At 37.0% G+C, this 58,267-nt stretch overlaps 3 protein-coding genes across 3 annotated transcripts; 2 read left to right on the forward strand and 1 right to left on the reverse strand.

The window, feature by feature from the left end:
• Positions 1–16,614: 16,614 nt before the first annotated feature.
• On the reverse strand, positions 16,615–31,422 carry MS3_00003255 (uncharacterized protein). Its single transcript, XM_051210998.1, has 9 exons — positions 30,992–31,422; positions 27,786–27,905; positions 27,541–27,737; positions 26,208–26,465; positions 23,615–23,749; positions 21,903–22,038; positions 20,672–20,784; positions 18,758–18,851; positions 16,615–17,159 (listed from the first exon to the last, which is right to left on the reverse strand). The coding sequence occupies exons 2-9, from the start codon at positions 27,793–27,795 to the stop codon at positions 17,140–17,142; spliced, it is 963 nt and encodes a 320-aa protein (XP_051071026.1). The 5' UTR covers positions 27,796–27,905; positions 30,992–31,422; the 3' UTR covers positions 16,615–17,139.
• Positions 31,423–41,574: 10,152 nt separating this feature from the next.
• MS3_00003256 (uncharacterized protein) lies at positions 41,575–43,719 on the forward strand. The gene is made up of 3 exons (XM_051210999.1): positions 41,575–41,820; positions 41,857–41,993; positions 42,028–43,719. The coding sequence occupies exon 3, from the start codon at positions 42,467–42,469 to the stop codon at positions 43,133–43,135; it is 669 nt and encodes a 222-aa protein (XP_051071027.1). The 5' UTR covers positions 41,575–41,820; positions 41,857–41,993; positions 42,028–42,466; the 3' UTR covers positions 43,136–43,719.
• A 2,101-nt stretch (positions 43,720–45,820) lies between these two features.
• On the forward strand, positions 45,821–47,215 carry MS3_00001131 (uncharacterized protein). The gene has a single exon (XM_051208636.1). It carries the CDS (start codon positions 45,857–45,859, stop codon positions 46,463–46,465), a length of 609 nt encoding a protein of 202 aa, XP_051071028.1. The 5' UTR covers positions 45,821–45,856; the 3' UTR covers positions 46,466–47,215.
• The last annotated feature ends 11,052 nt before the right edge of the window (positions 47,216–58,267 follow it).

Below are 58,267 nucleotides of genomic sequence, written 5' to 3' on the forward strand. Positions count from 1 at the left end.
CTGTTGTCTTCTTGTTCTTCTTTGAACCTTGTTCAGGGTTCCTATGGAGATCTATTCCCCATAATGATGTTTCTGACACTTTGAAGTTAGTGTTACATTAATCCATCTCAAGTTGTTCTCCATAGTAATTTCATCTTCTTGGAGTAGATCTTGTAAGGCTTGGAAACTGTTGTTGTTTAGAGCTTTCTTGAATTCGTTGAGTTTGTCAGCATCTCGAGAGAATGCTGTATTAAATCTTTTAAATGCTGTCTCTCCAGTCGTCCAGTGCTTCCTTAGCTTCAGTTTCATCTTGGCAATCACCAGTCGGTAGTAATCTGAGGCTACGTCAGCTCTTCTTGCGGTTCTCACGTCTTTCATCGACCTTCTGAATTTTTCACTGGTCCGTATGTGATCGATCTAATTCTCTGTAGTGTAATGTGGTTCAGTGGGACACACGAAGCTTTGCGTATGCGTTTGTGTAGGAATATTGTGCAACCTATTACCATTTTGTTGAAGGCACATAGATTTGCAAATCTCTCACCATTCTCGTTCCTTTCTCCCAGTCACTCCATGTCGTCCGATTACATCTTCATATCCGATATTGTTCATTCCATTTTATTGAAGGTAGTTCTATCACAGATTTATTTTCAAACTTCTTCGGTTAGCCTCAGAACTTGAGAAATTATTTCAAATGCCATACGTGTCATTTTATCTTTATATTCAGCTGTCTAAATGTATCCTTTGCAATATGCATTGACTGTAGTGGCCCCAGGTATATCCTATGCTCCCAGTTGTTTAGCAAAAGGTAAGGCCAACACATAAATACACACGCTAAATCGGTTGCAACAGATCTGATATAATTTACGGAAAATGACCCATAAAAGCAACATTTGAATAAGCTTAGTAGATTGACATAATGGATTTATTTATAGAATTGTTTCTATCTTATTCCCACTTACGACTCATAGCTCAAATTGCATCATGGATAGGAACGTTGAAGCGTTTATCTTATACCCTGAGATCATTACAAATATGTCTACTATCTCGTAAATACACAACGTGAAATAATCGAAAGAAATATATGCCCAATTTATAACGAAAGCTGCCATAAATTCAACACATTTTTTTATAAAACGTTGTTGTTAGTCAAACTGTCCTTTGGAGTACAACAGAACTAATCGGTCATTTCCTCTCTACATAAGCTTAATTGAACGCACTACATTCAACAGGACAATTCTTCTTATAAGACAATTACGTAAAATGTGGTAGTTTTCGTCGACCCCATTTTCAAATGGAATTCCTTTTCTTTATAATCAACGGTATTTTGTAGAGGTTAATTCCTCTATATCTGACTCCAATAAATAGTATCCCGTTAGCAGAGTATTTAATCCAGGCCAAATCTTCAAGTAGTATTATGAATTTACTCGAGATTATTCAAAAACTCGAACACCAGTTGTAGAGATAGTTCATTGTTAATGACTAGTAAAAATCCTCAAGCGCGCAAGCTTAGTTATAATTATTACACCGATTTCTTTTATTTAATGCTGAATACAAATTAACTATGACTTCTATATTGTCTAGACGATCGACCTATCTAATGAAAAGGATTATGATTATATGTTTTGTACACTAATTTTATTTAAGCCTTGATAGTATTCATCACTAGCAAAGTAGAATAAATATTTTGAAAAATCAGATAGAAACAATATTTAAGAGTGAAAATATGCAATGCTTATCTTAGTGATATTAATGTTCAGTTGAAATAATACTCAAGGTACATAAACTTACAACATTCAAAATAGTTTAAAAATGTTTGGTAAACTGCAACTGTGTTTTCAGGACAAGTGCAAACCTTTATGTTGGGTAAATCACCTGAAACACATTGAGCGGAACGCGATCTGCACACTAAATATGAATGATCACAAACTTCGCCAATATCAGCTATTAAAAAGAAAGCAGTTTAGAAAGTAATTGTGGGTTTAGGTTTTAGTTCTAAAAGTGAACAAATATGATGAATAAAAGTTGGAGGCTAATAGGAAGGAACTTAATTCATCAATAAGTGATAATGTATACCCTTAGAGGTGAATTATGGAAGGCCACTCCTTGATTCCTTTTTTAGCAACTAACTCATCAGAGGTGAATGTAATCCAGCATTATCAATATACATTTTCCGTCAATCTCTTTCAAAAGTCTATATGATGAGCTAGGTTGATCAAGAACATTTGATAGTGACGGAAGACCTATCGATTTTACTTAATTTAAATATGATCTGATTCAACCTACTAATTTTGAAGGAAATCGGACAGTGAATCATAGGAATATATCTACAGGAACCTGTCAACTTAAATTCTGAACATACTGACTTTCATTATACAAAATATTAAATACAAAATTCAGTGAACCAATATTTCGAGTCACTTACATTAGTAGCTACAATGGAGACTTGGTTAATGGAATAGGATTCATACTTTAGATCAGTAAATAATGGATTTGAAAATTTCCATTAACGGGTAAGCTTAGTTCATATTGTTAGTTATTAAACTATTCTGAGTTGCTATTCTCTAACCGAAAATTTATAAAAATACATACTAGGGTCTTTGTTGATTTCTAACATGATTTCTTGGAATTAAAGAATTATTCATACGTCCATACTCATCAAACAACGACCATCCTAGAAATCTTGTATTCCATATAATCTTATGTTGATTCATAGTAAATCATAGTAAATCAAAAATTAGAATGCTTCAACTATGTAAGGTTTTTGTAATGAAAAGTAAACCAATAACACTTTATGGTGGTCGATTACCGCTTAGTAAATTATATTACTTTGGATTTAGTAGCCTGTTAAACTTCGTGTAAACTATTAATACATGGTTAAGGAGATCGCTGAGTAAACTGTTTCCATTGAAATCTTAATTTTGAAATGAGTTCTTTTGATTGATAAAAAAGTCATAGATGATAGATTCGACGAGTAAACATGAAAATAGCATATATGAATAGCCTTAGTAAGTTTAAGAACAAATATAAGTGGTTTCTGAATAAAAATGAATTAGTGAAAGTACCAAATTTAGTTTTACCAAGACGCTAAAGTAACCGAAAAATAAAGATGTCCAGTACGCGATATTGATTGCTAGCTTATTCCACAAGAGAAAATTGATCAGATGAAAATCAGCATTTTACTCTGTCCATTTCTGTCACTTTTTAGACTGCTACTTTACCGAATTAAGAATGTTGATTAGGTTACTAGTTCTGTGTTGCAATCATAGTTAACTAGATCACCTGTTTCCCACTGTGTTTAAAATGCACACGTGAAACTGTGTTTTGGACGAATGATATTCTTTTACAATCTAAGGTCCTATACTGAGTTATGTTTTGCTTTGGTTCTAAGAACGTTAATGGGTTGGAAGAGAAATCCATTCTTTACACATTTTTTATTTCTAATTACTGAGTCGATCTCATCACAAACCGAAACTTGGGACTAGTCCATGAAGTTACTGACTACTGGTTTGGGTCAACATAGCACGAGCAGACTACTTGGTTGGGGTTTGCAAGATAACTGAAATCAGTGGTTGGAGACTTTAAGTGATGTGGTTTGAATCGTTCACAGCGGCTCGGATGCATTTGCTCTTTATCTTCTCTATCTTGATTTCCAGCATTTCTTCATATATACCGTTTCACGTTGTTTTCTTGAACCTTCTCACTGGCATTGTAACCACGTGAATTTGATGTCTCTTTGCTATTTGTTTTGCTAATATCACCTCATCGTGCTATCCAGGTCTGAGAAGTTGGGCCAGAGTACATCTGTGTGAGGCTCCACGATGAGTGATAGGATCTGGCTAATATATTTTCATCACCGATAGTAGTGTCACTGGTGAAACTCCTGATATTTACGTTTCTTGTCGTTTGAATAATCCAGATAACTGTTATTAGGTTTGCTTCAGTTGGTTTATGTTTACAAGTTGTCAGGAACCTTACGATCCTAACCAAAGTTATTAAATTGCATTCACACTTCGTAGCAGAGCAATTTATCAATTAGGTGACGACTAAAATTCAAGATATATCTGAACGCCTCATCCAAATAACTATGCAAGCAGTCAGTATGTTGATAGTGGGAACTTATTATAGTCATTTCAAAAAATAATAAATGGAGTTTTTCGATAAATGTCAACGCAATTTGGGAATCTGACCTCAGGTGACGGAAAATGGTGAATATAAGCTTTACCGCTGACATCAAAACATCAGTATAGATCTTCATTTAGTCCCTATAAAGAAAAATGCGTGTCATAAACTATATTGCTAATCTACTTCGAATATACGCAAAATCGAAGTAGTATACGAATTAATAATATTTGATTTTACGAATGTATAGACTGAAAAAGTAGTATCCAATCCAGACGCTTGTCACAATATTTTTGAAAAATTAAGTCCGTTCGCTTCAGCCAGAAAGTACCTACTAAGATTTACTTAATCCTATCGTGTATTTAAGGCGAATGTCCAGTGGAATTTAGGCATATACAACAAACTACTCACTAGATATAAATAATATTTTTAATTACAAAGAAAAAGCTCTTACGCAAATTCACAGAACATAAATGATTTTTCCCTGGGATTTGAGAACCAGTTGGTATTATCGTTGGAGTAGAAATGGGGTTAAATTCACAGGTACACCCAATAAAAGCAGGTTCGTTTGAACTGAAAATGAATTATAGAAAGTATTGTTATTTCAAAGACTATGTTTTCTCCATATTGAGGAAAAATATTATAAATCTACTTTACTATCACTTTCTTGTAACTAATTTGAGTAACTTTCTCTTTAAATGAAAGGCGAACACAATATATGTAAGCGGAAATCATAACGCTTTAAAACAGTCCATTAAAAAGTATGGAATTAAATTTAAACTCTTAAGTGTTATTTACTGTCACTTAACTTTTCTAACTTTTAAAATTACATGTCTCGGGCACAACAAATACTGGGTACCAGTATTTGAGAACACATGATTAAAGGTCGATATAGTGTAGCTGTGTGATGCACTTAAATTTATATGTCAGTATTTAAAATGAAATTACCACATGAATAGAAAGTAGTATATACATAATTTATAGCTTTAAGACTGATTCTCTTGTCCATATACACAATTCACTTACCTATTTAAAGTACCATCCAGTTTTATTATTATAACGTTCAAATCCTTTACACGGTCTAGATCTTTCGACATTATTTCATGACACACATGATTTGTATCACATATTCTGCAAGCATCATAATTTTGATGAAACCACTTGGTTCCTAATCGAAAAAAATAAGGCGACAAATATTGAACATAAAACTCCTTTAGATAATTGAAGCAACAACTGAAAAAATAAACTAATATCTAACTGAGAAACCACTTTGGCATGTTTATGTTACTGATATATTCTGAAGTAGGACGAAATTCTTAGCGTGACTATTCCCGCCGGAAATACTTAACTGAGTAGTTCATTGAAATTTCCTGTTAAGATTGTTCTCTCGGCATCTGATCAAAAAGCAGGAGCGATGGGTTATTTTTATTTAGTTAGATATTACTTGTAGAAAGTTGAATACTTTGAAATAAAAAATTATAACTCTACAATTTTACGAGCTTTAATGGATTTTGACTAGTACAGCAGGCAGTGGTGAAATTCCTTACCTTGGTAGAAGAGAGCGTGTACAAGCAAGTAAGCCATTTGCATGATGGACTACCAAGAAAGAGGTGGATGATTGATTGGATACCCTAAGCTAAATTAGATTCAGTTGCTCACATCTCACAAAGTCAGCATCCAGTTTTGATTATCTAATTAGCTAATTATTCTATGGGATTATTCCCCAATTAAAATATACACATATGTTGAAACACAGGAACTTTGAATCTTAATACAAGCAAGATACATACAGCCTATGCAATCTGAATCATATGGTTCACTTTCTCAACTTCAATCATGTCGTAATATAAGACGAGCTCCTTTAATCTTATCAGTAGGTGACCAACGCACTATCGTCTTGACCGCAGCTTGTCATTAAAATTCTGAAAACACCGACCGATGGCCACTGATTTACATTTAGATTGATGGTCTATAGCGGTTGATTTCATTTGATAAAATCACTTTTTTGAATCAAATGATGAAGAACTAGAATAAATATCTCCAGAATTGTAAAAAATAATTGTAAAATTTATGATTTAAAAAATTGGGCATTTACTGGTTATTCCCATGATGATTTGTGCAGCAACACCACTAAAGAAACTCAAATTTCATTCATTGGAAATAATTAAATTATTTGCTATTTACCAGTATGCGGTTGTGGAGATTGTTGAGTTTTGATTGATATCATCATTGAATCAATGTTAGACCACTAATGAGAACCTGGAAGCAATGAACTTCCGTTTCGTCCTAGCATGGGACTCCTCAGCAGTGCGCATCCACCGATCTAGGACCTTCAGTCTCGCGCGTGAACGCTTAACCTCTAAACCACTTAGCCAGCATCCAATGGTATTAATGTCTAATTTCAACCAATTCACGTTATTGCGCGACCCTTCACCACTGTCTTTAGAGAATAACTGTCTCACAACAGACATGTATGAACTCCATTGGTCATGGCTTCTTCCTAGAACATGATAATTATCAGTATGGGATTGTGGAGATCGCTGATTTTAAATTGATATCATGGGGAGTCCCATACTAAAACGAAACAGTGCTACCAGGTTTTCAATGGTGGTTTAACATTGATCCATTCATGATATCAATCTATTTGCTATTTATTTATTAAGAGAGGAGCAAAATTGTTTAGTGTATTAATTTGATAGAGGATAAAACATTTGTTTGATAAACAGACTATTTCTTAAGATAAAATACTTAACCAATTGTTGTCAGATTCAAAAATTAGTTCAGAAAAGATCAAAAAAATTATGCAAAAATATGTTTTCAAATGGATTTTTCACTCTACGTATGCTTTAAAGTTCAGTGTGACCATCATGACTACTAGTTAATGTTCATTTATTTTAGTATTCGCACTTTATTTTAAAGGTTTTGTATTTCGATTTGATTACGTAGAAATATTTACGATGCACAAGTGTAGACACAAATGAATCAACTAATTAATTATATACTTGATGATTATCGATTAGTTGATTGACTTACTTAGATTTCGACAAAAATAACATTAACTAGAGATTACTTTATCATTTATTACTAATTAGATTTTACATATTTTGCTCACAAATGTTCATGACGAATATCACAAGTCATCAACATCTTCCTGATATTTTGAATAACTTACTGGGTGAGTTTATTTTTAAATCAAATAATATTACTGAGTAAAATACATAAAATTGTTACTTTGACTTCATGAATATTATCTTCCATAATTGTTGGTTACCATTGACAGACATATCTTTGATCTTGGAATCAACATTTATGTATGATAAAAGTAATGTGTAATTTGACGAATGGTACATGCTGTATATTAGATGTGAGCTATACAGATTACTACTCAAAAACATAAGAGCCATTACAACAAACAAACTAGCATTCTACGTCGGTTTTCATCATCTGCATTATAATTTTACCATTAGACTGTTTATCGAAAAGTAAACTGACGAGTAGTGGAATACCTTCAAATTTTGTATAAAATATTGTTATGGTGCTAAAAAGTTGGTTTAAAGTGTAAAACTTTAAAATTACTTACTGCAAGCATGTAAATGTGTAACATAAACTGTATTTCCAGGACATATACATCTTCCAGCTCCAGGATGACATACACTTAAATCCACATGTACGCAGTCTGAGTCGACTCGGCATGGAAGATCAGTTAGAACTTAACATGAATAGAAAATAAAACGAAATCTGTCAAACAAGACTGATTAATGACAACATTTTCATACAAAAACGAAGAAAAAACAATTAGTTGGTCTGGTACTGTCGTACATGTTTGACTACTTTATAAGTGAATTCGTACATCAGAATCCAAATTTTAATACAAAAATTTAATCAGTATTTATAAATCATTCAATAAAATTAATACACAAGCTGTCAAGATACAATTTTGAAATACTCAGAAATAGTTCATTATGTGATTAACAGGGACACAATAATTGCATACTTCATTTTAGAACACTAAACTAACCAAATGTTCAAAGTTGAGAACATCATCTTGTCTAGTCTTCAACACAGAAGACTTCAGAGTAAAATTTTTGTTTGAATGACTCAATGTCACAAAATATTCTAGAGTATCAATTATCTCTAATTATTAAAGATCTATTTATTAGGAAATAATATTGTGTGATCAATTCCATTTACTTTGGTGTTTAAGGTTAGGCTGGATGTCCACTTCTTTAAACGATTAACTTGGCTTCGTCGTTTCTAGAACTCGTCAGCTGGATATACCTACATTCCAGAGTTGATGTTTACTTCTATGATCTAAAGAAAACTAAGGTCATCCTCTTGCTGGTTTAATAACGTACAGCGTTTCATAAATTACGTTTCTTTGTTAAAATTTAAGACATTTTTTTATTCGTTTAAAAGTCCTTATCATAATAAAGAAGGATATATCAATGAACAATATTGTTTTCAATAAATCCTCTTCATGTTCTACAATTATATATCAAAGTCAATAATCCGAAAAGCGGCCAAGTTTATGAAAATCATTGTTATGTCTAACAATTATGACTTTTAGCATGAAAAATTTGACACTGACGAAATGTTATTAAAAGGATTTGAAATAAAGTTATTTCCACAAGTCACTTCTGGCGATTATGGATTTCCCACAAACTTACCTGTTCATTAGGGTCATTAACTTATAACTGTAAAGTATTCTTCGTCTGTGTTTGACGAATATCCTACAATCACTTTCATTTTTAACTGTTTCTAATATAATCTCGAATTTACCATTTTGAATTGGCTTTCATGAAGTAGAATAACTCATTGTTGTAAGTTCTCTTTGGAACACATCATTTAAATAAACGTTCCAATATTAACAGACAGTCGATTTGTTCCCTGATAGCTGATTTGTGGAATATTTCAGAAAATTTTATCAACATCTTGAATCAAAATATTGTAGAACTGTTTGTATAATCACAAATATAAAAATCTTTGATGAAAAGATAGGTCATATCAATAAAGGTTGCTTGATTATTACTATAGAAACAAATACTAAGTTTAACAGAAAATAAATATTTCAAAAACATAAACATTTAGAAACCAAAATGAAGACACTTGATCAAATAAACTTACGTGGTCGACAGACGATTTCATTATTTTCTCTGATTGCCACAAAGCCTAGCCGACAAAAGCATTCATTTTTAATCCTATTACAAATACTGTTCCGTATATGAGATTCACAGTAATCATCTGAGTGACTTTGGCAGTTGCCTAGAAATGAAAGATGATCACTTGTACAATAGGTAACGGTAAAAAGTATTATTATTATTATGTTGTAGTAGTAGTACAGAGACCTGTTTAAGACTGGCATAGATATTTTTTGATCGATTTACAGCTGTATCCTATGTTAGAAATATGAAGTACAGAACCGTGGAGAAGTGGTAAGCAGTATTTTTTTTGTTTTGTGGTATATGTATGTATACAGTGGCGAATTAAGTTTCGAATAGAACGACACTGAAATTTTTGCCCTTTTTATATTTAGAAAATAAAAAGCCCATATTGACATTCTAGAAAACTGCAAACCTTATTTACTTACAAAAATAATTGCCTGAATATTTTAGCAATCATTTTTACTATCTTCCCCAATAGTTTAGCTAGTCCACCACCTATTATTTTATGCCTTGTAAGTCATACTTTAATATGCAAATATGTAATTGTGTATATGGTTGAATATAATATATAATTGGGTACTAATTACTCGAGGTTATCATCCATATCTGTAAGCTCAAAAGAGCGAATACTTTACGACTTTCTCTCTTTGTTTAGCAATCCGTTCTTTTGGTACTTCTCTCTGTTTGTTGCATGTGTATGCATAGGTTAAATAACTTTAATCATTATTACTACTATTAATTATGATTACAATAACTAACATTACTGGAACGGATAGTATTGATAGGCTTATTAACTTTTGTATTGCTTTTCTCATTCTTCAAAAAGAAACTGATTTTTCTTTTGAAATAAAGCATTATGCGTTTATGAGAACGAAAACAAAAAGTTCGATGACTACAAAACAACCTAGATGACATATCGCTTTTGATAATATTGAATAACGCAAAAGAAAACATTTCAGTGTCCTTTTAGAAAATATTCTTGTTTTATGAATATTGTTTGTTATACACTTCATGAACATACATAAATTCTCATTTTTCGCTGATAAATATTAAAACCTTGGTGGCTTTAAAGTTTCCAGTGTATGTTGAAATTAATTAAACAAAAACTAGATAGGCGGTTCGTGGAAACTTGTCCAGTTTTCGTCGCTGAATTCAACCAGCTAGAGAATCAATAAAACAAACCAAGTAGCACTGAAAAATTGATTTTTCTCAATTTAAACGACACAGCTACAATCTATTTCTCAGTTGTTTAATTTCAAAAGATTACGTTGATCTGAGTCGGGTTTAACCTAACCAGAAAATCAGATGTAAACAACATACATCTAACAAGGGCTAGAAAATTGATATACATCCTACATTAAGTTATAAATGGTCAATTAACATTTAAAATCTCTATATAAACTAACGTCGTGAATTATCATATTTTTCATAGACAAAAAATGCTATAATATCTAATTTATAAAAGATTACAATAAGCTGTTAAGTATATCCTGTTTAGATACTCATTAAGTATGGACTTCTAGAGATCTATTTTCCCATCCTTTAAACTCAAAATCGGATTAGCTATTATTCAATTATGGGAGTCACGAGATGTCAGCACATACCGGACCAACATAGTAGTGTTCCTATTCCTTTATATGATTGTAAAAAGTGTTAATAGTAAGAAAGTAGAAATGTGGTTTTAAAATAGTGTTTACCAAAAGTTATCCATATTAAAAAAAGTTGTCAGTTATTTCGCTAGTCGACTAAGATTAAAACGCAAACTACTATACTCAGGGTTAATCAGTCATTATATGGGGCCTGAAGGAAGCTAGACTCATCTTTAAAGATGCTTGAAATTTTTTGTAACGATCCTAGACTTTGGATCATGATTTTCTCATGGACATATAATTGATAAAAAAAGTTACGAAAAACATATATACTGATCTGAGTAAAGATCTCGCAAAACTTGCCTATATCAAGGTTTTGTTGTTTCTGAATTAAATGAACTTGCTGGATTATAGTATTCTCATCATTATCAGTAATCCATGAAGTAGCGGGTATAATCAAAGCTGAATGTTCATTATTGGACTTCAGAACGATGATACAAAGAAGTAAAACATATACGTATACCAATTCCAAAGTTAACATTTTAACAGTTAACGTAAATATTCATAGAAGAAAATTTTCATTTGCAGATAATTGGGATAATTAAAAAAAGATAAAATTCTGTTTGGTGTATACAATGATAAACAGATTGGACAAAAATGAGAAGTATACATTCTGCGTTTAAGCTTTTATACAAAACATATAATGAATTATAATGGTAAGTCCCAATTAAACTAATAAAATGTGTTTAAAAGAAATGGTAGATGAAACAGAAAAAAACTGAATTATTAACCTAGTATGAACTTGCCAACAACCAGGACATTTATCGGTAATCCACCATATGTTGTATACATGATACATTTTCTCAACACGTAATTTATGACGAATATATCAGCGTTATCTATACTTACATAGATATCCCTAATACAAAAACATATCAAAATGAAATCGTTATGGATACGTGAGTTAAATAGGGGGGGGTTGTGACCTGTTCTTTGCCTACAACAATATAAAATTGTTTTGTAAGACAATATAAAAAGTTAATAATATCACCTCATACATTCCATAACAGAGTTTATCTATTTGTTTGTAATTGAGTTATTCCGCAATGATTGACTGATGATAAAAGTTTAGGCATTGTGCCCATATTTGTCGGATAAAAGTTTAGATGTTTATCAGAAAAATACATTATCTTCAAATAAATGATGGAATGGAGATGTGTTCAATGCCTGGATTCTAGTTACAACTCTAAATATTCATTAAAATTTTGAACCGATCTAAGTTCGACCATCACTGAAAACCTAAAAGCATTGGATGGCCATTTCATACTGATACAGGACTCCTCAATAGCGCCAATCCACGATCTTGAACGTGGGAATCGAACATTTCTGGTTGGCGTTTTTTTTTAGCGAGTTAGTTTCCTACTGGATGGGGTCGCTAATCCCATGCCCAACCCTCCTCCTTTACCCGGGCTTGGGACCAGCAGTAACTCTAGAAGAGCTACAGGCGGAGTTGGGAGTCGAACATAGGACCTTTGATCTCGCTCCCGAACACTTGACCTCTAGACCATTGAGCTAGCATCTAACGGCATTGATGTATAACCTCAATCAGTTCATGACATTGCGTGACCATCTCTCATCGTCTTCAGTGGGTAACTACCTCACACCCGACACGGTTTACCTCTAAACATTAACTTATTAATAGTCAGATTACTTCAACTAGTTCAATGTAGCAAATTAATTTCTTGGTAAACGAGTTTATCGTTGGAAGCACAAGAGAACTTTGCTCATAAAATAATCATATGCCGAAACTTTCAAGCTGATGGCTAAACTGGTTACAATTAAGCTACCAAACTAAAACTCTAATAACTACTATTTTTATATTCGATATCTAGGCTGTATCACGCGGTCAAATCTCTATGCGATAAGTTTCTTCTTATCCCTAACTCAATCCAGTTTGATTAATGGTAAGAGCTGGTTGACTGATTTATTAAATAACTTGTGAACAATTAATTCTCTTTCATTTATGCGGCAGTTGCGGATAGCACTTAGCAACTAAATTGCAACCAGGGCGTGGATATCAGCTTCTTTTCATTGCTCAGTTGGCAGATTACTGGTTGTGTAACGTAAACTTACCATCCTTTAACACTTCACACGTCCATGTTTACGTTTATTTTCAATCAACCTGCTTCTGTTTGGGCACCTGGGCAGTATCACAGCCCTCACATATATCGAATGAGATTTGTGTGGCGCATATGTATTTGGTGCCCCCTTGTACCAATATCTATGTGTTAAAATAAATAATAAATAAAGAAATTATTTGGACATCTTTCTGGTCGCTTTATCTGTACATGTATTGATTTACAAACACTACGGGAAATTCATAGTTCCATTAACAGTAATGTCTAATTCACATAACACTTTATCAACTACTGGATTGTAAAGTTGGCTGCACTTTTAATAGTGGCTTAAGTGAAATCGGTGAATTCTGTTACATTCCACGAGTGATTCGTTGGCTGATTATACGTGGATCATAGTGCGAATGTTAATTTCCAAACTGGAACCACAATGTTCATCGTTCTAAACATTAATATGTTATTTGTAAGGCTAATGAGTCACTAAAAACACCGACTTGCTAAACGCGTATGTTATTTCCTACAAATCGTAAGCGTATTCAGGAATATGATCTGTTTCGGTTTGGATATGAAATCTTTAAAATTATTCTATGAAATAACAAAGCATGATTGTTTGATGACATTGTTAATTGCTATTTAAAATACAATCGACTTGTTAAAAGACCCCATATTACCAACAAAGAATTACGAAATCCAGTCATAAACATCAAAAACTAATAATACAAATCTTCCAAACAAATAATATTGAATTTTCAACCTTTGTTGTGATATCCGAAAACTGTTTACAAGAAACAATGCTTAAAGTCAGATGATCGATTTGAATTACTCTTTCAGTTTATTTGACAGACGAATGAGTTCGGGAAAGACCAACAATATTCGAATAGGGTGAAATACAAGAATTAAGGCAGAATAATTTGAATTCATAATATTTCGTGGTCTCTGTTCAGCTACATGCAATATTCAACATCAGTATCTAACAATATTTACTCTCGACATACAAGTGAAACTTTACTGTGACATATTTCACAGAAACTGTGCAACGATCTTATTCGGAGATTATCCTTTATACTTTATGGAGTTACTCCACATAGTAAAATGAAGTTTGTTAAAATGGAATATCTTTTAAGAACTTATTACGCACTGAGCTTCGATGATGCTATTTATCATGCGATTAAGCTTCTTTAAATAAAATGTCTATATACAAAGAATTTATCTCCATGAGAAGGTTACTCCCTCTAATCTTTTTGTGTAGACATAAACAACTCAGATTTCAACGTTTAAATTAAGCATATTTGATAGCCCTGTGAACTCTGATTTTAACATCATAAAATGTGACGAATATTTTTAAGAAAATCGAAAAATTGCCGATTCGGTGAGGTAGTTATTATATGTTTGGATGGTACTTGTAGACAAACGTTTAGGTTAGCAATTCTTAACTATTGAAAGTAGCTTTGGTGAAATTTTAGTGACCGAAATCGACCATCTGTTTGTAAACAAATCTGTTAACCGATTTGTAAAATCATGCTGATACCTGGGTAAGTAATCCTTTGCAGTAAGCTTGACAGAAGTAAATATTAATTAAATCACCATAATTAGCTTAAAAGTATTAAACTTGGAGACATATTTAATAGCTCCAAGTCTATCATAAAAGACGATTTGCTACATTGTCAAAGACAGTTATTTTTATGAATGTCAGTCCAAAAGATAAATGTACTAGCAGGAATTATAAAGAAGCTGGAATCTTCATTTTTGATAAATAACTGCTTTTTTGTTGAGCACTTTATGATTTAAACATACCGACAAATAATTTTTGAGACAGTCTTGTGTTTTGGTCAACCATAACGCCCATCTACAAGTTTACTTGTTGCCGTGCACATTAGTTACTCAGGTGGTACACAGAATGTATTTCGTAGTTTCTAGAACTATCTTATTTTAATATCATGTAAAGATTGCAACTTAACTAACAGAAAAGCACGTGAAATGGCTTTTAATTTGTATTAATTAAGGTATTTAATTGGATTCTTGTTTATTAATTTTTTTAATACAGTTGCCCAATTAGGCATCTGCCAAATGATAAGCATAAGCGACTGCCAAAGATATGGCTTCCTTTTCTAAGAAATGAAGTACTCCATGGATGGGAATGATGGCCTGCTTTTCACTAATATATTCGCTTGGACTCATGTATAGAAAGCTTGTTTCACAATCGGATACAGCACAAAACAACAATTTCTCTCAAATCAAATTTATTAAAACGATGAAAGGATATATTTATTTCGCCTTGGAAAGCTTGTCCTACATAGCAATAACTGTTGCAATTCATTTCTGGAAACAGTAGTTAGTAACTAGTTTTCCTAATAAAAATACCCAATATTCATTTTTGGAACTTCGAAATCTACGACTCCAAACAAATTTACCTGTATCGTTTTATTTTCTTCTTACAGTTACTACTTCTTCGTCACAGATAATCGATTACTACGTCCTCAAGATCTGAATTATTTGCATTTGGCTTCCTAAATATTTCGTCCCCTGCTTCAAACTTAATAACGGTTATTTAACAGAGTGCTCATTTCCCAATTTGAAAACATGTAACTATTAATTCTTTTTGATAACCATCATAGTTATTCTCCTCTCACTATATTTAAATTTGTAAAAAGCCAAATATTTAATCCATTGCAATACTTATTCTTACAGATACATAGAGATGATTTAAAAGAGGAAAATCCTCTATTATTTGTGAGATGATTCTTGAAAAGCCTGTAATTGATTACAAACCGCGGGAAAAAATGTTAATCACAATCTCTGTTCCCTGAGCTCTTCAACGCCAAACATATACAATTTTTTGAATCTTCAGAAATTGACGATTTTAGAATCTATCTACTCCTATATTCTGAAAAAGGAAACTTTTAAAAACACTCAAAAATCCATGTCAGTCGACACTAGAAACTAGACATATTATTACTAGGCATATTATTATTAAGTAATTAGTAGTTTCACTGAGACCTGTCTCAAATTATTCAATCCAAGGAAATTCATTAGTCAACCCATAATAAATTTTAACTGAACTTTGTTGGGATGTAAGTTGATTGCAGGCAGTCGACAGGAAACCTTATACCCAGGTTTCGTGCAAGTCGATACTTGTTAGCTAGGCGTACCTATAGTGTCTAGGGAACTGATGATCCTTAATGGACTCGATCTCGTTTCACTCGGCTTCAGAGTCTGAATAGTTACCATTCAAATGTTCGGACAGAGATATTTACAATTGTTTCATCACTGAGCAGTGATAAAACCAGGTCTGTTTGGCCATTCATAGCCCGAATATTTCAGTGGTAACTACGCAAACTCTGAGGTTAAGTGAAACGGGATTGAATTCATTAAAGATCACCAGTTTTCTCAGCATTATAGGTACGTCATGTTAACAAGTGCCAACTAGCACGAAACCTGGGTCTAGAGTCCCCTGTTGACTACCTACAACCACTTAATGTCCCAAGTTCGCGCGATGTTAAGTCACTTAGACCAGTGAATATATTGCAACTTGATTGGTCGGATTCGGTCAGCACTAATAAAAGGGCTAGACAAATATGACAGTGGTTACTACTCGGTGGTCAATCACTTGTTCAACCTAACTAGTAATGTAACAATAAAGACTCTCTATCTAGCCCCCAACAAATGAGAAAACTAACGAAAGCAGAATTTTCGTTACTACTTTACTCGAGAACGAACGATGGATATGTGCATATACGTACAGAACTCCTCGGGGTCCGCTTGAAAATCAGCCAATGGAGGAGAACCGTGGTATCAAACTCAATTGCGCGCCCCCTCTAGAAAATCTCACTCTTCAATAAACAACTTACTATTGATTACAAAGGTATTATTACTCGTGAAATGCAAGAATAAATTTCACTGAAAACTGCTTTAAATAAAATATAAACAAATTTATGATTACTATTATTTTACAAACTGTATTTTATAGAGGAAAAATCTGGTAGCACTGAAATTCTGTGTATACGATTAAAGTTTTGTTCTAAAAATTAGTTTTCCGAAAATAACGGATACTCCACAATGATGACTTCAGATTGTTATGAAAATAGGGGTCACAAAACTAATCCTTAGTTAACAAACAAATATCCTTCATCGGCATCAGTATCAGCATAGAAAACATTATCCGTATGCATTAAAAACTGTAGAAAAAAATAAAAAACAATAATAAAACATAATTGTTGCACTGAAGAAATACTTGTGCTATTTTTCCAAAACGAAACACAGGTATTGTATAATGTTCAAGGAACAAAATTAAATCATTAGGTATGCTTTAAATGACATTCACTTATGGTTATGAGTCTATAAAGGCCGGTTCTATGTCAAGCACACGTAGGTTATTCTAGCCTCTGGACAGATCAATCTATGCGTTCTTCTCTAGCTACATTTTTACCCTATCACTTACTGGCTTATCAACCTTGGTTGTTTTTATGTAAGCGTATGTGTGCACATATCTGTAACTTATTTTCGTCTGACTATAAATATTGATTTACGCTCGGTTACGTCGAGTTGGCTCACACGCCTCCTCCATTGTGTGTCATCTAGTTTCGCTTCTCTCTCTTCTCTTCATTTCCTTTGCTCCGTCTCTGATTGTCTGTTCTGATCAACGATTGTACAAAATATACGTATTCGAAACTGCATTCTCGTATTTGACTTATTTAATTCTGTTATTCATTAACGCGAGTTAAGTCGATAATTAATATACGAGGACTGACGATGCGTATAAATCGATAACGATAGTCCCACGCTTTAAATGGATTCATATAAAGGGCCACTAACAGTCGCTGAAATTGTGCATTCGCAACAAACAGAGATTATTGCAAATGCTTGAGTCAAATCTAGTTAGTGGAAGCAAATAGGATATGAACAACAATAATAAGTTTTATCATTTTAGGGGTTGTGAAGATTGTTAAGTTTTTGATTGAGATCATGAACCGATTGATGTTAGACCACCATTGAAAACCTGGAAGCACTGGACGGCCGTTTCGTCCTACTGTGGGACTCCTCAGCAGCTCGCATCCACGATCCCGCCCGCGGGACTCGAACCCAGGGCCTTCAGTCTCGCGCACGAACGCTTAACTTACTGGACCACTGAGCCGGCATCCAGTGGTGTTAGTGTATAACCTCAACCGATCCACGAAATTGCGCGACCATCTTCCATTGTACTGAGGTAGACACCTGTTTCTACCCGACACGGATTAGCTCCATCAATCGGTCCATGATCTCAATCAAAGTAATAAGTTTATACTTTCAATTACAAATTGTATTCACCGTGCATAACCTCTCGGAACGAAAGGATCAAAGAGAGAGAGAAATCCAAATAATATTTTTCAAAACGGACAGCCAGAGATATATACAATCTCGATTTTTATCTTAATGAATAAAATATCCATTCATCAATTTACCACTGGACTGGATAGACACAATTTGTCATAAAGAAAACGTTACAACATTAATCATCTTAAGAGTGACTGCATCTATTTATTAACATGGTTTATATTAAATTGTAAACAGTGAAAATCAAAACTGTTAAGTGTTCAACTCTAGGAACTGTGACTTAGACACAACTGAAGACACATAGTAAACAAACATGTATAAGTACAGCAACGATTTCAAGTATGATAAGACTTTGAAGTACAGAAGGGTTGGCTTTATTTCTGTACAGGAAATAAATTATCAGATATCTCAACATTTAAAATCTCAGAATTTACCATATTTAAAATTTGCCATAAAAATATACCTGGCTTAGTTTCTTGATGAGTTTCTATGAGATCAATATCTTCAAGGTCGTTATCAATGTGATATTTCAACATTTCTAATCCCTCTGTAAAAAACTGATGAAAATGAATTTATTTAGTGTTGAACTTTTAAGTTGTGTTTATCTAGCTACATGAATTGAATAAAACTAGGCACTGATTTATCCTATAAATTTATATTTTTCAAAAACTGATTTTCATCGAACCTTGGGATCCGTAAATTTTGAATTTAGAACAGTACTAAAACGAGCCAAACTGATAAGTGTTTTGATACAACAATATGATTTACAAATCACATTGAAACTAATTTAATCAAAAACGAAAGATCAATGCATGTTTTTTAAACATAAAATAACTGGCCAACCAGATGTAAGTTCATACACCAGCTCAAGAGAGTTATAGTTAAAAACTTGTTAATATAACGTCGGAAGATCAAACGTCTGGAGGTCCTGGGGGGGGCGAGAAGCATCATTATAGGGAATAGATCTCCATGGGAACCCTGGACAAGATTCAAGGAAGAACACGAAGACAGAAATTAACAACAGTCGAACAAGAACAGAGAAAGTTAAGGCATAAGCTCAATACACAGAAACAAGCAAGGAAGTGATGGGGAGCATTAGAGCTGACAAGCAGAGGTACGTGGAAGAGCTGGCAACGACAGCAGAAAAAGCTGCAAGAAAAGGAAATATGAAACAACTATCTGACGCGACGAAGAAACTAGCATGGAAATATGGTAAACCAGAGAGACTAGTGATGGACAAAGAATTCAATCCAATCACTGAGATTGCAGAACACTGTAACATGTAGGTATAACACAATGAAAGGCCTTTCAATAAACCAGTCCCACTGAACCCACAAAACATCGTGGCAACACACACAAACATTCCAATGGATGTCACTCCACCAACGATCGACGAAATCAGGATGACCATCAGACAAATCAAGAAATGGAAATCACCAGAACCGGGAAATATACTAGCTGAAGCAATGAAGTCGGACATAGAAGTAACTGCAAGTATGCTCCGCGTTCTATTCAGGAAGATTTGGGACGAGGAACAAGTACCGACAGACTAGATGGAAGTATGCCTCATCAAGATGCCAAAGAAAGGAGATGTGAGCATCAGCCTCATGAATAGAAAATGTTTATCGTGATGGTTTACCAAATCTCAATCCGCTGTCAAAAATAATTTCAAAGTGAGCTATATTTAGCAAATCGCCTAAATCGTTAAAATCTCTCTACTCATTAGTGATGAATCACACAACAACGACAAAATCTGACAACTCCAGTTAGCCATGCCAACCTGAACCATCTCACTGGTTAAAATTCCAAAGTCAAACAAGATTTACTATGTAGATAGACACGTTGTTTTACATAAATGAATTGTCTTAAAATGAAAATCTAAGACACCCATTAATTCATCATCAATAAAAAGTCAAGTTATTAAGCTAACTATTAATCCTGATAAACTGTTGACGGGTAAAGTAAATTAAGAAAATTATCCAGTAATCGATGCTATCGGAAGTTCATCAATTATTTTCGGTTCAGAATACAACTAATTATTTTCAAATAAATAAAAAAGTGAAACAGTCATATTTTATTTTCACTTTCGTAAACTTAAAGCAGTGATGTAAAGTAGTTGATAAAACACTTTACATTAAACTGGTAGCGAATATCTCAGCGTGTTATGTGAATTTCTGTAGTATGTTTTGGACCAAAATTTTTCAAATGTGCGTAGATGATGGAGGGAGGGTAATACTATTCCACATAAGATGAAATTTTACAGCTTGAGTCAGTGACCTGTAGCTATTGTTGGAAAAACTAGTAAGAAAAATATACATTGTCTTGCTTGTCTAGTGTCATTCAAAGTTTAATAAATAAATCTATTAAATGTACTCACTATATCCTCACTTATCATGTCGTGATACGTAGCCAAGGGCAAACATTCACCAACTCTATTGGTAGCTCCATCAACTGAACAAATTCGGTTTAACAATACGTCACAAACTAAAGCTAATTGACAAACAAAACAAATAGTAAACTTATGATGCATTCTACATTTAAACACACCAGTGTTCCAAATGTTTCACTTTCATTTTTTGGCAGCAAATTCAAACAAACATCATTCGTAGTCTCGTAGAATACACTTGAAGAATCAAATTTACGATGTTGGAAAGTATGCATGTGTAACACATAATAAAGCTATCCAGAATTATTTCATGTAAAATTAAGTGTAAAAGTCACTGTCTCGTAGAATGACTGAAATTATCATCTCTGCGACAATGTTTTCTCACATTAAACAGTTGATTAGGCAAGGATTTACGAAGACCTCTATTTCCAGAATATAAAGTTTGCTATCTTAAATGTTGTTCATCATTTTGACACGTGACCAAATTAAATTAATAGTGAGAAAATTTTTCTAGCTGCGTTCTCCCTAATAAATTTAAAAGCGGTTTCCTAGACAACCTATTAATCTCAATTAGGGTCACAAAAGCGACATTTAAGAAAATTATGTAATTGAATTGAGGAGACGCTTTCATGAAAACTGTTTATATTTGTTTAAGAAAACCATTACTTAAGAAACAAAGTTAGACTTGCTCAAATTCTTACCCGATAAATACGAAATTCCATCTGACTAGTATTAATGTCAGCCTGATAAATATCTCTATCTTGTGCCAGTTATAAACTAATTCCCGTTACATATCCTCCGAACAGTTTTAAAGGTTAGTGAGAAGAATATTGAGTGTGGTAGGCCCCTAAATAGCATTCATATGGCCCATATAGACAAAAGATGCCAGTAATTTAAGACACATTCACTGGTTGAAAATCATCTACACGGAATCTACGGTCTACGGAATCTATTTCATTAATATGGATTTTTAAGCAACTTAGAATATTCTTGTGAAAACATTCATTGTGAAATAATCATTAAATGTTCTAAGCTTGAGAGATATAGGCTCAACTCGCAGTGTAATATTAAAATAAAATGATGTCCATAAAATATAACAACTATATGTAATTACAAATATCTCAATTGATTGTAACGCTGACATGAACTTAAGCTAGCGAAATTTATTCAAAGTCATTCACAATCATAAACGATAAAACCACAACCTCGAATTATACTTAACTTTTTAATAGTTTCTCTTCAATTGAATTGTTTGTATATGTACCAGTAATTGGACCAGGCATTGAAAGTGATAATAATGAGTCAATAGCCATTGAAACGAGTACATCACCAGGCTTTTTTCTTGCTACCTTATCGATCTGTAATAAGTTTTTACCAGTATTTACGTGATAATATCAATTTATCAATTAAGATAGTTAAAAAAAAACATTGCGTCACACATCATACAATTGTCATGATTTACATAGTTTTATTTTTTAATTTTACATAATTATCCGAAGGAAAAACTGGCGGTACAAAATCTATTTAAGGAAACAAAGTCCATTCATACCTATGTAAAATTTTAACTCATTCTAACAACAATGGTGGGATGGATATAGTGCTTGTAATGTTTTCATTATGGAACCTACCTGAGAGCCGATAAACGCTGTAGACTAGGTTGTGTACAAATTTTGGTTGGAGTTAAGTAAGTTAATGATTAAAATAATGAAGTTATAGTTTAGTCATTGGTTTTGTCATAAATGACATACAAAAAATATGTCTTACTTGACACAACTAATAAAGAGTTAAATATCTAAACGCCATTAGTAATGCACAATTTACAAGCAAAAACAAAACCTCTTTAATGTAGTTAACAATATATAAATGTTTTAAACCAAAGGTATATCTTAGATTGATCAAGGGTCCTAAATGGGGGAAACGAGATTTTCAACAAACATGTATATTATGGCAACACAATACTTATTTGGAGAATTTCAAGTCTTCATGCTTGATACCATAATAATGTACCCCGTTAATGATCAACGGTGTTATTAAGGAACTCATAAATATTTAGTAAATACATTTACTATCGCCGAATGTCATATATATTTAGATTAATTCATATTCTTATACTACGTGTTTTTCCTTGCTTATTGATCGAAAAACAGCTGAAGTAAAAAAAATCCAGTCGAACACATACAAAATTTCTAGATTGACATCATGAATGGATCAATGATGGTCTATCATTAATCCATTCATGACATCGAATTAAACTCAACAATCTCCACAACCCTATACTGATAAATACCAAATTGTTTGGAAATATTTCTAAAGGAAAATGTAGGTTTATTGGATCACTTTAACGATTTCTTTTAATTAGGGGGATCCTACCTTCATCTGGATTTCACATGTTGCTAGCAGGATAAAGATTAAATTAAAACATGTTCCATGCAGGATTGTGTTGGGGCAAGCTGATTGGCTATTTCTTAATCAATTAACACTGGATGATGCTTTTAGAAGACTCTAGAATCTCCTTACGTAAAAATTATAAATATACTAACGTTTTTTTTATTGTGATCCCTACATCCATCCAACCTTGTCATCTTGGAATATAAAAGATATCATAACAGTGGCGACGAAGGAAAAGAGAAAACCATAACCATAATAGTGCACAAAACGACATGTTTACTTATTTACTGAAATCCAATGAAAAGTGTCAGTGGACGTCAATGACAGATATAACTGATTTGTACTACCTGTTGTGACTCCTACATTATTTTTGGCGTTTGAATAAATTGAATTGAGATTGAATAAGAAGAATCTTAGGAAAGCATATAAACTAAGACGGTAATACTAGTATAGAATTCTCGGCATTCAATCGTTTTATAATACAACCAAGCAAACATACTATTTTTCTTTTAAAAACAATGAAATTTTATTTGACTACTGAATTACCATTTTTAGCCGATTCATCCGCAAGATTTTATGCTGAAGATTATATTCATTGGTAGTCAACTCTTTGATAGTATCACTTATTGTTTGTTCAAAAATAATGATAAAAACGAATTCTTCTCCCATTGTAAACCTAATCTGTAACATAAAAATATTCATCGGAATCTTATCTAAAGTAAAATGGGACAAGGGATTTAAACTAAGGCATGACAGGGCTTACCAACTATAGTGATGCTATCGAGATTAGTCCAACGGAAAACTGGCATGGTTTTTAGTTGAAACGACAATGTAGTTGATTTCCTCTTTCCGAAGTGTTTCAAAGTATAGTACTTTAATGTATTTCTTTCACTCCCTATCTCATTATAATGTAAACTAGTAATTTACCCTTATAAAAGATATGTTAAATAAAAGTGTCTTTCAAATTCTGGAGAACTCAGGTCTTCCTTGTTGTTAGTTCCCTGCTAACTAATGATCACTATGCGCTACATCTGTGACTATAATAACCCACACAACGCAGGCGCCAGTTTGCGAAATAACCGTCTGAAAGGGCTATTATTACTTCGGATTTTCAACACCTGATTGAGTTTCAACAATTAAGTATAAAGTCAAAGGGAAGACATAGCTATGGGACCCCGTTAGGACTACTAATACCACAGTGTTTCACGTCTATGCTTGAAGACAAACAACTTAGTTTGGTCATCAAACAATTTAGATTTTACGGAAAGACATATGGATAACACGCTCGCCATTTGCGATGAAAATGTTCACTTAAATCCCATTCTATGTTCTTTCCATATCTACCTACCTGACCAAAATCCCAATATACTTAAAAATCATTTACCTTCAGTAATTGAGAGGAAGATCTATGCAACAAAACTCCCATTAAAGTTAAGAACTGAAATCTGCTTTCCATATCTGTGAAGGATAGGCTCTCTAGTCTAGTCATCTCTCAATCCATCTAATAGCCTACCTACTCCTGTGAACTGAGACACATAGGGCGTATCTAGTGATCGCTTTAACACGGATACGAGAACATTTCCCAGTAGGGTGAGTGAGGCTGTTAGGAATTCCATCACGAAACATTTACTCAACTCTAATCACTCAACTAATTCACATGTTGACTTTAAAGATATTTATAGAATACGACAAAATATACCAAGATTTCTTCCCATCCAACTCTTTAAAATAGCAGAGGCTCTTCCTAGCCGTGAAATGACACCTTGTCTACGTGCTCAAAAAATATTCGCTTATCATTATCTTTACGATGGCCTCAGTATACCATTATTTTATTTCCATTTCTTCGAGTGAACATTTGAAAATAAGCAATAAAACAGTGACAACCATAACACCGACAGTAACACGTAGCTCAAACAAGATAATCGAATGTTGGAAAACACAGGAAATAAGAATTGTAGGTCGATAGCACATACGTAGGTTTGAAAAACGGTGAATGACTTTAATTAACATCGTTTGGTTTTCAGCTTCTGTAATCCTGTAAAATATACAAAGGACGTCTACAGTTGATGGAAAATATTTGTAGCTCAATATGAGGATTTCGCAATTGCTGTGGTTTAGTTGTTTAGTCTTCATTGTTCTTCAGAACAACATCATTACTCACTTCAGAGAGAAGTGAGTTACTAGAATTTCTCCGCAAATGACTGACAGCTTATTGTGTTGACCTGGAATTTGGTTGATTGTCATCCAAAACCGTGTGGTCGTTGTTTTTTGTTATTTTCTCTCCCGACCTACACCCTAGCCTCGCATTTTTTAAATCCATTTTCTTACTGATTGACAGGTATAGTTGCCTCCGATGTGCCTATTAACTGACGCCCAATTAGAATCCCAGACGTCTAAAAACTCTGGCTTGTTGTGTGTTTTATTTGTTTAATATTTCAGCGTTTCCAACTCAAAACCACGGTTGTTCACATGTGTTGATATATGCGAAGCCATGTTATGTCGTCTAACAACTAACTGTTGTGCATGTAAACGTAAACGATGAGGTCAGGACTCAGGTCGAGAGAGAAAACAACCAGAACAAATGTAAAAACAACGACCAAATGGTTTTGGATGACAATCAACCGAATTTCAGGTCAACGCAATAAGCTGTTAGTCATTTGCGAAGAAGTTCTAGTAGCTCACTTCTCTTTGAAGTGAATAATGACTATGTTGTTCAGACGAACAATGAAGGCTAAACAACTAAACAATCCAACTCAGAGACCACAACACTTCTAACAAAGTCTACGGCCTTTTTTTACATGATCCGAATAATCACGGATCGATGTCGTGGTCTGACCTTTTACTTCTATAAGGATAGGACATTGTAACAGACTATTTAAGTACATATGATACATATCGTTGTAACACCGACTAAATATATACGTACACGTTCATTAGATGAGTCGCTTTGATTATTTATTGTTTTCTTCCTGATGTATTTAACACTTTTGATCTAATCGAATGAAATTACTAGAATTATCTGTTGTAACTGAGGTCATTTTATAAATGTGGTTACTTCGCCATCACTAGTGACTCAATTAAACTGATAGGTTATGCAGAAATCAAGTTGAATACCAGAAGAAAAATACAATTAACTTACAATTCTTGGTACCGTAAACTTTATTAGTCCTAGTAAAATACTCTCAAGAATGTCAAATGCTAAGGCATTTTTAACAGCTCTATCTGCCGAAATCGCACACCAAATCTTTCCCCGGTTATTTAATTTTTCACCAAACTTTTGTACAATTGGTTGGTGTAAATCACTTGTTTGACTGAATTCTTCAGGTTGAATAACTTTACTTAATTCAGACATGATTACTTTGGGTGTAATACGTTGAGTGGTACCATTTTTTGATTCCTGTGTTTTGTTTAAAGACATGGAAGAATAATATAAACAGTATCCATCCTTTTTTTCAAAATAAGATTTTCAGGGATAATTTCTCACTAATAATCCCCTTATGCTTATCATCTATCTGTCGCAAAGTAAACCAATGAACTCTAATAAACAAGAGACTCCATCTAGTCTATCACACATTTAAAGATATTCAGTGGTATATATCTATAAGTATACATATTTACATTTATGCTTTATTGCAAAATTATTGTTAATAGACGAATTAATTAAGTATCATTGACTCCTCACACTGAAACGTTAAAAGTGAGGAATTTTAGTTCACGCTGAACAAAGATAAAACGTTTGAGTTACGACTAATGACATTCAAAAGGATATTTCATGCACTGATAGATTATATGCATATACACTACTAGTGAGACGAGTTGAATTCGGTTTGAAAATTGACAAAGAAAGACTTATAGAACTTTAGAAGTAACGAACAACTATAGCTTTAAATTAATCTCGTTTGTTTAAATCTTCCCATTGATTTTTAGGACTGCAATTGATCAGCCTCTTATTGGCGTATGTTCATCTCGGAGTGAACACCAACTCTGGGATGCAAGTAAATCCAGCTGACGAGTCCAAAGTAGAACGAAACGTGCGTCCTAAGTCCCACTGCCAGTCAATATCCATCTTTGCTAACTAGTTTCGTTATAATAATTTTGGTAATGCTGTTCTATAACTATTTTAATAATTAAACTGATTTCAAAGATTTTTCAGCTATTCTGTTCTATTTATTTGTCTACGAAAATGTGGACCGTAGATTACTCATCGGTACTTTTGTTGTTCTACCTTCTTTAAACATAATTTAGCATTGTGCCAGGAATTATATATTATTTTACACACCAAATATGAGATAACAGCTAGCGATTAGGTTTAATCCAGCAGATAGTTCATTAATTAAGAAATAACATTTCGCCTAATCCTTTAGGTATTTTTTGCGTATTTGTGGAATTCAAACATTGTTTTAAATATTTTTTTCAACATAATTAAGACAATCAAATATGTATTTGGTCCATTAAAATAGTTCAGCTATTACTTCTTTAAAAGCGATAGCATCTAAATTTGAAAGATTAGAATTAATATCTTGATAAATTTCCTTTATAGAATCCAGAAGTAGTTGCGGAACTAATTCAGCTTTCACAGTATTACTGATAAGTTCAAATCCGTATTGTAAAATTGCATTTTTTCCCGAATCGGTATTCCATTGTTCTAAACCCTTCGAAATTTCAGGACCTGTAAAAAGCAACTCAGTGACATAACACTAAAAATCCCTAGATTTACCTGTTGTCATGTAGGGTTCTTTAGTACTGATTATCAACCTAATTTGAAGTGTTTGTAGTTTGTGAGAGTAATATGATGTTTATATATTCCTGTTCGGCGAATGAAGTGTCCAGGATTATTCTAAAAGTTTTGAAGTATGAATGAGGAATAATTTTTAAAATAGTACATGAATATCCTACCGATAAGAAAATACTTATTTAAATGTATTATATCTTTGGAAATCTCCTTAAATATGTTACGTTCAACCAAGATAAGTAAGATAGCACATCTAAAATACCGTGTCCATATACGCGTTTTCAATTTTCAGTGTAATTTGAAAACTTAACATGTTAACAAATGCCCATTTGAAGCTACGCATAAGCCGAAAGAAACGTCTACATCAATAAATTCAGCTTGTATGGAGCTCAGTGTCAACGGGGTAGACATTATATTCAGGTTCGTTCTCAAAATCCCACACCACCACTGAATACGTCGCTCTTTTACGAAAGTATGATTTTCTAGTTACCAAACGGTCGCATCTTTTTTTTCATCAGCAAAACCATTCACCAGACGACACAAGTTAACATTCTCACCCACCAAATGATAATAGAAATTAGACCACATATTGAAATCGAGATTTCAAATTCTGAAGCGAAGATATTACTGTTTATTTGTGTCTAATGCGTCTTAATAGTAACCTCAAGGTTACGGTGTTTTCAAAAATTTCCAGTCTGGTAGTTTTTTTACGCTCATCTCGTTTGCTTTTGTCAATACATTCGTACTTTTCGTAAAATTGATTATGTTTAATTTTAGAGTTAAGATCAATCATTTTTTCATAAGTTTATTACAAATTATATGTTAATTTAGTCTCACCACAAAGAACCCTAGAATCACTTGAGTTTGTCTAATTATTAAGTTGCACTGCAAATAAGATCAGACAGTCGTTTGGTAAAATCTGCAAAGTTTACCATGAACTACATCTACTTCAAATTAATGAATGGCAATATTTAGTTTACCCTAATGAACTTAACGTTAAATCAGAAAACACAATTATTTAACACTATGTAGTCATGCATCACAGGTTTATTAATATTATTTTAAAGTCGGAGTTTCAACAGTAACATGTTTACCAAATAAAATTTTCGTTAAACACAGAGATGAGCAATATTGTTTTCAATTAGATCTTCATCAAGCTCTATTTCCATTTACGGCAAAATTTATACACCCATACGAAGAACAGATCAGTCAAGAAAATTCATGTTAGAGACGATAACGAGGTGGATTACACAACTGCTCATAATTAAAAAAAGTAAAATTGATGATAGAATTGTAAGTACACTAGCAATGGTAAAGATTAACCGAAGTAGCATAAATGAATACCCCAACCTGATAAAATAAACTCATCAAAAGGATTGTCACGAAAATTATGTAATCAAAAGTGAGTAATCAGCCTAATTAAATAGTTAATAAGTAAGAGATACAAAATCATGAGGAAATTGAAGCAAAACGTATGTAGAATTATTATAATCCTCTATTAAGTTTCCTACAACCAAGGAAGGAACATGAGTACTATAAATATTTAATAAATAATGGAATGGAGTTACTAGCTCAAATTTCCATAGTTTCTGACTAGTGTAAAAATGGGATTAAAACACACTGAGAGAATGCGAAGGTATATGATGGATCGCTTAATATGATTGGGTCTTATATGTCACATGAAAATGATGATCAAGTATGGTTAAACAGAACTGTCCATTGACGGTTTCGTCCATTTCCAACTGAAAACAATATTTCCCGCTTGTATTAATTGTTTTGATCTACACAATCAGAGTTTTTAGTTTAGTTTTAAACACAAAAATTTATTTATTCGGAAGTGCTCTCAGATTGAACAAGACGAGGAAACATTTTTAACTTTGCTTTCAAATTATATCAAGACTATTGTTGCTTTATTTGTGACCGTTCATTCCTTAAGTCACTTATAAACTGCTCTTGTTGATAGAATTTCCATTTTAATCTGCCGCTAGACTGTCACCTCATTCGGTTTATCCTAAACCTTCAAACAGTATTGTGTTAACGAACGACATTATGGATGTTTTTGGGATAAAGCAGCATTTAAGTGTTACCATGCAGATATATGGACGTCATATTCAAATGAGTTTTCCGGCCATTGTGTAATCTGTTCTTAGTAATGAAGTGTTTTGGCTATCTCAACACATTATTATTCATCCGAGTAAAACGTACTTTATGTTGAGAACGATGAGCATGTCAGACCACTGCCAACATCCATCTTCAAGAGATACCTCACTCTTGTTTGGAATAACCACACCTCCCATAAGCAGATTGTGCTATAAACCGAAACCAATGGACTAATAGTCTTCGGAGGTATCCAATATCAACCAACTTACATTATAAACGGACTCCGGACATGCAACCATAAACATCTGACCCAAAGATTGTTTAGGCTATAGAAATGTTAATGAGATCAGTCATTTGTCTCAACGAGCACATTCCTATTAAGATAGTTAGACATCAGGTACAATCTTTCAAAATATCTTAAGAAATTCTCAACAACTAGTTGTTAAACTCAGGAATATTGGGCGTTTGTTAGTCTTGTGGCACAACCCACACATGGGGAGCATCAATGTTTTGGCTACACAAGCAAATGTATATTTCATAGAAACACAGGACCTCACTAGTTTATAAGCAAGTAAACAGCATTTTATTGGCAAGAAACTAATGAAAATTTCCACGATAAGTCACTATTTGAGCACCAAAGCTGTCCAAATACTCTAAATAAGGTTAATACTACATCAGTATCTATGCAAACACAATTTACTAGGAGATATATATATATATTGGAGAAGAGTATATATTTTGAAGAAGGAGCAGGTGTCAATTTCGAGACATTTTCCCTCCGTAGGGGAATTGCAAGGAAAACTTGTACTATCTCCCCGGGCTGGGAAAAGAGCGAAAATTTGACGCATATTCGTCTATATTTACGCTATATTTTTTATATCTTTTTTCAGAATTTCTGCCTTGATTTCCAACTTCTATATGATATATAATATAACTCCAACTTATATAAGTTAAAATGAATACTTTTTATGAGATAAGCATAAATCCTTCGCTTAAATATCATTCAACTAACTGAAATTTTCCAAATAAATTTATTGGTTTAACTAAACAATAATCCGCCAGTTTTTAAAGTAAATTAGTTCGTATCTTACCGTTGTCAACTTATTTAAAATATTGCCGGTTACTAGAACACCAAATTTCAAGTATCCAATATATTTGTGGCGAGCTTACATAAACTGATTGGTTTCTTTGGGCTCACTTCTTCCTAGGTCTCTAGCAATCTACGGTATGCGACGGTTTAGCCTTTCCAGTCAATCAGGTAGTTATTGGTGGGTTTACATACCTTTAGGTTCAAACTTATGTATTGAGGACCGAAGGCCAATGGCCTGTGTTAGTTCTCTCCCAGTAAACTTCTATGGGTTTATCGTCCTCTTTTGAATGAAATAATTGAAGGGACGGTAAAAAGTTTCGAGAACCGATGACTTGGTATGAAATCCTTAATGCCATGGATATGTTGTTCTTTCTTGTCTCTTGAACCCGCTTGCTGTGTCCTCTGAGTTAGCCTGATCTGGTACAAAGAAAGAGAAAAGATACGTTCGGTTGAAAATCACTTCTTGGTATCCTGCACATCAAAGTCAGACTACGTTTTAATCTTCGGTAGGACAGGTTAAAGAGGTCTAGCTTCTCGATCCGCACTGTGAATAGTATAGCTCGGAGTTCTGAAGTTGCACAGGTAAATGCCCTCCGCACTTTTTCCAACACATCCGAGTCACCGTTTAAATAGGGACTTGAAGCCTGAACACAGCCGTCAAGTTTGGATCCCACTAAGTTTGTGTATACTGTAGTAAATATATTGATATGCAACTTGGTAAATGCCCGTCTTAAAGCCCTAACAGTAATTGCATGGCAGTGAGCCGTTGTCTTAAGGTAATGTCTAACTATTACTCCAAGATCAATGTGAAACCAGACTGTGGGCACAGACCCATCCCGTATGCTTGGCCTATTTATTTCGCAGTATAAAAAGTAAAGGACCACATCCAGAGTCTCGCGGTACTCCACTAAGTACTGGTTTACAGTAGGAGCATTTGATATAGACAGTTAAATCAACACGAACTTTCAATACTTAAAAATGGTCTCAATTTCAATATAAACAGAACACGGATTTCGGCTTCTGAAATTATCCCATTGATCAAGCCTGCCTTAAACAATGTTCAGGATGATCAGGCAAATACATTGAGGTTTAAAATCGCAGATGTAATTTTGAATCAAAAACCTAATACGCCTAATATCTCTAAAGAAGAAACGTATGCCCTAAAACAGTTACGGAAAGACAGAAAAATTGTTATTATGAAAGCAGACAAGGGAAACACCAATGTTGTTATGAATAATTCTGACTATGAAAGAAAAAAGTCAATGAACATCTCCATAATGGACCGTATGAAAAAATCATGAAGAGCAAATGTGGCTGCAATTAAACGCAACTCAATTTCGTAAATGTGCCCTTCAGCTTAGCAACCAATCAGAATGAGGCGGGAATTATTACATCCGCCATCTTCGTAAGCAATGGCGGTCGGCTTTCTTCGTTCTGTGCTTCTTTCAGCCATTTCTTTTGTGTAGCTACGGAATTTGATGTTTCAGTGTGCTAAAATTCAGAAGTTAGTGTAATACTCTGAACGTTGGGGCAAAGTTTTTCCTGATTTTGCTTTGTTTTCTGGGTTTTACCTGCTGCTAATGAAGTCACTGTATTTATTCAGCTAAGCTGGCTAGTACTAACATAAGACCTTACGTTTCCAAACGACAATCGGTTATGTTTTACCTTGTTTTCTAGATATCCGAAGCCGAAGTTCGTTTTCATTTAGCTAAAATAATTGTTGCTGCCGCCTGTGACTCTAACTGTTAGCACGTTCGTTACTAACTGTCCTTTATGATGTTATCGGCAAAATGAAAGGAAACAGTCTGCGTTTTTTTAATTTTCTTCAGTAGTATGGACAACACTATCCCACCAACGAGTCAAACTAATACAGAGTGCCCAGCAGTAGGGTATATCAGATTCAGATTCAGATTTGTGTAGTAAGGACAGAAGGCCTATGGCCTATGTTATTCCTTTTCTAGTATGCTTCTGTGAGTGTCCAGTTTTCTCTTGAAAGAGTCAGTTGAAGGTGCGGACACCACTGCTTCAGGCAGGAGGTTCCAAGTATTGATGACTCGGTGTGAAAACCTGTATGCCACGGGTATTTTGTTCGTTCTCGGCTTTTCTACTCGCCTGCTATGTCCTCTGAGGTGTCCCGATCTAGTGGGAAGAAAGAGAGAGAATAAGTTAGGTCCGAAATCATTTCTCAGTATTCTGTACATCAATATTAGATCTCCCCTTAGTCTGCGATAGGACAGAGTAAAGAGGTTCAGTTTTTCAAGCCGCTCTTTATATGATAAACCCCGGAGTTCCAGAATTGCACGCGTAGCTGCCCTCTGTACCTTTTCTAGTATGTCTGAGTCACCTTTTAAACAGGGGCTTGCAGCCTGAACACAGTTCTCTTAGTTCTCACTAAGGATGTGTATAATGTGGTGAACATGGTAGTATCAAGCTTAGTGAATGTCCTTTTTAAAGCCCAGAGGGTTCGAAACCCCTTAACTGCGACCTCCCGGCAATGGGCCGTCGTCTTAAGATCATTGCTCACTGTCACCCCTAGGTCCTTATGAGACCGGACTACGGGTAATGATACATCCCCTATGTTGTACGTATTAACCTTTGAATCCCCCAAGTGCATGTAGACACGCTTTTCCGAGTTGATAGGCATTAGCCACTCTTTAGACCAGTTTATCATATTACTTAAGTCCGCCTGAAGAGTAAATGCGTCTTTGTCTCCAGTTATTACTCGCCAAATTTTTACATCGTCAGCGTATAATAACATTGGAGACTGTACTATACTTGTAAGATCATTAACGTACATTATAAAAAGTAAAGGACCTAAGACGGAACCTTGGGGTACTCCACTAAGTACTGGTCTCCAGATGGAGCACTTGGAATTTATTCTTACCTTTTGCCTACGACCTACTAGGGAATCCTTAATCCATTTTAAAAGAGGTCCGGCAATACCAAGGTTTTTCAACTTCAATAGCAGTCTATTAGTTGGCACTTTGTCAAAAGCCTTACTGAAGTCTATGTAGACAACATCCACTGAGTTTCCGTTGTCTAGCGCATTAATCCAGAGCTCCCTAGCTATAAGGAGGTTCGTTGTACAGGATAGACCCTTTCTAAAACCATGTTGTGCCATGTTCAGCAAGTTATTGGTTTCCATAAATGCTGTTATGGTCCGTTTGATTATTCTTTCCAGTATTTTAATTACAACACTGGTGAGGCTTACGGGTCTGTAATTTGATGGAACTTGTCCTAGACCTGTTTTATGTATGGGAGTGACGATTGCGTCCTTCTAGTCCATAGGTAACACACCTTGGTCAAGTGACTTTTTGAATATCACAGTCAGTGGGGCTGCGATATATTCGGCAATATGTCTCAAGATTTTAGGGTGTAGTTCATCTGGTCCTGTTGACTTCTCCATGTTTAGGGTGCTAAGAGCCTTAAGCACATCGTTTTGGTCGAAGTCCACGGTGAGCAGCTGGTTTGTTGACTCTGTAATTGGGTCTGGTTCTTTCTCTAGAGGAGGTTCCTGAGTGAAAACTGCCCCAAAATAGTCAGCCATGCCCTCTGCTTTTTCCTGATCTTCCTCTATCATTTCAGATTCATTTCCTACTTTAATTAGGTTAGGAATCCAATGATGCATCCTTGTTCTGTGGTTTATGTACGAGAATATTCTCTTGGGCTGCTCGAGTGCAGATTGTGCCAGCTGCATTTCATATTTTCTTTGAGCTTCCCGAATTTTAGTTATACACTCGTTTCTTATCGATCTGTAGCGTTCCATCGTACCTGCTGTGCCAAGGCGGATGGCAACATCCCAGCATTTCTTCTTTTGTCTTAGTAAGCGTCGAATATACCGCCCTATCCAGGGATGTCCGTGCTTCTTTTTCTTTGGGACAGTCCAGGGTATGTATGGTTGAGTTACCCGATTGTATAACTGCCTGAATAGAGTCCATGCCTCTTGTACTGATGCCTTTGAGTCAATTTCCCAGTTCTCAGCCGATGCTGCGGAGTTAATTGCCTGCATATCTGCCTTCCATATGTTAGGACGGGCCGGCGCAATTGTTTGACAAGCAATCTCAGCCATGAATTTGAATAAGATGACTGCATGGTCACTTCTCCCAAGTGGTGGGAGAAAAGCCGTTTGGCCAACGTCATCACCGTGTGTGAAGACTAAATCTAAAAGAGAAGAGTTTCTTAAGTCGTATCTTGTGGGATCTCTAATGTGTTGGAATAATGCTAGTCCAATCGAGGTTTCTAACAGTTTGGAGTCGAACGACGATATGGATGACCCTACTTCTAAGTTAACCCAGTTTATATATGGTGCATTAAAGTCGCCTACTACAAGGCTTTTACCGTTGTTACACCAGGACTTAAGTTTACTAAGGAGAAAATCGTCTGCTACACATTCTGGACTGTGATATACTACAACTACTTCAATATCTTGCCTTCGGCATTTCAACTTACATCTCACCAGTTCACATGTCCCTGAAACATGTGCTACTGTCTCAGCTAATCTTATGGTTAGGGTACTTTTCGTGTACACAATAACCCCGCCTCCCCTTCGGTTTAATCTATCAGCCCTACTGGTTATGGAACCAGTCAATTGGATTTCACTATCTAATACTTTATCCACCACTGACTTCAGCTCCGCCATTTTATTTAGTAGGCTGCGAGCATTTGTGTAGCACACTTTTAAGTCTGTGGAGAGCTTTTCCTTGCCACCCAGAGTGGCTTGGGGATCGTTTTGCTCCGAACTTTTACAATCTGAAAACCCTTAAGAACGAGGTTTCTTTCACCGTTTCGGCGACGCTCGTTTATTTCCGCTTCTGCAGCTCTTCTCTTAATACGATCAGCTAGGCTGAGGTCCTCACGGACATATATTCCGGATCCAATCAGTTTACGTGAATTACTTAGAACCAGGTTCCTTTCTTCCACCGTGTTGAATGTAACCTTTAGGAGGCGGTTTTTCTGAGGACTTTCGGAATCCACCTTTTTTCCTATTCTATAAAGCTTACAAATACTAACTCCTGAAACTGTATCTGGGAGTAGTTTACTTAATGATGTCTTAATATGATTGAGATCATGTTCAAATCTTGCCTTTGGTTCAGTATCTGAAGATTCTCTTATCTTATGAAAAATGACTGATCTCTCAGAGAGATCTGTCTTTTCACGCGGTGAGGATTTTTCTTCTGATAACATCCCTTCCAATGTCTTGCTGACCAGCTGCGTTTTGCCTACAGCCTTTTTCCTCTTATTTTTTTTCCTTCTTACCGAAGTCCATTTGTCACCACTCAGAACAGCCACACCTGGACTATGTGGAACGGTGACAGTTTTATCCGGATCTTCTATTTCGACTAGAGGTGTATGACTGCCGATGTCAATATCAAGCGACACTTCATTTCTCGTTAATGTCAACGGAGATTTCGCGTCCCCGTCAACCGCAGTCAGGTGTTTAATGGGTCCTGTAGCAGCACTTACTACACTGACACATTCTTCATCGTCAGTGCTCCTGTTATCAGTGCTTCCGCCATCGTTTTTCTTGCAGACCAAAGCCGATAGGCCCATAGCCTCCTGTATTAGTACCTTTTTATCCGTACAGCAGAACATACAAAGCCAATGCGAGTTAGGCTTCGAGCATCTTTTGTAAGCCGTCGGACTTAGTCGTGCACACATTTTGTGATACCACTTTTTACAGTCGTCACACTGCATTCCCTCCTCAACGGAGAACAAACAATTTGGTTGCCCACATTTGTGAGTCTTACCAACCATTGTAATTCGGTTTAAAAGGTTTAAAAACAAAAAATGATAATGTGAACACAAGTGTTAGTCAAGGACTAAAGACAGATACTCAGGACAAAATGTAGCAAAAAATTTCAAACTTTAACCAAAGAACTCTTAGTTAAAGTAGACCAAGAATGCTTTTTAGTGCAATAAGTACCAAAAGCAAGTATAATCACAACAAGTACAAAATTCACTGCCCTTTTTGAAATTAGCGCGGATGAGTACTGATTTCGAAAGGACCCAGTGTAACAGTATCGAAAATCATTACGTGTAACTTTACTAATGCAGGTTTGTTTTCCTTATTGCAGGACAACAGAAAGTGAACGTATTAGAAGAAGAAGAACAAAGCTTGCGCAAACTAACTCTGCTGGATGATGAGTAAAACTATTTTGTAATAGACTTCTCTTTTTGTACAAGAACCGCGAATTTCAATTTCTAATATATCTCTGTTGTGCTCGCACGCCGTGTTATCACTTGAGTGGCATCTGCCAGTCCTAACTGTTGTGTTGTGTTTCAGATTGCTCCTGTCTGCAAGTAAACGCTAAGAATACGTGCTACAAGTGGTGATGGAGGTGTTTATATCAAAACATGATGAACCCCCAGCCATCCCTGGCAAGTTAACAGTCAACACAACCCCTCGCCAACCGCCACTGTTAGGCGTCTCATCAGACTATGACATCTGGAGAATTAGGGTAATGACGTGCCTACGTCGAGTTCCAACTTCGGAACACTTCGACTACCTTCTGTCCTACTTAGATGACGAAGCAGCGAAACGAGCGACAGCTAACGGCTTTACTGCGTGCAATTCACCATCTCAAAATTGGAAGATTTTAGATGAATGTTTTTCGTTGAAGGTGGATACCCAGCAGTCAGCCATCCAATTTTTGTCTCGCCACCAGAAACCTCATGAAAGCCTCATCGACTATCTTCACTCATTACAGCAGATAGCAACTCAGGCATTCCCTAGCCTGGACATCTTAGGGCGAGAAGAAATTACACGCTCCCGTTTTATTGAAGGACTGCTGCCAGGTGCACTGCGAGAACATCTACTTCGAGTGCCACCGGCTGACACAGCCGACTTGAAACGAACGGCACTTCGATTTTTGACTGCTGAAAGACTGCCAGTTCCATTGGAGACCTATCGACCAACCGTGATGACTATCGATGAAGCCACCGAACCTAATCGACAAGATAGCTTTCAAAGTGCCGCGGCTATTAGAGAGTTCCCTGACCGGAATAGTAGACGAGGGCAGCCGACTTCCACATGGAACGGACGGTCGTCAAGGGACAACTATCGAGACCAGCAAACAGAATGCTTCTACTGCAGACGTTTCGGCAAAAATGCCAAGAAATAACCGCGTGAAAAACAGAGGTAAACAGTGTCGTTTGCATATATCTTCTTGCTATGTTAAACATTTGTACCCTGTTACTATTAGGGGTAGAGTGCAAAGTACTGAGATTAATATACTATTAGATACAGGAGCTTCAGTATCCTTGATCAAGGAAGACCTCTTGCAGAAACTTAACCACAGCACTCAGCGTAAACAATGCTCTTCTACCTTAATTACCGCGAGCGGAGAACCCTTGAAAGCGTGTTCTAAGATAGGGTTAGAGCTAACGATTGACAAGAAGCCTTTTCAACATGAATTCTGGGTTTGCCCCACACTGACTTGGGACATGATTCTCGGGGTCGACTTCATGTTAAAATACCAGGTCTCTATACACATGAATAAGTCAGAAGCGAGTATTGGTGGAGTTGTCGTGCAAATACAACACCATGAAATACCAACTAAGTCCGTAACCCAGGTGGGAATTTCAGAAATTGTACGTCAGGTACAGGATAACAAAATAATAAGTGAAAAAGACCGTCGAGCAACCACTGATGTACTCCAACAATTTAGTTCCGTTTTCTCTGAGAATATCTCTGGAAATCGGACGACCACTGTACAGCACTCCATCCTCACAGGTGATCACATGCCACTACGTCAACCACCTCGCCGAGTACCAGTACATTACCAGCCTCAACTAGAATCAATGATAAAAGATAGGCTAGAGAAAAAAAATCATTGTACCATCTTCATCACCATGGGCATCGCCTATCGTTTTAGTGAAAAAGAAAGACTCTTCCCTACGACTATGCGTAGACTACCGCCGCCTTAACGCTATAACTAAACGTGATTCTTTCCCACTTCCACGTATAGACGCTACATTAGATGCCATGAAAGGCGCTCGTTGGTTCTCGACTTTAGACTTAGCATCAGGGTATTGGCAAGTGGAAGTCCGACCTCAAGATAGAAAAAGACTGCATTCACAGTACCCAATGGTCTATATGAATTCCAAGTGATGCCGTTTAGGCTAACTAATGCCCCAGCCACTTTCCAACGATTAATGCAGACAGTTCTACACGGTCTCGTACCACACCACTGTTTAATTTACCTTGACGATATTATTGTGTATGGCAGAACGCCGGAACAGCATAATGCCAATTTGAAGGCAGTCCTACAACGAATTAAGCAGCATAACCTAAAAGTTAAACCATCTAAATGTCGACTATTGCAAAAAGAAGTGCTCTTTTTAGGGCATCGCATTACAGAAGATGGAGTAGCAACAGATCAGGGAAAAACGAGCGCCATTATTAACTGGCCACAACCGAAATCTGCCGAGGATGTTCGCAGCTTCCTGGGACACGCTTCATATTATAGACGTTTCGTACGCGGTTTCGCATCCCTAGCAGCACCTCTACATCGCCTGACGCACAAAGGACGAACATTTTTGTGGACCACAGAATGTCAACAAGCATTTAGCACTTTGAAGTCGTGTCTTGCTGCTCCACCCATACTAGCTTTTCCGGACACTTCTGCTAAAGCGGGTGGGTTTATACTCGATACAGATGCTAGTTCATCAGCTATTGGAGCAGTCCTGTCTCAAATAGCACTAGATGGACAGGAGCGGGTCATTGCGTACGCTAGTCGGCGGTTAGATAAGAGGGAGACAAGGTATTCTACGACGCGCCGAGAGATGTTGGCTCTGGTAAAATTTTCGCAACATTTTCGTCACTATCTCTTAGGACGACCCTTTCGTGTACGCACAGACCACCGTGCACTACAGTGGCTTCGTTCGTTCCGTGAACCAGAAGGTCAGGTAGCGCGCTGGCAGGAGAGGTTGCAGGAGTTTGATTTTACTTGTGAATACCGCCCCGGAAGCCGACACACAAACGCTGATTCTCTATCTCGTATACCTTATTCTCCTGATACCATTAGTGCCGTCCTTAGCACAGCCCCCGAGATCGACTGGCCGTCTTTTCAAGCAGCAGACCCAGATCTGCGATTTATTTGTCAGAGGCAACTACATGGCAATAATAAACCATCTATGACAGAGTTAAAGGATCATTCCTTGGCGACGCGCCGTCTTTGTGCCAAGTGGGGCAGTTTAAGATTGTATGAAGACACGCTGTTTATAGTCAGTGAATCAAAACAACCACTGTTGATAGTACCACGTATACAAGTTCAGAATATTATGGAGCAGGTACATCGAGAACTGGGGCACTCAGGAAGACGGAAGACTGAACATGCTATCTGCCGAAGGTTTTGGTGGCCATCCATCCACGAAGACGTTGCAGAATTCTGCAAAAATTGTAGCACGTGCTATGCCATCAAGTCACCCCGACAAATACCCCGCGCACCCTTAGTTCCAATGACGACAGAAGGTCCGCATCAGCGAGTTGGCATCGATATTATGGGGCCACTCACAACGTCAAAGAACGGAAACCGTTATTTACTGGTTATGGTAGACTATTTCAGCAAACGGTGTGAAGCTGTGCCTATACCACAACAAGATGCCCTCACAGTCACTCGGGCTTTCATTGATCATTGGGTATCCCGGTACGGCGCTCCCCTCTCACTCCATTCTGACCAAGGTTCAGCTTTTGAAAGTCATCTCGTCGCCCAGGTATGTCGATTATTGGGAATCCGGATAACACACACTACCGCATATCATCCAGAAGGTAACGGCTTAGTGGAAAGAACCAACAGGACTATCAAAGCTCTCCTTCAATCGTTTATCAATAAGTCGTCGACGGAATGTTGGGATGACGTGATACCACAATGTCTGTTAGCTTACCGCTCATCAGTGCACGGATCTACAGGATTTTCACCGGCGACCCTACTTTTTGGGCATGAATTGCGCCTACCCGTTGAGCTGCAAATACCGCTGTTACCATGCGAAGTCCAAGATCATGTAGTATACATTCGTAATCTTCGCAGCCGCCTACCCGACGCCTATCGCTTAGTGAAGATCAACCTACGAAATGCCAGCAAGCACCAAAAGGACGTGTACGATCGCAAGACGAACGGACCTGTGTATAAACCCGGAGATCGTGTGTGGCTGCACCGCCCTTTGGCCCCACCGGGGACATGCAGCAAGTTCCATCACCCTTGGCAAGGACCTTACGAAGTTGTGTTTATGCGGTCTCCCACTACATTCGTCTTACGTAACCTCCAACGACCCCAAGACGATGTTATAACAGTACACTACAATCAATTAAAGCCAGACAAGACAACTGTGCACTTAGATACCCCGTTTGTCAACCCCCCGACTGCCGTCAGCCATTATGAAGTGCCACCAGAAGGAGGGGTAGCATACCCATGTCCAGCACCAGGCACTGAGGACAGTGCCTCATGAAGAGAGGGGATAGTGTAACAGTATCGAAAATCATTACGTGTAACTTTACTAATGCAGGTTTGTTTTCCTTATTGCAGGACAACAGAAAGTGAACGTATTAGAAGAAGAAGAACAAAGCTTGCGCAAACTAACTCTGCTGGATGATGAGTAAAACTATTTTGTAATAGACTTCTCTTTTTGTACAAGAACCGCGAATTTCAATTTCTAATATATCTCTGTTGTGCTCGCACGCCGTGTTATCACTTGAGTGGCATCTGCCAGTCCTAACTGTTGTGTTGTGTTTCAGATTGCTCCTGTCTGCAAGTAAACGCTAAGAATACGTGCTACACCAGACTTCCGACAACTATAGATGAAGTCACAGATTCTACCAATCTATTGCAGAGGGTTTGTTATGAAAAATATGCCATATAGCAGTAATAGAGGGGTTGTACTCATTACTCAGTGCGTTAAAGCAAGCCTAACATTGAAAAGCCGGAAATCTGTTACCGGTGTCTAGTGTATGTTTGCTGTTTTGGCCATAAAAGGAAGCCGAAGGGTCATGATCAGGGAGTAAAAAGGTAATTAACTGTTATTAAGCTCACTTTTTTATAGATCATATTTCACCACTCGCAAATATGCGTTTTCTTACGGTATGATGTCAACTGGTACCTAATATGTTCACCCTCACGATGAAAAGTACCTGCTTCCATTCTTTTCGAACGGGAAGTTTAGTCCTAACGTGATTTGCATATATCAAACTTTTGCTGTGTTCTTACGCAACAAAAGTACTATTTCAGTTCTAAAAAATCTATCCTGAGCTATACGTTCGGTAGATTACTTTTTTTTGAGTTTCACTATATTTAATAGTTACCTGTGGTTTTGCCTCAGCTTACTATTCGGTTTTTTTTGTTTTTCACGTATAGACTAGTTTCAGTTTACATCACTCGTTTTGTCCGTTTTTGTCCGTTTTCAGTGTGCATTTTAGTGTTTTTTTTTTAAAAAGGTCTTAAGCTTTGCCAGCATCTATAACATAGTTTGCTTCAACACCGTCATGAAAAACTCATGCAAACGTCCGGGATGCCGTTTTGCTGTCACAACTGGCATGCAGTGTGACAACTGCAAAGGTTGGTTTCACGAAGCATGCACAAATCTGACAGCAACTGCTTACAACAAACTCAGCAAGTCAGACCAAAAGTGGGTATGTGTCACGTGCAACACGGACGCAGTAGTCTTGCTGAGTAACATCATTGTCCTACTGACAGGTCTTCGAAACAAGCTGTCAGTTAACTTGGAATACGACAGTAAAAAAACCGATATACAAACAAGAGCGCGCAACGGACTCAAAAATAGGGATGTCGATAGGTATGTCATCGATGGAGCATCCATCAACACTAACGACGACGTGTCGAGGCTCAGTACCATCATTACGTCGACGGTACTAGACTCCCTAGGCAAACTCGGGTCTCCCAGCTCAGGGTCGCTGAACACAACAGTGGTTCCCAAAAACCCTGCAGGCGATTCGACCCGCGTTAAGAGAGCCCAAAAGAACCAGGCATCACCGCCTAAGCCGAGCAACCCAAGTGTTGCTGCACGGAAAATAACTGGTGATTTAGTCGCACAGTCTACCCCCAAGACTGTTCGTCCGGTCAATAAAGAGCCCAAGATTCATAAACGCACACTGACCTCCAAAAACAAGTTATTAAACCTGAACCCATCGTGAAACCTGGTAAATTAACAACAGTTCGTGACGATTCTCTCATTATCATGAACCTCGTCGACAATCCTGACCTTCCTCTCAGTCTGCAGGATAAAAACGACAGGATGCTGTGGGGTGAATTGAACAAAAAGCTCGAACTTCCTAGAATAGAGCCTTTGACGGTCACCCGGCTCACTCGAGGAAAGGATTCTAAGCATCTAAATCACCCGAGGCTTCTCCGAGTAACACTTAAGAATGCTACCGACGTAGAGGACGTCTTGCTAGCAAGTCACTTACTGAAATCAGATGGTAACGTAAGAATATTGCCCGACATACCGTACTCTGAGCGCAATATCATACGAAACGTCCCTAAAGAATCTCGCGAGAAGTTCTTCCGCGGAAGAAACATAATTGTCCAAGGTATACCGGAAAATGCAGACCCTACTCAATCAAATTCTGACATCAGGGAATGGAAATTCATCAAACAGTCCTTGAGGCTCAAACACATACTGACTCAGCATGTGACGAGACTAGCCAAGAAGGACGGTGATCCTAGACCTCGTCTGATGAAGATAACCTTCCCATCTTCTCACATGGCGGCTGCAGTTCTGGAAGCATTTCGTGCCAACAGACGTCGATTGCCACCTGGAATCCACATGCACCCGGATAGGCCATACGAAGTCAGGACCAAGAACAAAGGCAAGCTGGAGCTGACCATTCCACTTGTGGACTGTCTAAACGATAAAAACGTGTAAAGGACAGGGCCTACCACCTCGGCAAACCTCATATAGGTGGGCTACCTGTCCATTCACATAAGGTTCATACAGAAAAACAGGACGAAGCTCATGCGTTCCAAATTGAAAGCATAAACTGCTTATATACGAACGCCGCGAGTTTACCAAACAAACTGGATGAACTACGTGAACTTAGCGACGCTAACAAGGCCCATCTGATAGGAATATCTGAAACCTGGACATCTTCTCAGTTCTCGGATCAAGAGTTAGCATTGCCTGGGATGACTTTGTTCCGCAACGACAGAAAAATAGGAATTGGGGGCGGAGTAGCCATATACATAAGCTCTTGCTTGGAGGTGCACCAGGTTCACAACCTCGAGTTTAACAATCTTGAGGAATCCATATGGTGCTCTGTAAGGTTGTCTAGTACTTCCAGGTGTCTAGTCGGAGTCATTTACAGGAAGCCAACTGCCGACACCGAGTACGATAGTCGTATGCTGGAAGGACTATCCCGCTCTATCCGTCTCGGTTTCACACACATCCTGATTCTAGGGGACTTTAATCTCCCTAGAGTCAACTTCGCGGAACACACGTACACTGGAGGCGACAACTCAACTGAAGCTCGGTTCTTCAACCTCATCGATAACTTGGGCTTATATGAAAATGTGAGGTCGGCAACTCGTTGGAGAAACAGTCAGACACCATCGCGCTTAGACTGTGTATTCACTAACGAAGAATTCCTAGTCGACAACCTCTCAATCCTGGCTCCTCTGGGAAAAAGCGATCATGCCGTCATAGCCTTCAGTTTTGTCATCAAAACTAAGCTAAGGTATCCCAACAATAATTTGCGATGGAATTTTAAACGGCTGAATGTGCGAGCTCTACATGACCATCTACAACAGGTGGCTTGGGATGTTCACCCTCAAATCGATGTGGATGGTCATTGGGACTTCTTGCTGCACACGCTCTTACGTGCTACAAACCATTCAGTTCCTCAAACGGTTCCCAAAAGCTTCAAGCCACCTACAGTAATCAAGAACCGTACCCTCCGCCTCCTAAGCCGCAAACGGCACTGTTGGGCGGAATACAAACGAACTAATAACGATGGAGCGTATAGGCAATACAAACATATCAGGAACACATGCACGAAGGCTATAAGAGAAGACAGGCTTCAGTACCAAACAAAGCTTATGGACAAATTCGCCTCTAACCCTAGAAGCCTATTCCGTTATGCAGCCTCTCTTCGTCAAGCCAAAACAGGAGTTTCTCAACTGCTAGGTCCTAACGGCCCGACCAACAACGATGGCGACGCCGCTAACCTTCTGGCGGCCCATTACTCTCAAACATTTCAACCGGCTGATATCAACTTTATTGACGACAGTTTCATCTGCAATTCCACAGGACTTTCTGAAGTGGACCTAAGCGCTGACTTGGTGTTCCGGAAACTGCAGCACTTACGACTTGACACTTCTCCTGGCCCGGATATGGTTCATCCTGCCATACTGAGGGAGGCAGCCTCAATCCTGGCAACGCCGCTTAGCGTGATGTTTTCACACTCGCTTAGCCGAGGCAAACTACCGGAAAATTGGAAGTTGGCTCACATCACACCAATTTTCAAAGGTGGTCGACGCAATGAACCTTCAAGTTACCGGCCGGTAGCTCTTCTGTCGTTACCTTCAAAACTCATGGAGTCCCTGATATGCGACGGTTTAAATGACTACCTACTGTCCTTAAATTTCTTCTCACCCCAACAGCATGGTTTCAGGAAGGGTTACTCTTGTATAACCAACCTGCTGACTGCGGTGGACAGATGGACAAGCATCCTCGATCGCAAGGGAAAGGTTGATGTCATTTACCTTGATTTCTCAAAAGCTTTTGATAAGGTTAACCACTTGTGTCTTATCAACAAGCTCAAACGACTAGGTATCAAACCACCTCTAATCGACTGGCTTACTTCATACCTAAAAATCGACACTTTAAGGTTAGGGTTAATTTCACTTTATCTCAAGCTATGGAATGTTCTAGTGGGGTCCCCCAGGGCTCAGTACTAGGGCCTCTTCTCTTCTTGATTTACATAAATGATCTTCCTCAACAGGTAACGTCAGACTTATTACTTTTTGCCGACGACGTGAAACTTTGGAGAGAGATACGCAACCAAGACGATATACAGGCTCTTCAAGAGGATCTGACTCGACTTCATAGTTGGGCAGACGATAACGGACTTACCTTTAACACTTCTAAGTGTAAAGTAGTCCATCTGCGACATGTTGCAAACTACAGTTACAACTTAGGAAACTCCTCTCTAGTAGTATCCCAAGTCGAAAAAGATTTAGGAGTCCTGGTGCCCCATGACTTAAAGTCTTACGCTAACTGTGACAAAAATGCCTTCCGAGCAAACCTTGCACTGGTAACGTTGAGGCGCATTTTTGGTCAGTTTGACGGAAGAACTTTCCACACAATCTTCAATAGTTTCATCCGTCCCCATATAGAGTACGGAAACATAGTACTCCCCCCTCACTCCAAAAGGATAAGGTCACTTTGGAGCGTATCCAACGGCGAGCCACGAAATCAGTTCGAGGACTCAAATCTAAGCCTTACGAAGAACGCCTCCGTTCACTAGACCTTTACCCACTAGAATATAGGCGTCTTAGAGGTGATTTATTAATGGCTTATAGTATTCTTAACACTTCTGGACATCCTCTTAAACACCTACTTAAGCTTAGTTCGAACAATAACCTAAGGGGTAACACCCAGAAACTGGAAACACAACATAGCAAGACGGAATGTAGACACAACTTCTACTCCTTAAGAGTTGTCAAAAGCTGGAATTCGCTGCCGGCCGAGCTAGTCCAGGCGACTTCTCAGGAGTCCTTCAAGAGGCAACTTGACCTATTCTTAAGGACCAAGGACAGCATCGCACTATGATTTACCAATTTCTTTTCCTCTTTTATTGTTAACATACCTAGGTTCCTGCCTGGAGGATTTGGTGATCCCCTGCTACTAGACACGGAAGCCTGTTAAGCGAAAGCTTCTTCTATTCCGTCCACAACCATTTGAACCATTTGCAAATTTTCACCTCCATATTCGAATTATTTTTGGATAACTGTCTTACAGTCTGAGTGCTTCGTACGCCCCGAGAAACTCTATTTCTACAACATTCGTAGTTCCAGTATAACTTTCTCACGCAGTAAGTTCAAATTAGACACTAGTCTTTCTGAATAAGGCTGTTAATCTAATATCCATATTCTCTATTTCAGTTAATCGATGAAGACATGTACCACGTGCATCTGCTGTATACTGCCATTTTACTCCAATTCTAACTGTTATATCTTAGTTTTGAATAATAAAATTGCTATATGCTGCAAATACAGACTTATTTGTTTTGATGGAGGTAGGGGGGTTCATGGGATTTTCACTAAAAAGCTAAGCGAGTGCGTAAACCAGTGCAAGGTACCATACGGGGTGCATTTGAGTTAATAGTGTTCCATTAGTGCGGGTAGGGGCATTGCTTGCTTGTCATATGGCATTTGAATTAGAAGCTATAAGGCGCAGGTACGGTTAGGATGTGTAACGCGTGTCCATCCATCAGCTGGCTTGACAACCCATGGTGGTTAGAATAAGCTATGAGAGGACCCGAATCTGTAGGTCTCCCAAGGAAATGACGAGGATATGCACCAAATCACCTTATGAAGAGCGCCTTCAATCACTTAACCTCTACTCATTACAGTATAGACGTCTTAGAGGTGACCTAATGGCTTACAATAACCTTAACACTTCTGGACATCCCCTAAAACACCTAATTAAGCTTAGTTCCAACACTAACCTAAGGGGTAACACCCAGAAACTAGAGACACAACATAGCAGAACGGACTGTAGGCACAACTTCTCCTCCTTAAGAATTGTCAAATGCTGGAATTTTCTGCCGGCCGAGCTAGTCCAAGCGACTTCGCAGGAGTCCTTTAAGAGGCAACTGGGTTATCCTTAAGGACTAAGTATAGTATCATACTATGATTTACCAATTTCTTTTCCCTCTTTTATTGTTAACATACCTAGTTTTCTGCCTTGAGGTATTGGTGATCCCCTGCTACTAGACACGGAAGCCTGTTAGGCGAAAGCTTCTATTCAGTCCACAACCATTTGAACACATGAACTAGGTGCTGAGAGGCTCGCTTATCACAAGTTTCTTGCAACGATTAAGTAGATAAAACAAAGTAGCATTAGATTCAGAAATCTATTCAAGAACTTTCATTAGGAATCGAATATCAAACAAAGGTTTAAACCAAGTTCCCGTTTAAAAGTTGTATTGGTAATGTTAAGCTGCAGTTTTTGTTTTTTTTTCCAAACGAAAGAGTAAAAGAAGTCAAAAAATACTGGAAGTGGTTGTGAGACTAAAATGGACGTTCAGCATCCTTTTTATAATCTGCTGTTCGTTGGATCTCCCGTAAACAGTTCCATAGGGCCATAGTTCTAAGGGCGAAACAGTTTTTATGATCTGTGAAGACTCACTCCTGTTGCATTCTAAATGAAAAAATGGTGATGAATTTACTCAGAAATGTGGAATATATAAACAACCAAATCACATGTTTTTTAGCAAAGAATTTATGCAGTTGTGATTTACCTTGAGTTCATGAATATTAGATAAGGTCAGCTACTATTACTTGCGCAAAGCATAACATGGGCTTAGTACCGTATTGCAATGCTTTTATTATTTTGCTCCCATTTAAGTATTCCCATGTATCTGCGTCTAGTTTAACAGGAAAACATACAAGCAGAGTAAGTGTATGATAAACTAAAAGTCCCAGTTGTCAAAAAGATTCTTAACATTTGTCCACAGCCAGCTGCATTTAATTGAGACAGAACACTCATCTTCTAAGACTGTATACTGTTGTTTTGCGGGCAACTAAAAGCTCAGACACTTAGCTATCTTGCTACCGATGTTATTGCTGGGGAAATTGTTTAGTGACAGTGATCATGAAATATGGTCAGTGATAGATGTACAGTTTAGAAATAAACACCAAACATACTTATCGCTATCTTATAATGTATGACAGCAAAAGCATCAAAGACACGTTTTTTCCTATTTTTAATCAGACTGATCTGAATCCGTATACACATTAGAAACAGGCAACTCTACTTACTAAACTGATCTGTTTCGTTACAGGCTTCAAGCACTATACTTAAGTATATCATAATTCTTTCAACTAAACTGAATTATACGACAACTAAGAACACTAAACTAAGCAATTGTCATAGTTATTGTTTCACTTGCAAAGACATGTTGCTCAAAGAAGTTAAATGGACATAATTAAGCCGATAAAACCAAAACACGAAATATAGGCCAGTTGAACTTACCTAAGAAAAAAAGAAGGATACATATTTACTGCTTTAAAGCAGTATTCAGTATGAATTCATACTGAAGACAACAGGGAGTTGATCATAGAAACACAGTTTACAGTACAACAAACCTTTCTTCAGTATAATCATGCACTGACAGTCTATCTGGAAACAATCAACTATGTGAATAAACTCACTATGACTTGAGATATCATCTCAGCGTGCAATGGACGTACAGTGTAACGCAGTCAGACGTGGCGAATAAAAATTAAAAACAGAGAACAATTAAATACATAATCTAGTTATTTAATTAAAAATACATTATGAAATGACAAAATCTGTGGTTACTTGAACGCACAAATGACAGTGAGCGATACATTAAGTTTACATGGTTGCGTTGCGGATAAGATCACCCGCAAATCAATATGGCTGCTGCCAAGAACAAGTATCAAGTAAAGCAACATAGATGCAGATCGGGAAAAAACGCAAAACTTAGTGAAGACGTAAGAAAAGCGAAAACTCTGATAAGCAATGCAAATATTAACAATTCACATGTAATCAAAAAACTAACAATGTACAACTAAGGAGATCAATAGGAATAAAGTGCAAGTTTATACATGGAGGGATTTTCACACGCACACCAAACATTCAAAACGGATCTTACAATCCAAGCATTAAGAAAGGTGTTTAATCGAGAAGGGGTTCCTATGATGCTAGTGACTGATAATAGCTCTCACTTTGCTGCGGATGCAGTCACTACCTGGTTGAAAGGTATAGGTTACAAACATCTGTTTACTGCTCCCAGATATCCGTGTTTTAATGGCCAGGCAGAGAATTTTGTTAGGACATTAAAGACTGCTATTGATTCTATAGCCGCCTCAATATTTAATGAGCTAGAGAGGGGAGTAGATACCTTTCTATTGCAATATAGAAATGCCAGACATTCGGTGACGAAGGAAACTTCAGCGAAGCTATTGAAAGGAAGAATTCTTCGGTCGAATATGAGATGTTTGGAGTCTGCAGAAGTTACATACTACCGAGGAAATGATCTTCGACCATCTACGGGTACTGTTCTGAAGAATGTCGGAAAATCGATGGTGCGAATTCTAGATATCAATGACTTAAGTACACACAGTCGACATGTTGATCAAATACTATTTCAGGAACCAGGTGAGTCAGTTCCAATTTCAGTTGTTAATTCTGATGCTAATGAGCACATTCTAGATAATACAGAATCTTTGTCCAATGCAATGTCAGACAGACTCAGGATGAATTTGCGAAGAAGATGTACGATTGATTACAAACACCTAGACTCCAATTTAAGCTGTGGCGGATGTGGTGTTTGAACGAACTAACGATACCTTTTTACTTGTTGAATGCTCGATTTCAAATTCCAAATACAATACATTCGTTTGTGCTTGTGTCGTAATTCTTGATTCAGTTGCGTTATTTCTGGGACTCTTAGATAGTACGATCATTCAAATACTTTCAAATATTATACAATCCAATGGTGTGTTTTTGTTCCGCAACTTCCGCAACAGTTACTCCAAACATTTCTTTTCAGATTGCGCCAAATCCTTTTCATATTTTCTCTAATCTGTGCTCACATACTTATTTCAGACCCACCTATATCGCTTCATCGTACTCGCTGTGGCACTGATGATTGCGATGTTCCGACACATCTGCCTTGGTAAACGTCAAATCTCCTGGTTCAACAGTAGATGAGCGTGCTTATTCTTCTTTGGGTTTGTCCAGAGCATAAATGGTTGAATTATTTTATTGTATAACTGCCTAAAATGTGTCCTTTCCTCTCCTACTGATCAACCGGAGTCAATTTCTCGGTTTTCAAGCGAGGCTGTAAAGTTGATCACCTTCATGTCTACCTTTCATATGTTAGGACATAGATTATTCGGTTGGCAATTTTAAACTATGCGGGAAAGAGTAATCTTCTAGCTAGGGAACAGAGAGATTTTGTGATAGGCCTGTCGTACTTGGAAAATCTACTCATTGCAAGGTAAGATCGAGCTAGAGCGATAGATAGAAATATTCAGACAGATGTTTTTTCATAGACTTAAGTAAAGCCCTGACAAGGTTTCCCACTTGGAACTTGAATGAAAACTGGAAGTTTTTGAGGTCGGTTACGAAGTCTTGGACTTGGTAGGTGACTTTCTCAGTGATATAAGTCAATGGGAACAGGTGAATAGGACTCTATCAACGTGGGGGGTCTCAAAAAAGTGATGTTTTCCAAAATAAAATTCCCAGCCTTCTTTCTTCCTCTATTTTGATGACATCGGCGATTGCAAACTCGTCTGTTTTATCCTTTGAAGATGATACAAAGAATTAAAAACCAATGGGCAGTATGTCAAATAGAATACTATTACGCGATGACCGAATTTCACTGGTTGAATAGATAGACAGGTGGTCATTAGAAGCTAACTATAGCAGATATGGTGTTGCAAATAAATAACTGAAATGGTTCGTATCACTACACAGTATGTGGAGTTGTGTCAATTAAGGTATTAAACTACAAAGATGCAGATGCCTTAGTAGGAAACGACTTTGGAATTGCGAGTAACTGCAAGATTGATGTTGTTAAGGGCTTCAGAGTCTTACGAGCTATTCTCAGGTCAGCTCATTACTTGCACGAGGAAAAAATTAGGGTAACCGAATCTTGTGAGGCTGCATTTTGGATGTAGGATTCAAGCAGAATCCTTGTTTTAATTATGAAGCGGGTATGTTGAAACGGGTTTGATGCGATGAACCTAAAATGGTAAGCTACCTCTCCGGATTATCTTATGAAAACAGATTTAAACTACCCAACCTATCTCGGCCATATTATTGAAAGTTAAAGGGTGATCAAACGCTGGCTTGTCATCTACTAAGCGATAATCTTGGTATTAATATGTGATCTAATTAAGTGTGGTGACATATAAGTAGCAGCTTTTTTAATGGAATATTCTAAACGAACCTTAGTTACCAGCTAATAGATGTGAAACAAGGTGATGGTCTTTCGTGCCTCTAGGTAACCCTCGTGTTATTGATAGAAGAAACCAGACAAGTAGTAAATAGGTCTTTATTTAGATCTTCGTGCAGTCACAGTGGAGCGTGGGATTATTCGTTCAGGCAAAAAAAGCCTCTCAACATTCAATATAAGATAATAGGAAACATGACGCCTATACAAAATAAGAAAGTGAATGAATAATTGGACTATACTGTTTTGACATATGCTTAGCTGCTTGAGGTGAACTCTGAACTAACCAACTTAAGTGGTTACAGGCCTTCTTTGTCATCCAATTAAGCCCAGTAGGTTAACCGATGACCGCACAATAAAAATCCTTGTCGATAACCAAAATAAAGTGATTATGTGAATTCCTTCAAGGATTAAGATTCTGCTAATGTAACATCAGGCTGTATTCCTGTAAACTGTCCGGGCCATGTTAATATTTTTTCTTTACACCTAGATTCATTTTCAACTTTAGTCTGACATCATACGTACCAATTGATGTTGTAATAAGTCACTCATCCGACATAAAATGTTTCACACGAATTTTATCTAGCTTATTTCTTAGTAATGATAATCGCTGTTGTCATATGTAAATCGTCGCCATTGCATCACTCTCCAGATTTTTGACCAGAAAAGTTATTCAACATAGTATTTTTAACAACTGTGCAGTTCTTAGCGTGATGTATATTGCTTTAGAATCATCCAATTTATTTGCACTATATATTTGCAATTTCTTCGCATAAATTTGTTCAGATTAGGGTGAAAACGACGGGTTCCTATCAAATAATCGCTCGATCTTCTACACAAAATAGGAATGTTTGATGATAAATGCCCTCAGCTCAATAAAATATATAGTCTGCTGGACTCCAGTTTCATTTAGACACTCAAAGTAAGAAATAAAATATACAACATGAAAAGCCGGAGTTCAGAGTCTTCCATTATAAAAATGAATGAATGTTACTATCTGAAGTTACGTTGTCTTGATGCACGCTTTAATCACGATACATGGCCCCGAATTTCATACACATCATTATCGGGATCTCTTCGATGTCGAGCGAGCAAACGGATGGGCTTCATTTCTTTTCTTTTATGTATCTGTGCAACACGTGCAAGGTAACATCCACAGTTGCTGCGGCATTTGGAGCTTGCCTCTGATAACTAGTGCACAGCACGCTATCGGCTGTCGATAAAAATGTAATGTTTTGTACAGCGACCAATATTGCATAAAATGTTAGAAAATCAAAAATGTGATGGAGTAACTCACATGCACAAAGTAATGAAGTTAAGAATGAACGCACAGTGTGCATGCATGGAGTGTTGTACGCACAGCACGACCAGCGTGTACAAAAATCCCGGTGACAATCAATGGAGAAAGTGTGATGATAATTCGAATTGCCGATCCCTATTTACGCATCAGCTGTCTATACACGGCACTTAAGTTGACAGCCTCGTCCTCATATTTATAATGTAAATTTACAGCACAACGTCTCCAAATTCTTCGTATGTTAAATCCATGACTTCCAGGATATCATTATTACGCTCAACACAAGGTTGAATGACTCTTAATTTAGCATCAGATAACCTCCTTCTAGAGTAATCGGTAGCCACGAAGCTACGAGCGTGGTTTTGTACGTTGTTGGAAGATACAATCTCATGACCTCCGTGGTATGATGTACTCTCATTTTGGACTCGCAAGCTAAACATCTACACCTAAAATATTATAGAGGTTTTAATAACATAACTTTTCCGTAGTTAAAAAGTCTAACAACCCAACAGAGACACGAAATCCCGAAAGTAGGTGGGCACACCATTTGCCGATACTTGATCTCACCCAGCATATCAAGATAATGGCTTGAAGTAACTGTACAACTAGTAGTGAACTTCAGAAATTTGGGTCACTCAATATTACATATCAATTACCTTCATGGATTCTTTGGGCGTTAGCTGAAAATGAATCCAGGTAGAATAGGTTTACAACATCATAACGCGTTGCGAAACCTTGTGAACGTCGCAAGATTTCGGAAGTAGACATATGATTTATAATAACAGTAAACATTCAGCAAATGACACTACGTTCCATCAGTTAGTCGAATTTATATCGTCATTCCTTAATTTTAATTAGTAAGTACTGTCTCAGACAAGCGAAATTTTGTCGAAACTTCGGATATGACCCGATAACCTATTATAAAGTATGTTAAAGATTATGGCTAGACTGATAATCTTAGGCATATTGGCCATAGTGTTAGGGTTGTTTCAGTAAAGGTATGTCCCATATGAACAATGAGAAAGACTAGTTGTAGTGTTTACTGGACTGCAATCTTTAGCTGGTTATTTGAGCCATACGTTTGTATCAGGCAGGTGTACTTTCAGTAAATTTAAAAGTACTCAAAATAAACATGTTTAAAACAGACCTAAAGTAAAGCATTCTAGAATTATGACCTTGTGGTCCATCAGTACCCACAAATATTCCAACAAGCTTTGGAAAAGCAACGAAAGTAGTAATGTTGTTTAACTATATACAATACATGTTGTGATATACATTACTCCTAGTCTCCAGATTAGTAGGAAGACATGCTATCTCAGTGCATTCATAGGACACTATTAGATGGAGCAGCACTTACTGCTATATGTTTCTGCAGTGCGACGAGATTGCAGATTCGGATTGACAACGAAGTAATCAAGAGATAGCGTTTTTATAGCTAATTCGAAGTCAACAGTATTGACGTGTATTACACAATCGTGACAGATTGAGCAATCAACAAGTAAAATAAACAAAAGTGACAGTAATTGTTCATCCAAAGGGTTTATTTAGCAACAATTTCATTGTATGAATATAGTATTTTACATGGGACTGACTGCAACTCAAATGCTCATAAAAATAAATCAGTTTGAAACGGACAGTAGTATTATTTCTCGTTGAGTTAAATTTACGGCTTTGATCATAAACTACTCATCAAAACTAATGTTTACATTTCAGTTAAATTTATTTCAGTTAAAGTGATATTGTACTTGTGTGTTTTTATGTTACTTTTGTGTATTTATTGCATCAAAGCATGCCTGGTCGATTTTTATGTGATTTGTTCACTCAAGGTTTGAGATGTTTGTATAAATCCATTTTCTGTTACCATTTTTATTCGACTTTTAAGATGATCGGCTCTTCTCACAAATGTGCACAGCCATATTGCTTATTCCCTGTGAAAGAAGGAACGCGTGTAATAAGCGGTTCCGTAAGATGTGTAAGCACCCAAGTCCCACTGCCTGTAAAAGGTGCTCAAAGCCTGACTCTCACTTGCTCTGTATGCTTTGTTGTTCGAGCAAAACATTGCTCATCCAAGAGACAATTAGCCTTCTGGAGTTGGCTAACAAAAATGTTGATGAAGCCTGTACCGGTAATATGGGTACTGATAGCGGAGAATGCATCCGTGTCGTAAGTGCTGTTACGGCACGTACCAGACACCCGACTGTGCAACACGCAATGAAGCTTTCTATCCCGAAACAACTGATGAACATTACACCATTAGATACTGATGGCCAAGTTGCTACAGCACGGAGTAGTTCTAATGTGGATGCTGCGACTGATGGGAGGTGGTTGACACGGAAACATAGAAGAAAAGGAAATATAGTCAAGAATAGCGCCCGTTCGGTTGTAAAGTCCTTCATGGACTCACACTTTGCGTTGCACATTACTCCGTCGAAGTCCCAAAATAAGACAATACTTAACCCTATCATAGATGGAAAAAGTTTGGCCTCATCAAACATTGTCGTAGGTCATTCTCTCGACTTCCACGACCCTGTTGCTAGAAAAACTAACGATAAGATGTCAGCAGTTAGCAGGCAGGATCTATCGTCACGGTCGAAAGCCGTAAACACGAATTTCAAAGAAGTTAAACCCGTTTCTAGTTTAACTATTTGGAATCTAGAGGAGTCTGAAGACAATGAACTTGCTAAAAGACATGCACACAACCGAGGGTTATTGGAATCTGTCACCGGAAATGTACTGCTTGAAAAGGTTTCAGGGGTGCGTGTCACTAGAGTAATAAGACTTAGTAAATGGGTCGGAGGCGAAACGCAACCAAGAAGGATCATGAAGTTAGTACTCGGGAATTTTGATAAAGAGACACAATATTGAATAACGCATACAGAACCCGTGATTCAAATATTCGTATCCGACCACACTGGCCACTTGAGGATCGAATCAAGAGGAAGAATGCTCTTACGGAGTTAAGAACTCGAAAAATTGGATGGCGAAATAAACCTTACGATTAAGGGTTTTCGGGTAGTCAGGTCTCGGAAGCATTGGCTTCCATGACCTGTATGAGTGAATTGAATGATTCCCAAAATACCTCAAATGTGTGCTACACGAACGTCCGAAGTCTTAGAAATAAAACCTCCGAGCTAATTTTGATGGTGGATGAATTAAGTCCCGATATAATTGTTGTCATAGGAACTTGGCTCACCGTAGATATAGACTGTTCTTTTATCATTTCAGGCTAGATCTGTATTAGAAGTGATAAAGTTATCAGTCGCAAGGCAGGAGGTATAATTTTTTATGTTAGGGATCACTTTCATATATAATCAATCATATCGGAGGCGCATAATGTACGATCAAATCTAGAAACCGATTAGTGACTATAGAAAAAATATGCCGTATTCCTTGTTGCCTTGTTGACAACTTTATCTTCGCACACACCTGTTCTTGAAGGTAAAATGTTGTCTCATCATTGGAGACTTCAACGCACCGCATATCAACTGGATAGAACTTACAGCTTCAGGTGTGGGTTTCGATAGCGACCTTCGATCAAACGTTATTCAGTGTGTACTTGCACAATGTAGCGCAAAAACCGACACATAGTGACTCGTAACACGAACCGTCATTGTTAAACCTTGACCTCACACACCATTGTGAGGATGTCATCTGCATTTAGCACCTTCCTCCACTAGCGAATAGTGATCACATTGTACTTTACTTTGAGTTTTGGACACATGGTATACAATTTGTGTCTGCCTCGCCCCGACCCAACATCTGGCGAGCTAATATCTCGGCAATCAGGGACTGTGCTATCTCGACTGACTGGTCGGTCGATACGGATGGACTGATCGAAGACTAATGGAATGAATTTAAGGCTACACTCGAGTCCGTAAAATCACCGTTTATCCCATGGTCAACACATAAGCTGCCAGATCGCCCTCCATGGATTAATAAGGTAACTCGAAAGCTGTTAAACCTCAGGAAACACCTCTGGGACTTATTCTTGTCAACAGCATATTAATCATCCAAGTGGGAATACCTAAAAATCCGGAAATGTAAATGTAAAAACACCATGGCTAAATACCGTACTATTTACGAAAGACAGATAGCAGTACTTGTCCGGAACGATTGTTTTCGTACGTTAAACGCAGGACAAAACGTAATGATCGTATTCCCTCATTACTGTTACACAAAAATTCAGATTTACTAGCTGAATCAGAACTGGCAAGAGCTGAGACTTTATCAAACCATTTTAGCCAAGTCTATTATTAAAAATACTTGTAACTGTCATATAAGCTTGTAAAATGATACTTATAGAAATAGTTTTTTCCAACAGGATGTGAAACAGAGCATTGTGTGAGGTATGACATATATCCAAAAATAAGCTTAAAGAGCCTAACATAACAAATAGGGGGAGGGTGGAGTTACTGGCCAGCAAGCATTGATGGTGAGAGCGATGACTTCAATCCACCCATGTTTGTGGGATAGAACATTTTGTATGTATCAGGCACTTTATGATTGAGAGTAAGTCAGTCAATCTGTGATATATATTGTCCTCCTACGCTCACCATTCAGACTCATGTTTCCAATTTTATTCTGGATTAGCTATTCTACTACGACAACCTATAACATACTAACTCGGAATTTTACACTAGGATTGTGTGGCTGGTATCGAATGGACTAAAAAGAAAGAAAAAATGGACAATAAGAGATATAGTTATTAGTATTCTTAACACTTCACCCTCTATATGCACATTCACTTCTAATAAACCGCTTTCCTTGTACCAAACTTGACTTCCCTTCCTTCATGTGAGCTCACTCCAACTTGTTAAACA

This window comes from Schistosoma haematobium, chromosome ZW (assembly GCF_000699445.3).
Source record: "Schistosoma haematobium chromosome ZW, whole genome shotgun sequence".
NCBI lineage: Eukaryota > Metazoa > Platyhelminthes > Trematoda > Strigeidida > Schistosomatidae > Schistosoma > Schistosoma haematobium.

Excerpts from the sequence above, each read along its gene's own strand:
- MS3_00003255 (XM_051210998.1), bottom strand. Across the intron at positions 23,750-26,207 it reads AGTTTACGGTACCAAGAATT|ATTAGGTTTACAATGGGAGA; the intron begins GTAAGTTAATTG and ends TTTATGTTACAG. Across the intron at positions 18,852-20,671 it reads ACATGATAAGTGAGGATATA|TTTTTTACAGAGGGATTAGA; the intron begins GTGAGTACATTT and ends CATTTTCATCAG.
- MS3_00003256 (XM_051210999.1), top strand. The coding sequence starts at position 42,467 with ATGAAAAACTCATGCAAACGTCCGGGATGCCGTTTTGCTGTCACAACT.
- MS3_00001131 (XM_051208636.1), top strand. The coding sequence starts at position 45,857 with ATGGAATGTTCTAGTGGGGTCCCCCAGGGCTCAGTACTAGGGCCTCTT.